The sequence below is a fragment of the Marmota flaviventris genome, chromosome 7 (assembly GCF_047511675.1).
Source record: "Marmota flaviventris isolate mMarFla1 chromosome 7, mMarFla1.hap1, whole genome shotgun sequence".
Classification (NCBI taxonomy): domain Eukaryota; kingdom Metazoa; phylum Chordata; class Mammalia; order Rodentia; family Sciuridae; genus Marmota; species Marmota flaviventris.
In genome coordinates this window covers 32,031,200-32,103,288 of record NC_092504.1, presented here as the reverse complement: position 1 = coordinate 32,103,288, position 72,089 = coordinate 32,031,200, and the positions used below count along the sequence as shown (strand labels likewise).

At 42.2% G+C, this 72,089-nt stretch overlaps 1 protein-coding gene and 2 long non-coding RNA genes across 3 annotated transcripts; 1 reads left to right on the top strand and 2 right to left on the bottom strand.

Moving 5' to 3' along the window:
- Window positions 1–754: 754 nt before the first annotated feature.
- On the bottom strand, window positions 755–13,277 carry LOC114092560 (uncharacterized). The gene is made up of 4 exons (XR_003582763.2): window positions 12,594–13,277; window positions 12,229–12,328; window positions 12,027–12,130; window positions 755–990 (listed from the first exon to the last, which is right to left on the bottom strand). It is a non-coding gene; the product is annotated as an uncharacterized lncRNA (long non-coding RNA).
- Window positions 13,278–30,967: 17,690 nt separating this feature from the next.
- On the bottom strand, window positions 30,968–65,738 carry Rhoh (ras homolog family member H). The gene is made up of 3 exons (XM_027938520.2): window positions 65,468–65,738; window positions 33,493–33,601; window positions 30,968–33,166 (listed from the first exon to the last, which is right to left on the bottom strand). The coding sequence occupies exon 3, from the start codon at window positions 32,949–32,951 to the stop codon at window positions 32,379–32,381; it is 573 nt and encodes a 190-aa protein (XP_027794321.1). The 5' UTR covers window positions 32,952–33,166; window positions 33,493–33,601; window positions 65,468–65,738; the 3' UTR covers window positions 30,968–32,378.
- A 3,763-nt stretch (window positions 65,739–69,501) lies between these two features.
- Window positions 69,502–71,610, top strand: LOC114100676 (uncharacterized). The gene is made up of 3 exons (XR_003584121.2): window positions 69,502–69,766; window positions 71,095–71,320; window positions 71,418–71,610. It is a non-coding gene; the product is annotated as an uncharacterized lncRNA (long non-coding RNA).
- The last annotated feature ends 479 nt before the right edge of the window (window positions 71,611–72,089 follow it).

Sequence of the window (72,089 nt, the reverse complement as noted above, 5' to 3'; positions counted from 1 at the left end):
TGTATTACCATAAAGCTCTAATAAAAAATTACAAAAAAAAAAAAAAAGAATACAGAGCTTAGAGTCTGCTTGTATGAGTTCCAACTTCAGGGAAGTAACTTGAACTGCAAGCCTCAGTTTTCTTACTTGTGAATTGGGTATACTAATATCTACCTCATAGTGTTGTCAGAGAGATGTCAAAGGAATAACCTACATAAACCACTGAGCATGGTACCTGAAATACCATGAGGGATCAATAAAGATTAGCTTTTATTTTATTTTATTTTGGGGAGGTTACTGGGGATTGAATTCAGGGGCACCTCGACCACTGAGCTACATCCCCAGCCCTATTTTGTATTTTATTTAGAGACAGGGTCTCACTGAGTTGTTTAGTGTCTTGCTTTTGCTGAGGCTAGCTTTGAACTCACAATCCTCCTGCCTCAGTCTCCTGGGCCACTGAGATGACAGGCATGTGCCACCGCGCCCAGCCAGCTTTTATTTTTAATATAACATCAGTTCATTTCATCACAATGTTAACATGAAACCCAGGCTGTTATTCAGCCTTAGAGAAAATCTCCAACTTTAAGACACTTTGGCAAAGTCATGCACTCAGCTGTTCCTCACTTCACCTGAGGAAGGTCGGAAGGCAGAGGGTTTCACTCCGGCAATGTGACGTGTGAAGGACAAGGTCAGAACTCTACTGCTCAGGTGAAAAAATAGAGGAGGTTGGGCCTGTCACAGCGCATTTGAGCAACTCTAACAAAACACCACGGACTGGAGGCCTATCAACAAAGGAAATTTATTTCCAACAGTTCTACACATGATGAGTCCAGGATCCGGGGTCTGGAAGAGTCTTTGTCTGGGAAGACCCCACTTTGTGGTTCCTAGACTGTGTCTTCTTGCTGTGTCCTCACATGGTGGGAGGGTCAGGGGTCTCTCTGGCACCTCCTTTATTAGGTACATTAATCTGGGCATGGCGGCACACATCTGTAATCACAGAGACCTGGGAGGCTGAGGCAGGAAGATTGTGAGTTGAGGCCAGCTTGGGCAACCTAGTGAGACCGTGTCTCAAAAGAAAATGAATAGGATAGGGGATATAGCTTAAAAAAAAAAAAAAGATATAAGGGCATTAATCCCACCATGAGGGTCTGCCCTTGTGACCTAATCCCTTCCCAAACACCCCACCCCCTAACATCATCACCTTATGACTAGGATGTCAGCGTGTGAATTTGGAAGGCAGGCAGAGATATAGACATTAGGCCTGGCTGTGCCCAGGATACCCGTTAGTGACAACTAGAAGCAAGACTGGGGCCCATTATTCCAGTTCAAGGCATTTTAGCAAAACCATGTTGACAACAAAATAAAAAAAAAATTTCACTCAAATTTCAATGTGTCTTTCTCTCTCAGTAAGTGACCCACGGTCCACTCAGAAACTCAGACCAGAAAGCCACCGATGTCCTCTGCTTCCTGTCTGCCCTTATCCTCTGTGTCTGATGAATGCTGAGGTTTGTCTAGTTCATCTCTAAAACCGCTCTCAAAACCATCCACGTCTCTACCGCCACCGTCTACTTCCCACCACCCACAGTAGCCTCTTAACTGCTGTCCAGTTTTGTCCTCTCATTTTGCTCTCCTCTCAGCAGCCAGAGTGTGAGTGTGAGTGTGTGTGTGTGTGTGTGTGTGTGTGTGGTGTGTATGTGTGTGGTCTTGCTTTTCAGTACTGGCGGTTGAACTCAGGGGTGCTCTACCACATCCCCAGCCCTTTTGATTTTTTTATTTCTAGACAGGGTCTCACTAAGTTGTTGAAGTTGGCCTTGAACTTGCAATCCTCCTGCCTCAGCCTCAGGTTTCTGGCACGCACCACAACTGGCAGTCAAAAAAAAAAAAAAATTTAAAGCCCAAGTATAGCTATTCCTGTACTTAATACTGTACCTTCCTGTCCCCACTTAGTACTGTACCTTCCTGTCCCCACTTAGTACTGTACCTTCCTGTCCCCACTTAGTACTGTACCTTCCTGTCCCCACTTAGTACTGTACCTTCCTGTCCCCACTTAGTACTGTACCTTCCACTGGCTTCCCTCTCCCAGGGTGACTCCAATCAGCTACATGGTCAGCTTCAGCTCCTAACCCTCTCTCTGGCTCCCTGAGCACTAATGACACATTTTTCAGCATCTCTTAGAAGAAGCTTCCTGCCCTTGGATGCTGTTTCTCCACCTAGGGCCATCCCTTCTTCTCTACCTCCCTTCATCTTGCCAATTTATTCATTTGAAAACACTTTTATCAAGCTCCTATCCTGCGCCAGGCACTGTTCTAGCCCACAGAGGTAGCTGATCTTTTCTGTGACCCATGTTGGCAATCTGGCAAAACCTCTAGGCCTTTGCTCAGGCTGAGGCTTTCTAAATGCATAAAATAAATACAGAGGGTTATAAATGAAACCAAATAGGTTGACATTGTTACCAAGATATTCTAAAATTATGCTATAGTAATATATAAGTTTCATTATAGTTGCATTAAATAACAAGATCTATCAGTGGGTCTAAATAATGTTGTCACTTCATGTTAAAGCAAAATCACATTTTAAGATACCTGTATAACTGCAGTGTGTAACAAAGTCTCAAGTGCGTTGTGTACTATTGTCGTTTATTTCCTACATTCCCAATGAAAGGAAATGCTAAATTTCAGTTAGAGGTAGAAACGATAAAGATGTGATTTTTTTTTTTCTATCCAGATTTTAGAACCCAAACTGTATCCGCAGACCAAGAAGCTCCTCAGGATTAGTTCTAGCTGGAGGGAAGGAGCAGGAAAGCAGATTTATATAGGAGCTGACCTCATGGGAAAGGCAGATAACAAAGATGATAATTTTGAATTGCAATGAGTTATTTAAAATCAATGATTTCAGGAAATAATGAGTCATTTAAAGAAAATAAAGTAGAATAAAATTTATAAATATATAAAGAAAAGTGAGAGGTTAACCAAAGCCATCGATTAGGGTAATTAGAAAAGGGTCCCCAGGAGGTGACCCCAGCTGAAAGCCAAAGGAAGAGAGGGGGCTGGTCTTATAAAGAGCCAGGGAAGGATGTCCCAGAGGGGACAGTAAGATGAGGGAACGTGAGCCAGACCCAGAGAGCGTGGGTCGCAGGGCGCAGTGCAGGCAGATGGAGTCGAGGAAGCTGGCACACGTCAGTCCTCACAGGTGGCGCAGGAAGCCCCTGGTCTCCTGCCTCAGTTTCCCTCTCTAGAAAGCTAGGATGGCGTTGACAGGAGCATCCGCGGTTATTCTGGGAGCACTTGAGACCTGGGAGAGCCACTCTCCCTGGGAGCCTTTCTCCAGTGTCCATCATCTCTGAAGCCTCACAGTTGCCCTAGGAGCTGCAAGCTCTCAGGTCCCCATATGACCAAGGGATTAAGCCATTTGCTCGAGGTCACATAAGACTAAGCCATCTGACTTGGGGCCCCTTCCATTCCCCGCCACCTTTTCTTCTGCCTTTTGCCAGTGGTTAAAGCATGAGCTATTTCAAGTCAAATTCACCCACCTCCCCAGCTGTCCCCAGGACAGTCATCTCTGCTTCTTCCCCCCCTGCAGAGTAGTCTCCCAGGAGGAGAAATTAAAATTCAAAAGCAGCAGCTAAAAGCCACATGGCCTGAAGGAAGCCACTTAGCCCTCACTGTGAAACCAGGAAAACCATGGCAACCCGCTCCCGGGGCTCTATTAAAGAATCCAATCCCAGAAATCAGCCTCCACCCAGCGGGGGAGGGGAGGTGTCTCTAAGTGGCGGGTTCCCCTCCTCCGGCACCCTGAGGTGCTAAAAGCAGCCGCATCCCCATGGGGGCTTCTGCCAGCGCCCTGGAGACTCAGATGCACACCCGGGTCCTGTCCTTTCCCAGGAGAAGTTGCTCTCCAGAGGTAGGTAGCAGCTAGGAATATTAAAGGATCAGCCTTTTGTGTATTCACCATCCTGAACCAGCCTCCACCCAGCCAGGCGGGGTGAGAGAAAGAGGGAGAATCGGGCAGAGAGCAAGGGCGGTAGTGACCTTTTGTATTTGCCCTGCTTTCTCTCCCACACCCCCTGTCCTCCTACAACTAGATTTCAGAGCCTTCCCCTGGAGATCTCGTCATCTCCTTCCAGTGGGTGCTGTGGCCTCCAGAATAATTTAGAAAACAGGCGTGTTCCCACTCCATCCAGGTGTATTGGGCACACCTGCCCCCACCTGCTATCAGCAAGACGGAAAAAGGCCCCAGCATGTCTGTGCCTGATAGTAAACGCCGTAGCTCAGCTCAGGGAGACCTCCCTGGGGCAGGGGGTTTCGAGGTCAGAGGCACCTAGTGCTTTCCAGGGGCTCCGCACAGCCCGTGTTAGATGGAAGCTGCATCATCTTCCCTACACAATTTTTGTTTTTCCAATATCACCTGCAAGACCAAGGACACCCCAGAAACAACAGAGGTGAACGAACTTCTCGGAATCTTCACTTGGCCCAGGCATGAGCTAAGTACATCACCTGCACTACCTCCTTCAAACCTTATAATTATAAGATTGGTGCTATTCATATTCCATCTAATCTTAAAAATCACGATTTTACAGGATCAGAAACATATTTAGAAAATTGCCTGAGATCACGGAACGTTTCAGACTCAGGTCATCTGACTCCAGGGTTTCTACTTGCCCGGATTTTATCCATGGTCAAAGAACGGGTCTAGATCCTTCTGGTGGCAATTCCACCAGTTGAGTTTGGATCCAGAATGGCTTTGTCAACACGAGGTGACGTGGGTAATGTTGTGTCATGGGGAGTCTTACCCAGATACTGTAAAACGGTCCCAGAAACCCTTGTGAATGGAAAATATTAACTGCCCGTGCTTTCTCCGGGCACCTCATGGAAACCAAGACTTGAGCTGACTCATTCACACTGCAGACACCTAATGGTGGCAGCAGTTTCCTTTTTTGATGTGGCTTCCCTTTAGAGCTTATCTTGTCAAACTGCTGGAGAGAAACAGAGTTCCTTCCATTTGGCTAAATTCCCACTCATCTTGGCTACAGTGACATGGAAGGGAGAGAGAGCACGGAGGACAGCAGAGCGGGCGAGGTGGCTCACCGAGGCCAGCAGGCAAGGCGGGCTTCACCAGCCCAAGCGACCTGTGGATCTGCCACCTGCGTCAGCAGAGGGGAAAGGCGTGAGGCCTTGGATGGCCCCCTTCCAGCTGTGCTCACGGCCCACCAGGCACAGGGTGCTCCCAGGAAAACATAAACCCTGGGGCCCTAGGGAAGAAGAGCCTCCTTAGAGGAGATGAGAGGGCCGTCCACTGAGTGTTCTTTCCCGGCCTCTCCTCTAAACCCAGGCCCTGGGCCTCCTCGCAGCGAGCACACAGTTCCTTCCCTCTCTTGGCATCACATTCCCTTGGGAGCTGGCAGCATCCTGAGCGCAGTGTGGCTCCTCCTGGCACCTCCTCCGGGCACCCCGTACTGTGCTCACCCCATCCCATGCACTCAGAACCCTTTTGGTGGGTGAGACCCAGAAGGCCTTTGAAATCAAACCCATTTTCTCCTGGGAAACACAAGCTCACAGCTTAAGAGAGTCAAGGCCACCTGGGGGCAGAAGGTGGAGTGGACCCCAAGGAGGCCATGTCTAGAGAGACTCGGAAGAGGCAAAGTAGATGTCGAAATGCAAAGGGTGGTTCTGTGACGTGACAGAAGGCACTACTCCACATCCTCAGTGCCAGATTTTATTTAAGAACATTTGTGTTTCATTTGATTGAGCAAATGATACATCCCCACTGGGCTACGCTGAAACTCGAGGTGAATTCTGGGAGACAGGCTCTGAAGGGTGAGCAACCAGATTCTTGTTGTGTCACAGATAAGAGAGAGAGAAAGAGAGAGAGAGAGTATGTGTGTGTAAACCCTACTCCTGGCACCACCGAAGCCCTGGTGCAATGTCCCAATAAGTCTTCTCAACAAATTAAGGCACAGAAGACAAAATCAGATTCCAAGATGTCACCTCTATTACTGATAAAGCCAGGTGAGGGCTAAATAAGGCTGTTCCCTGAACCCCAGAATCAGGTGGATTTCTAAAAGCTCAACAGGGGGTGGGCAAGAGGCCAATACCCAGATGCTCCCAGAAGGCTCCCAGCATCCAAGAGGGAGGAAGAACATGCTGGCTTTGGCCAGAGAATAAAGAGAAGAGCGGGGCTCAAATAAATAAATAAATAACATGGTTGCTCTCTACCTCCATCAGGTGGGTAAGTCACTCGACCTCCAGGCGTGGAATGAGGTAAGGCAGAGAGACTCCCAGAATGACATTAATCAAGCTCTCATCACAAGAAGGAAGTGTCAAGCATGGGAAGAAGTGTCCTCTGCCATACCATGTGTGACTCTGAATCCCATCATGCAAAGTGAAATATGCAAATCCAAAAAAAAACCAAAGGCTAAATGTTCTCTCTGATATGTGGGTGCTAATACACAATCAGGTGGGTGGAGAGAATAGAAGTCCATTGGATTAGACAGAGGGGAATGAAGGGAAGGGAGGGTGGGTGGAAATAGGAAAGACAGTAGAATGAATCGGCCATAACTTTGCCATATTCATATATGAGATTTATATATTGTGTCCCACTTACGACCGTGAACCCCTGAGGGAAGGGACTGCATTTCGCTGGTCTCATTTGCCAAAGTCTTGTACTCTGAAGACACAGAAATGTTTGCAGAAGGAATACAGACCTGCAGTCCAGACAGAAACAGGTGCAAATCTTCTCAATTACTGTGGAAACCTGAGCAAATTATTTACCTAGAGCTTGCAAACCCATGGCCCACAAACCACATCCAGCCCAGACATGATCTTTTTGATCCACATGGTACTGGCCCACAAGAGTCTTAAAAGTCTGTAACTTAACGGACAGCATTAAAGCTCAAGAGATTTTACATAAAAATTTAGGTTTCTCAATCAAGAACATGAACAAAGAGCCCACAGAATGGGAGAAAATCTTTGTCACCTGCATCTCAGATAGAGCATTAGTCTCCAGAATATATTTTTTAAAAACTCAAAAACCTTAACACCAAAAAATAAAATAAAATAACCCAATCAATAAATGGGCAAAGGAACTGAACAGATACTTCACAGAAGAAGAAATACAAATGGTCAATAGATATATGAAAAAATGTTCAACATCACTAGCAATTAGAGAAACAAATTAAAACTACACTGAGATTTCATCTCACTCCAGTCAGAATGGCAATTATCAAGAATACAAGTAACAATAAATGTTGGTGAGGAGGTGGGGGGAAAGGTACACTCATACAGTATTGGTGGGACTACAAATTGGTGCAACCACTCTGGAAAGCAGTATGGAGATTCTCCAGAAAACTTGGAATGGAACCACCATTTGACCCAGTTATCCCACTCTTTGGTATATACCCAAAGGACTTAAAATCAGCATACTATAATGACGCAGCCACATCAATGTTTATAGCAGCTTGATTCACAATAGCTACACTATAGAACCAATCTATGTGCCCTTCAACAAATGAATAGATAAAGAAAAATGCAGTACATATACACAGTGAAATATTACTCATCCATAAAGAAGAATGAAAGTATGGCATTTGCCAGTATATGGATGGAATTGGAGACTATCATGCAAAGTGAAATATGCAAATCCCCAAAAAAACCAAAGGCTAAATGTTCTCTCTGATATGTGGGTGCTAATACACAATCAGGTGGGTGGAGAGAATAGAAGTCCATTGGATTAGACAGAGGGGAATGAAGGGAAGGGAGGGTGGGTGGAAATAGGAAAGACAGTAGAATGAATCGGCCATAACTTTGCCATATTCATATATGAGTACATGACCAGAGTAAACTCCACATCATGTACAACCACAGGAACGGGAAGTTATACTGCATGTATATATAATATGTCAAAACACATTCAACTGTCATGTATAACTAACAAGAACAAGTACAAAATTTAAAAAAAAAAAAAAAAGATCTATGTTTCTGTTTTCTGAAAACTTGATGTGGTAGATTGAAGCAAGAGTGGCTTCAATTCCTCACCCCCTCCCTTTGCCCACACACTCTGCAATGACTCCACACTTCCTCCCACAAAGGGTCGGATACTGTGTCTCCACTCTGTCTAGACTGGCCTTATGACTTTCCTTGGCCAATAGAATGTGACAGAAAGGACGGTTTAACAATTCTGGGGTTGGACCTAAGACAGCTAATACACTTTCTCTCTCTTTCTTGGAAACCTGTGATGTAGCCATGTGAACAAGCTGAGGCTAACCTGCTGGACTTGAGAGATCATATCAAAGACAAGTAGTTTCAGCTAGCCCAGCCCAGGCCCAAGACATGCGAAACAACCCATCTAACTTCAGCAAAACCAACCTACAACTAACCTGATCACACATGCAGCCAAGACTGGAAGAACTATTCATAGGTTGTGAACAATAATAAATGCTTATTGTTTTCAACTACAGTTTCAGAGTCATTTGTTACACAGCAACAGCTAACTGATACACATGGCCATATTGGGCAACCCTTAGCTGGGGCTGGGCAGTCTCTTGAGCCAAGACATTCTTCCTAACAATGTCTATTGTTTCTCTGTCACAGCAACTGAATAACAGTTTCCATTAATTGTCATTCTTGGGTTTTGTTTTTCTCATCATTGGGTTAACAGTAACCTTAAATGGTTCTACGAGCCGTGACTATCAAGACTTACATGTCAAAAGAGATTGGGAGAGCTATGTGATCTAAGAAAAATGGGAAAGAGGAAGGGTTGGAAAAGTCTTCTAAAAGTAATCTCCTGTAACAACTTGAGCTCCATTTGCACTTCAGTTTAAGCATTTGTTTTAATCCCTGTTGGTCTTGTTTGTTTGGTTTTTTGTTGTTGTTGTTGTTTGTTTGTTTTTTAATCCTATAAAGTGGAGTTAAATTTGCGTGCCTCAGAGAATTCCTTAAGAATTAAAGCTGGGTACCACGGCATATACCTGTAATCCCTTGGGAGCCTGAGGCAGGATTGCAAATTCAAAGCCAGGCTCAGCAACTTAGCAAGGTACTTAACAACTCAGCGAGACCCTGTCTCTAAATAAAATACAGAAAGGGGCTGGAGATGTGGCTCAGTGGGTAAGCACTCCTGGGTTCAATCCCTGGTCCAAAAAAAATAAAAAAGAATTGGGTTAAGTTTAGCAGGACAGCATAGTGGTTTAGTGCATAAACTCTGACACAAGATTGCCTGGATTTAAATCCCAGATTTGTCACTTACTAATTAATTCTATATGTCATGCAAACCACAGCCCCTGCTAGATGTCCAGTATAGCCACTTTAGTCTTTTTTGGTCTTAAGATTTCTTCCTGATCCTTACATTGTTCCAGGCAGTTATTATCAAAGTTAAGTTTAAAGGAGATTATTATTTTACAAATGTTCTAAGAACTCATAGGAACAGAACAATCCTTTCTGGTCAAAGTACAAACACTCTCTAAAGGGACCTCTTTGAACTACAGGACAAAACCCAGAGCATATTTACAGCATTCATTCACCCCATGAAATATTTAACCACAAAATAAGTATCACATGGGAAAACATGGAAATTTGTTCAGAAAATAGTGCTAAGTAAAAAGAATATGTATACAAAATAGTACTTGAACATTAATTTGCAATGCTACCAAAATATGACCGCACATTAAAAATGATTGGAAGAGAATATGGCATAAATAGCTGCCATCTCAAGTTCATAAAATTTTAACAAGAATACCAAAATTTTAAAATTTGGAAAACACAGATCATATTATACTATCGTAAAAAGTATAAGCATTTGGGCTGGGGTGGTGGCTCGGTGGCAGAGCACTTGCCTCTCACATGTGAGGCACTGGGTTCCAATCTCAACACCACATAAAAATAAACAAAATAAAGATATATTTTTTAAAAAGTATAAGCATTTGCAGGAGATTTCTTAAAGTGTCTCACAATATATTATTTTATTGGCACTTATCAATACGTTTAATTTAGAGCATTCATTGGGAGGCACAAGAACAAGCAGTTAATGACACTCATTTTGCTCCCTTAAAGCCTGGAATTGGAATGCTCACACTCAGGGCTTTCGCTCACCACCATTCCTACACTGGTTCCTCCTTGTGGTTAAAAAAAAGAACAGAAAGAAAACTCCAACACCTCTAGCTCCAGATCACAGTGTCAGGGGAAATGAAAGAGGCCATCCTCCGCAATGGCGGCCGGTCCAGGTGCTCAGCCACCCAGGTGGGGTGCGGGACAGCGGGATCCCAACTGCCCCTGGCCTGAAACCCTGCAACAGGAATGTTTCAATCACTCTCAGCTTTCAACGTGTCCCCGAGGTTGTGTGTGGAAGGGACTGTCGTGCCCCCCGGCCCCTGCCCCCATGGTACCACTGAGCTGGCCTCCGGCTGCTCCATCATTCTTCCCTACGGAGAGCATGGTGGATTAACTGGGACCTGGGTATTTTCCTGGTTTATGTTAACAGCGAAGGGGCTATTGAACGAAGACGTCTTAATTGGCGAGCCAAGTGGGACTCGATTCTCCTCCTGTCAGTTCAATACAGACTCCTGTTTCCAGGTCTGTAAAATGGGTTGATTCTTTTTGCCCTTTCTCCTAGTTCATGGGGGTGGGGGGTGGGGGTCGGCATGATAGCAGCTAATGGGCCAGGCCCCATGCCAAGCTCTTAATATCCACCTACCTCACTTAGTTCCCACAGAAGCCCCAACCAAAGTATTTGCGTTGTCCCCATTGTGTGACTCCTGGTCCTTGGTCACCCGACTACCAAACAGATGCGAATCAATCGAAACTCAGGTCTTGCTGATAAGGCTAAAAGCTGGCTTTTGCCTTCACACCACATGCTCTTCATGTAGATTTATAAAACCTCTTAGGAACACGAGTTAAATATATAAAAAAAAAAATCTCAGAGACACACATTAGAAGAGTGATGAGCCGAAGGGACCATTGCGTCCTGGTATTTATTCTTTGTAAGCAATATTGGGTTCCAAAAGAATCCATTTCTGAAAAGCACCCTTCTCTACTTGCTGTACAGCATCTGAGAACATCAAGGAGATTTTAAAAATTGCTCTGAACCCCTGAACTTGCAGTCATGTGGTCCCAGCTCAGCACCGGAAGGGACCTTCACAGCCACAGTCACAGAGACCTTTGTTATTGAAACTGGTTCTGGGTAACGGCAAGGCCACACCGAGAGCCAGTCCCAGCCTGACGTTGCCAGGCCTCCTTTATTTCTCTGCCCCTTTCCTTCTCTCCCTCACTCTCCACCTGCACCAACCACATCCTTGGACATCAAGAGGCTCTCCCGCCTGCTGGGTGTCTCTCTCCCAGAGCTCCCCAGCCCTACAGGGGGAGGTCTGCAGGTGTGAGAGCCTCCCCCAGACCCAAGCTACTCTCACCCACCACACTCTAGTCTCATATGCCCCCTACCCAATCCATTTGAAGGCAACTGCAGCCAAGATGTTTGCAGAGCCAGTGGAGAACAACATCTCCAATCTGCACACAGATTCATGCAGTAGCAGAGAAATGAACCAGAACGAAGGCGAACACAGAAACACCACTAAGGAAGGCCTTGGCTTTAACATTGAAGTGAGACCCAAACCGAAAAGTCCCTGTGGAACACCCATCACCCAAGCTTCTGCCTTTCTCCTTCTGCTGGAACTGCTACTGAGGAGCTCACTATGACATTGAAGAATACAGTGGACACATCCGGGGTTTTTTCTACTTAAATCATCAGTAGCATTTGACAAAATTAAAGACAGCATCAGTCCCTAGATAATGAGGTCACCTAGTTATGGGGTTCATCCATGCCCCAGTGGAAAATGGATGGGGCAGTATTCTTTGCATTTGGTGAATATATACTTGTGCTTAAGTTAACTATATACAGTAGTCCCCCCTTATCTGCAAGAGATATATCCCAAGACCTCCAGTAAATACCTGAAACCACCGATAGTACTGAACTTGATACAGACATGCATTGCTTAATGACGGGATATGTTCCAAGAAACTCGTCTTTAGGAGGTTTCATCATTGTGTGGACAACATAGTACTCACCCAGGCTACACCCAGTTGTAGCCTGCCACATGCTGTCCATCCTTGACTGAAGATCATGGTGGGGCACATGACTGGACTGCCTTTTCTTATGCATACATTTGGCACTATAAGAGATTATCAACAATAATAAAATAGAATAACTATAACAATATGCTGTAGTAAAAATTATGTGAAAGTGTTTGCTCCCCCTCTCTCAAAATACCTTATTGCAATTCACCCTATTTGCAGCCCTCTGTTGACCTCAAGTCACTGAAACCACAGAAGTGAAACCACAGATGATGGGATCTATTGCACAGGTCCATCTATAAAAGAAGTTCATTCTCAATCAAGCTTTTTATTATTTTAATTAATTGTTATAGCAAATCCCTCCACAGATGAGTTAAGCCTAACAAGATGTAATATTGTCACCTACTAACCACACCTCTCCACTATGACTCAGAAACTGCATAATCTAGCGATTAATGTCACAGACTTACTGGAACCTTCTGAAACCTCACTACCTGACACGGAGGCTTATCGGCTTAAAGACTAAGAAAAATATATATATAAAAAAAGGAGGGTTCTCACGAGCAGTTGCAGAAAGGTGCTTCTCTAAGGAGTAAGGGAAACCACAGTTCCACCCATGCTCTTCTCACCAAGCCTGTGTCCACTTTGCTTCACTTGTAGAGCTGTGTCTCCAGAAGGGGTGACTTCTAGTTTATACAAAGGTGCCAAAAGGCTAACCAGCAACTCTGAAACCTTTTCTCAAGAGGTGATCCTGAAATAGAGCCCTCCGTCTTCTGTGGAATTTGACTGTAGGATCAGTTACCTTTAGAACCCAGCACCCGGCACAGAGCCGTACTCTATAAATACATGTTGAATTAATTAACAAATATAAAACAATCTGAGAATAAGATACAGGTGCCCAATGTTGTGGAATAGAGCAGTGTTTCTCAGTGTGTGGTCCAGGAGTCCCTGGGGCTCCCCAAGACTCTGAGGAAAACATGAGATCAAAAATCATATTCCTAATAATACAAAGATCTTTCCTGTCTATTTCACTTGTGTTCTTCACAAGTATACAGGGCTCAAAATTTGTTGAAATAGTTGAATATTCCACATTGCAACTAGCTTTAAAAAAAACCATTAATATCAGCTTTTGGAATATCAAAGAGAAATACCCACAGATATCTGAGAATTATACCTCTCTTTGTTCTAACCGGATGTATGTTTGAAGATGGATTTTCTTTATATATGGAATCTAAAACAACAAATTGCAAACGGTATCATATTAACTACTGAGGTAGATATGAAATCCAACCACCATCTATTAAGTTAGAAATTAAAGCTAGTGCAAAAATATAAAGCCCTTCTTACTTTTTTTTTCAGGAAAATAGTTGCTTGTATTCAAGAATGTGCTACTTATGTTAACATTTAATGGGTTTGTGATTGCTGTAAATGAAATAATAAATAGTTTATAATATATCCCGTGAAATTTTAATAAAATTCACAACTCACATCAACAAAAACTCTTTGCTTTGCAATGATTTTTAAGAGTATAAAATGGTCCTCAAAACAAAAAGTTTGAGAACAGCAGATACAAAACAAATTAGATTAAATTCAACTCACTGAGGACTTCATGAAAATAGATTCTGGACCCTGGCCCTCTAGAGCTGCAATAGAAGACTGAGAATTTGTATTTTATAATACAAATCCCCCCAGAATTCTGACTGTCATTGGTAGAAATAATAAATATGATAAAACTTTGGGAAATGCAGTATCAAAATGCACTGCCATTGTCAGAAAAGTCTTTGGTCATTAAACAAACATTTAGCAACACTGCAGTCATCCCTTGAAAGACCATTCCAGCCTCCAAGTATATCAGAATCTGCAGATGCTCAAATCTCTTATATAAAATGGCAAGGCATTTGCATATAACCTATGCACATCTCCCCGTATTCTTTAAATCAACTGAAGATAAGATTATTTATAATGCCCAATACAATGTAAATGCTATATACATAGTTGTTAAACTATTGTTTCAGGAATAATGACCAAAAAAAAAAAAAAAAAAAAAGAATCTATCCATGCTCAATATAGAAGCCATTCTTTCTGAGTATTTCTGAATATCCAGAATCCATGTACATATAATCCAGGAAATGTAGGGCTCTCTATGACGTGGTCCAGATGCTACTGGAAACATTGGGCAGACACCAAGAAACAAGATGCAGCTCCCGTCCTGAAATTCTCAAATCATTGGGAGAGATGGACAGGGCAGAGAAGAGGACACACAGTAATGGGCCTGGGGTACAGGAAAGAGTGCTGTTGGACACAGGGGCAGAGAAGCCCACACCGAAGAGCTGGCCTCCGACCACAGGGAGGCTTCGAAAAACAAAGGAGAAAAGGTGATGAGGACCCAGGTGCGATGGCCGGGATGCCTGTGTGATGGGCAGCACTTTGACTGGCCTGGCTGGCGGGAAGGCCCGCTGGAGAGCAGAGCAAGGTCGGGTCAGGCAGGCTGGAGAGGAGTCCCCTGGAGCTTGGGGGAGACAAGATGAAAAGTCCTGCTTAGGGTATAACTCTGGAGACTCACCAAAGGTAGCAGGCCCTCAGGCTGAAGGATGGGAAGCCTGCTCCTTGGTAATTAGAATAAAATGATTTTGGAAGCCAGGGGCCAGGCAGGACAATAGCAAAAATGCTCAGGCCCCCTGGTGTAAAATAAATTAGATAACCTGCTAAAAATCAGACAGTGGGATAAAATAAATTTAATCAACTCTCCCTGAACTTCCTATGCCCTTTTCTTAGGGGATTTCATGCATCCTTTTATAGGAGCAGCTCTTGAAATTCTGGGGTCATGGACGCTTTTGAGAATCTGATGAAAACTTTAGATATTCTCATCAAGGGATAGAAATGAATTAAAGCAAAAAATTGTGTGGCTAGGCAGGATTTTGTTCACTTTTGTATTGCCTTACCTTATATTCTCTCTCTCTCTCTCTTTTCTTGTCCTTCTTCTTTCTGAAAGAGGTGTCATCTAATAAAAGAAGGGGGGGCGATAAAAAGGTGATTTTAGCAGAATTAAGCACTGGTGTCCTGTAAGAGGCAGAACATTAGCTGCAGAAACTTTGGAGGTAGAAATTTCCCTCTGAATTCCAAGAAGCCTCTTTCCAGGAAACCAAAAGGAACCAATGCAGAGGAGGAAAGAGGGACCGAGTCCAAATTTGGTGGAAAATGAGGGGGAGAGATAAACCAGATTATGTAGATTTTGATGGATGACTCAATGGAGAAAATAAAGATCTATGCTCAATGAGTAGGAGTGATTGCCTAGCAGGAAGGCTTTCTGGAAATGGACTGTACCTTCATACCCATCAGGTAGCCATATCAAGGGCAGCTTTGACTTCACTTATCTCAGTTCTTCATGAGCCCTCATCTTCCACAGCACTTGGGCCAGTCTTCCCCCAAGCCAGGACTGCTGGTCACAGTTGTGTAGGCTGCTCACTGAACGAGGTTCTAGGTGGAAGACACAGTAGACACTGAAACAGCCTGTCCTGAGCTTGCCAAGCTCTGAGGGCTGACACACGGTGGAGTGCACACAGAACAAGTGCCATTTTCTAATTTTCACAAAGGTACTCTTCAGGCTATCAGCGCTCTACCACCTGCCGAATGCCCTGTTCTTTCTCCTCTCCTGCCTCCTCCTCTTCTCTTTACCACAGGGGCCATGGCAGAGAGTTGTGCTTGTGAGTGTCCACAGTTACCGTGTAGGCCGGACTCCCCTCCCCCTCCTGTCCTTTCATGGCTCTGCCCTCTGTCTCCCTCCTCCCTGTCCACAGCCTCTGACACAGTGACTGCACTTCCTCAGAGAAACTAGACTGAGGCTGAAGGAGAACAATTACTACAAATGTGTTTCTACCAATCGCAGAAAGAAGAAAACAGACCCAGAGAGAACACAGCCCAAACCTCAAGCTCAAAGGACAGCCCTTGAGGTACCTGAGGATCAACCAGTCAAAACCACAGGAGGGCTCTGCCCTCCCCACAGCTGGCACAGAGCAGGCTTGGCGGGCTTCCAGAGGGCACACCTGCTGCCGCCAGGTTCCCGCCAAGTCCTTCCTCCAGGAGGGGCCCCCAGCTCATTGTAGCTTCCTTCACCCTCAGCCTTTGGAGGAGCCAACTTTGAGAGTGTGGGAAACATAAGCATCACTCCCCCCAAGGCCAGCGAGGCTGACCTTCCTGCAGTAGATACCCTCCCCACAGGGAATGGGCTCCTGTCACCATGGCCCCTCTCTGCACCTCATGGTGGGTCTGCTCCTTCTACTCTGCTGCCTAAGAGGACAGGCTGAGGTGCAGAGCTCCATCTGGAACTCCAGGAAGGAGCAGCAAACCTCTACCTTAGTGCTCTTAGGGTCCCAGCTGAACCCTGGAGTTGGATTGACATAAGTCAGTATGGGGCACACTGCGTTGAACAAAGAGTACTAAGTTGTGAGGCAGCAACTAAATGACATGGGAAGGCCTAAAAGGTGACATAACAGGGACTTAGACGAGTTGCCTTTGCTCAAAGCCCTGACTCCTAGGCCTGCAGATGCCTGGCGGGTGACTGAAAGCAGGATAAAGCCTGGTATCTCTGCCTTCATTTTGAATTTGTCTTCAGGTCCTGTCAGCTGTGCACCTGGGCCATTTAGCCATTTAAGGAATGTTTATTGAAGAACCGTAAAAGGTTTATTAGCCCTAAATTTATCTAACCGTTAGGTAAATCATGAACACTGAGGAAAGATCTAGAGCATACTTTTTCAGACCCCTGGAGTGGTGTCCAGAAGTCTTCATTCATTGTCCTACACCTTCCAGAACCAGCAGGAGCAACTGAAACCGAGCTGTGAGATAAAACTGGATTTCCCACTTCTGCTGGTTGATGGGGTTTGGGCAGCTGCAGGCCTCACCAACTTCCTTCTGGGTTCTTGTCTCGCAAATGTGAAGAATAAAATTCGCGGACAATAACGAAAGGGAAGAGGAGTGAACAGAGTAAGATCTTTTGGAGAAGAGACAGAACTCCCACCACTTGGGAGGAGACTGATAGTGTTACAGGGCTGGGGACTTTCGGGAAATTGAGGCAGTGTGAAGAACCCCCCCAATTCTTGCAATCAAGTCAGAAAGATTTCACACGTGTCACTCAGAGCAACAGGCATGAGTTTACTGAAAAGGAAAAGGGGTCACTCTGCAGAGAGAGAACGGGTCCTCTCAGAGAAGAGAAGGACAGTGTGCTTCTCCTGCACTCCAGTTTTATTGGGGATCCCAGAGAAGTTTTCAGAGGGTCTCACCAAGGTCTACTTCTTGACTTTGATAGCAGGGTGACATCAGACTTTTAAGTGCCCCAAAATTCTAGGCCCATGCTGACCAGTTCTAATTGGATTCTTAACCTTACATTCTTACAGAGTTTATGGTTAGGAGGAATTATCCTTATCTCCCTGAGTCCCAGGAGCTGGTCTGTGAAAAGGATCACAAAAGTCCCCCCTCCAGGGTACCTTGGGTTCGTCTGATTAACATTATTTGAGGCCTGCATTTCTCCTGCTGATAACAGGTAGTTTGCTGAGGAATTTGGCATATCCTGTCCACTTAAGACAGGCAGGGCTGCAGGTAAATTGCTTCTTGAAAAAGAAATCATGTGAGGGTTAGCATAGTGGGCCTGTTATTTAAAATGATTCCCTTAACCTCCTGTTCTGTTCCGACCACTTGCATTTGTCTGTCCCCATCACAAGCATGTCGTGGGAACGGAATTGCCACCTTGCAGGATCACAGGTCTAATAGATAACATTCTGCATCTTGGGAAAGCCCCCTCAAGATAAGCTCAAGATAAGGACTTCTTAAGCCACCTCACAGAACCAGACCACAGTATGACCAAGACTGCTGACTTGGCAGCCATCTCCCCCCTGCCCTGCTTCTCCCTCTGTTTAAACCTAAAGCTTCTGTCAACAGTGCAAGCTAGGGGGATGCTGAACCTCACGCTGACTTCCCATATTGATTAAATTTTCCTTTCCTGCTTGGTCTTTGGGATGAGTGGTTGGACCTGGTTTGTTGGGTCCATGGGAGTCTGGTCTTGGGCTCTGGTAACAAGAGAATTACTTAAACAAGACTTAAATGGAATTCTCTGTTTCAACTTCTTGACCTTGAGAACAAGGATGTTGCGTCTATCGATTGGGAATTTTATTTCCAGCTTTTAAGAAATTGCACTCGGGTCAGGGTGATCATCTCATGTGTGCTGTTTTTAAAAGCCTTTAATTTGAACAATCAGTACGCTAGAGGGATGTATTTTGGTGGCATATCCTGAGTCTCTTCAGAGACCAGGGACCCAAGGTACAGAAATATGTGCCTGGCACAGCACCCAGTACTTACAGCCTTTAATTCTCAGAACCACTTCCTGAAGTATTGCTGTCTCCAGTTCATAGATGAGAAAACAAGCTCCAAAATATTATAAAGCTTGCTTGGGGTCCATGTTCCCACTCACTCCTCCACCAACCCATCAGAGTGAACCATTCTGGGTCATGTTCTATTGCAGCTGTCCTTCACAGAAAGGGCCTCTGGGAGTCCATTTCAAAGAGTCACACTCGACAGGGTATTTTATAAGAAAAGGAATGGGCAGATTTTTGTTGTTAGATTAGATACAGAAAAAAAAGAATGTCTGCTTAAAGGTCAAGCAGATGCGTTCTGACAGTCTGCTGGAGGAGGAGGAGGAGGAGGCTGGTTTCCCAGAACAAGTCTTGATCCCATTATTGCCTGTCAGAAAATGGCTCAGGCATTTTATCAGGAGCACTGATTTTCTTCCCAGAATGAGGTTGAAAAATTACATTATATACAAAAAAAAAAAAAAAAAAAAAGTCTGTCCCAAGACTAGGCCTAGGACAATTTTTCCTTTCAGTGCTATCATGGTGGACATCACCTGTGATTGATGAGTTACCTGGCTGTTGCAATTTAATTAGGTAATTAGGCCAATCACGGTGTCACAACAGTCACCGCAGGACAGAGAAAGTAGGGAATCCTCTATTGGTACTTACTGAATGTTGATTCAGTGAATCGAATGAACTTTCCTAAACAGAAAAGTGAGTGAATGAGATCACTGCTCAAAGTACAACCCACAGTCCAGGTGGGTTCTGCAAACTGGGACTGGGACCACAGAAGGTAAGCACAGAAACAGAGTACAATGCATTCAGAAAGTTTCGTAGCAATTAAACAATGTCTATGAAATCTATGACAATTTTTTTTAAGAGAGGAGAGAGAGAGAGAGAGAGAATTTTAATATTTATTTATTTTTTTTTAGTTCTCAGCGGACACAACATCTTTGTTTGTATGTGGTGCTGAGGATCTAACCCGGGCCACACACATGCCAGGGGAGTGCGCTACCACTTGAGCCACATCCCCAGCCCCTCTAATGACAATTAAAAAAAAAAAGTCACTTTTTTTTAAACTAAAGTTTTTTTCTTTTTTTGGTATTGTGGATCGAACGGAGGGGGCACTTTGCCACTGAATTACATCCCCAGTCATAAATAAACACACATATTACACACACACGTTATTTATGATATCTATATATAGATATATAGATATATAATTTTGAAACAGAATTTCACTAAATTGCCTAGCCTGGCCCTGAATTATTGGTCCTTCTACCTTCTGCTTAGCTGGGATTACCAGAGGGCACCACCAGACCAGGTCTTTGGTTTTTGTTTTGAGAGGGAGTCTCACTAAGCTGCCCAGACTGGCCTTGAACTTGCTTGAACTTGGCGATTCTTCTGCCTCAGCCCACCCCCAAGCCCTCCAGCAGCTGTGATTACAGGCCTGCCACAGAACCTGGCACAGAAATTTTGTATGTCCTTGTTTAGTCTGATTTCCTCCTCCACCCCGCCTCCCGTTTTCTTCTATTAATTCTTCGTTTTCTTATTCTCCTTTTCAGAATTCGTTGTGTTTTTCACGTATTGATCGCCATGGCTGGAGATCAAGAGGAAAAAGGTCCTTCGCTGTAGCCGATTAATCGGGCGATCACAAAGCCATTGGAAAGGCCAGACTTTGTCTCACCAGAAGAAGTTCCATTTCTAAGAAAACAGCCTCATAGAAAGCGCCCAGCATCGCTACACAACCCTCCGCGGTCCAGCCCAGGACAGCCCCCCTAAGAGGCCGGCCTGGGCGCAGGGCGGGCGGTCCGCGGTCCAGGGCTCCTGGGCTCGCTCACCTGGCCCCACCCCACCCGAGCTGCAGCAGCGGGGAGTATCAGAGAGACGTTGGCATCAAAGCAGAGCCTGATCGAGGCTCTGTGTTGTGGCAGGATGGGGTGTTCTTACCCCCGGCCCCCCTTTCCTTCCTCCCCAGGGCCCCCTCCCAGCCCTTCCTGGAAGGAAGTCTGGTGAACTGGAGCCGTTCTGAGCGGTGTCAGCAAGAGAGGGGGCAGTTTCCCCGCTGTTTTGCTGGAGGGCATGAGCCTCCTGCAGGGCGAAGGGAATCTGAGACCCCCTTCAGCGCCCCAGCCCGAGGGAGCGGAGCGAGGGAGCCGCCCACGAGGTGGAAGAGAAGGAGGAACCCAAGAGAGAGAAGAGAGCAAGGTCATCCAGCTCGTCGAGAACCTCAGTGACTTGGCCAGAAGCTCAAGCAACCTCTGGACTCCACATCTATCAAACCGAGATTTTTCTTCCTGGGACTGGATGTTCCCGGAAGGCTGTTCCAGTTTATGTAATGAACCAGGTGGTCAGGAGCCCAGGCTGGGGGCTAGATGGCCTGGATAGAGTCTTGATTCTGCCCCAGGCTAAGCTCCTGACCTTTTAAGTTTCCTCATCTGTAAAATGGGAAATGTAAAATCTTGATCTTGCCAAATTGCAGGAAGTACACACACACACACACATATATTTATGTATATATGTATATATACATATATATACATATATACATACATGTGTATACATATCATGATGATGAATATCTGTGGTTATTACTATGGCTCTAAACATGTATAGATATATGCCGCAGTCTGGCTGGGCACACAATCACGAGCCACCACACAGCTTGTAGATTCAAACAGCAACTCTTTATTCCCAAACTCACACCAGCCATCTACAATCACGTTCTGGGGAAATCCACGTTCTCTGCCCAAATCCACTCTCACTGGGCTTCTGTCTCCCAAAAAATACTGTCTGAATCCCGTGAGAACTCAAGGGGAACTCAGGCAGCAGGATACGCCCTATTCCCAGGAGGAATAATCTTAAACCTTAAACGCCCTAAACTGGAATGCCCTAAACCCGATTATCCTAAACCGGGAACACCCTAATCCGCCCTGGTCCTTGAGCAAGGTCATCTACATGCAGTGTCACTGCAACATGGGGTACACTGGCAAGGAAATTGTCATACCTACTTGGCTAATGGCTCCCAGCAGATATAGACATGTATATGCATTATATATACACATGTATAAGCACACATACACAGGGCACACTTTCCACGTCAAAGTTCAATAGAAGCCATAGATGCAATTAACAAACACGATACACACACTGCCATTACACAACAGTGTACATACTCCATTACATAACAAGGTAGGAGTATGTCCATTTATTAACACGCTGACATTGAAAGCTGTTCACAATGTAATAAGTGAAGAAAACAGATTGCAAGTCAAATTGCAGCACAAGATCCTATTTCTGTGAAAATACACACACGTGTGGATGAGAAAAGATCTGAAAGAGTGTAGAAAAAAAATGAGGTTAACAGTGGTATTTGAAGTGAGTTTTAGTATTGTCTTTTTTGAGTGTCATTGCCTTTTTCATTTTTGGAAAAATCAGCATGCAACTTGGATGGACAGATAGAGAAAACATCTGTATAAATAATCTTTGAGCCGGGTATGGTGGTGCACATCTGTAATCACAGCAACTACAGAGGCAGAGGAAGGAGGATGGCAGGTTCAAGGTCAGCCTGGGCTACTTAGACCCTGTCTCAAAAAAAAAAAAAAAAAAGGGCTGGAGATGTAGAGATGTTGGTGGTAAAGCGCCCCTGGTTTCAATTTTAAAAAGAAGAAGAATCATTGTCCATTATGTTCCTTTACATTTTTCTAACAAGAATAGGCTGCTTTGGGGCAAAGTGGTAGGGAGCATCCCCCAGGTTCCCTGGAACCCTTGAAGTCCCAGCCTGAGTTGCTGCAGGCTCACAGCTCTGTGTTGAGCTTGTTAATAACAGACAAGGCAGTGCTGCTGGCTAGCATGTCCTTGTCCTGCTTCTCTTCTCTTGCTGGCTCCATGTGCTGGTCTTTGCATCTGACATTTCCATCCTCTTGTTTTAATCACCTGCCAATGCCCTTAACATTTTAAGCAAAAGGTAGACCTTTAAACTTCCATTATTGAAAGCTGAATTAAAAAGTCTCAGAGTCCAAAGCTCCAGGGTAGAGACCAGAAGGACCCAGGCCTGCAGGGAAGGAAGGCAAGAGCACCTGGGATCCAGGCCTGGCCTCAAGCCCAGCTTTGCCTGCATCCAGCTGAGTGGCCTGGGGCAATTAGAGAGTCAGCTTCTTCATCTGTAAAGTGACCAGGTTTAGGCTAAATCCTCCCTGACATACCTTCCAACTTAAAAAATGTGAATCTAGTAAATAATAGATAAGCAAAAGGAAATGTTCTGGCTGTGTTGATTTAGATACTAAATTCTTGATGGAAATATCTACATTAACAGAAGGAGAGAAGAAAGTGAGTATGGTTTTGCCTGCAGTGTCCAGAGAACTGGGGTAAATGTGGCTGAGGGCCTGGGTTTATAGATACTTTTTTTCTTTCAGAGTTTTACATTTGTTGAACAGAGATATAATCCATATCTTTTTAACTCAATGAGTTCTATCTTAGTCCATTGGGACAACCATAACAAGGTATTTTAGACTGGGGGATTTAGAAGTAGTTGAACTTTATTTCTCACAGTTCTGGAGGCTGAGAAGTCCAAGATCAAGTCTCCAGCAGACTCAGTGTCTGATGAGGTCCTGGTCCTCATAGATGTGCTTTCCTGCTGCATCCTCACGTGGTAGGAAGGGCAAGGAGACTCCTTTACTGCCTTTCCATAAGGATGCTAATCCCATTCTCCTGAAAGTCACATCCTTTAGTACTGTCATGTTTAGGACCTAACATGATTTGGAGAAACACCTTCATTCAGATCATAGCAAGTGCTTAGCAGACAACCCCATAGTAATGGCTTCAATTTTTCTCTAAGTGTTCCCATGATTAAAAATAATAGTGACCTCCAGGGCTGGGAATAGGTCAGTAACTTTTGGTCAGTAACTGCATCTGACTGGCTGAGCCGTATTATATTCCTATTATGTGCTGATTTAGATACTAAATGTCCTAGACTGTATTTCTTCCTCCACAGTCATCCTGAGCCTCAAATGAAAGCATGGTGGAGTGGAGAAAGAGGAATTTGGAGTCAAGAGATCTAAGTACAAGTCTTGACTCTCCAAGCATCTGTTACATGCATGTAGACAAGTCCGTTTGCCTTCCTGCATCTCAGCTTCCTGGTCTGGAAATTAGCTTGGGCTAATTTTAATAATAATAAACCACAACATTGTGGTAACATCATGGGAGACAGCATACACAAAGTACCAAAGGACCTGTAGCATGGTGGCCAAATATTGGCAATCATTACAATAAAACAGGGAAAAGCACTTTGTAAATTCTTGAAGTGCCATATAATGTGTGGGGATGATGATCATGAAGGTTATTCATGTATGAAATATGGTTCAGTGTGTACAATGGGCACAGCATAGTTTCAGATGCTGGAGCCATTAAAGATGGATAAGAGGGGTGCCTGGCTGCATAAAGAAGTGATGGAAGGAGGTGAAAGGGGAAGGGAAATGTATTACAGGAGTGCACAGATATGGTGATTTATCTGGGGCTCTCTGGAAACTTTTTAGAAAGGTATCTCCTATCCAGATCCTCAGGAACTCTTCAATGCCCTGAGACAAGAGGATCACCATGCAACAGCTACCCTCGGGTCACTTCTGGTGACTCACTTGAATTACACCCTGTCAGTTGCAATCAGTGTGAAAGTTCTACAGTGTATTGGAGTGCCTTGTTATGTTCTTTTTAAGTATCACCGCCATGGGGGGGCAAGTGCATCTAGCTGTTTTGAGGGGTGCGCACTAAGACCCTGTGACCTTGCTACTTCCCAAGCCCAGGCTGCCACGTGCTTGCACAGCCTGCAGATTCTTGCATTTTCTCTGCAATGCCCATCAGACAAGCTCTTGACTCTGAGCCCTATCTAGACCCTATTCTAGTCATTTCCTTCCTTTTGTTCAGAATCTGCTGGAAACCGCTTGGCTGTGTGAGCCCTCAGCCTTTGTGAATCCTGTCAGTTTTCTCTTCTGGGATATTTGCTAATCCATCTGCTGAAGCAGCCCTCAGTCTGGGTAGGAGGTCAATAGACAGGATAGAATCCCCAGTGAAGGCTGCGCAATATCAAATACCAATCAGTGTGGAAACTGTCCCTTCCTGCCAAGAAGGAAGAATTGAAGCTTCTTTCTTTCTTTTTCTTTTCTTTTTTTTTTTTTTCTGAACCACTGAGCCACATCACCGCCCCCTTTTTATTTTTTATTTTGAGACTGGATCTCACTAAGTTGCTTAGGACCTCAAAAAGCTGCCGAGGCTGGTTTTGAACTTGCGATCCTCCTGCCTCCCTCCCAAGCAACTGGGATTGCCGATGTGCACCGTCACACCTGACACTTGCTTCTTTTTCACAGGGATTATGTTAAAACCAGGCCATGGATGGGCTGTGTGAACCTCAACCAGGCTGTTGCTCTGTTAGGCCTCCCTCTCCTACTCAATACCAAATATTTTCTCTTCTTCCTTATTTATTTTATTCCTATTACCCATCATTCATCCCCGTTGATCTTATTTGCTTGTTTTTATGGTTACTGGCTATACACTCAAGCCTAACTAGATCCTGAACCTCATGAGAGCAGGAATTTAGGCAATTAGCATAGTTTGAAGCAAAGAGGTTCCTGGTGCAGCAGGACACACAAGCACCAGGCTCTGTATACCCCAGTCATAAAGGTAAGCAGGGGTCATTCTCTCCAGTAATGACCTCTCTGCTTTTTCTAAATCAATCTCACAGAAAACCAAAGAGCTTGGAAACGCTGAACAAATAAAGAAGAGAATGGAGATCTGTTGCCACTTACAATAAGGAACTGAGCCTCTGTCAATCCCTCCTGTCACCCAAATTCACCTGACTGTGCTAAGAAGCAATACTGGAAATGATGATGTATAAGAAACATGGATTCAATAGCAATTTATGAAAAGTGGACAAGTGAAAATCCCTAGTCCCTTTCTACTTATGATTCTTAGAGAAAAGAGCATCAAAAAAAAAAAAAAAAAAAAAAAAGGACCATAGGAAGAGCAAAGTGGTCCAGATCTGCCACCAACCCTTGAGGCTTTGGACAAGTCAGTTAACAGTCTCAAGACCCCAAGTGTCATCATCCATGAAACTGCAGGATCCTCCTAGCTCTGAGGAGCTGAAGATAACAATTGAATATTTGGCACCATTTATTAAGCACTTACTGTGTACCAGACATAATACAGCATCTACCTAAACTAGCTCTTTAAAGCTCCCTACTCTGATAATATTCTCTCCATTTTACACCAGAGGAAAGTGTCTAGAGTTTAATTAGCTTACACAAGGTTGAAAGGTCAATCTCACCATCTTGGCTAAATTAGCAAGTATAATGAACACTAAATTAGTTAATAGTTTATATTATATATAATTTTTAACTAGTCAAGTTTAATTATACCAAAATCAGTAAAATTGGGACATTTCAAAAAGTAGTTGTAAAAGAATTCTCTCTCTCTCTCTCTCTCTCTCTCTCTCTCTCCTCCCCTACACACACACACACACACACACACATATATGTATCTGAGTCAGTGTGTGACAGAGTTGGGATTCAAATTCAGACCATTAGATGGTAGAACCTGAATTTTAAAAAATGTTTTAAGTTATGAACTTCATTATACACTTAAAAATATATAAAATATATAAGAATGCTTTTGAGTAGTAAATAATAACAGAAAAAGTTGATGAACACCAATTACTGACTTCTCAAACTCAAGAAGTAGAACATTACCAATAACTGTCACAAGATTGGTGACCGTGCCCATCACACTAACCCCACCCCAGAGAAGGTAACTACTCATTTGAATGCTGGACTTTTAATTGTTCCTGGACTTTTAAAACCTTTTTTAACCCTAAATATTATGTCTTTAAGATTTGTTCACATTTGAACGTCACATAAACGGAATAAGACTAATGTATTATTTTTGCCACTTGCTTTTTTGTCCACAATATTATCTGTACTCATTCACATTGATTATGTATAGGTATATTTTATTCATTTTCATTGTTACAAAGTTTGTGCAAAGACACCAAAATTCACTTAGCTATTCTGAATTAATTTTAGTTTATGGCATTACATCATTCCTAGTTTTTGCTATTATCTATAATGTTACAAAGAACATTCTCACCCATGTCTCCCAGGAAATCTATGTAAGGGTATCTCTAGAGCATGAAATTCTGGGTCAGAGGTATAGAATAGTAAGTACTACTAAGTAACACTTAAATGTTATACCAATTTAAGCTCCCACAAGTAGTTTATAAGAGTTCCTATTATGTCATATCCTTATTGATGCTTGGTATTGTCATACTTATTATTTCTTTTCCCAATATGGTCATTTGAAAATGATTAAACACATTGTGTGTGTGTGTGTTGTATTTGGGATTAAATCCAAGGGTGGGCTCTACCTCTGAGCTACATCATTAGCCCTTTTTATTTTTGAGACAGGGTCTCACTAAGTTATCCAAGCTAGGCTAGAACTTGCAATCCTCCTGCCTCAGCCTCCTGAGTCACTGGGATTATAGGGGTGCACCACCACATCCAGTTTAAACATATTTTATATTGTTCATTGGTCATGCATATTTTCTCTTCTTAGAAATATCTGTCTTAAAATTGGGCTTTTTTCTTGTTGATCTGTAGTCATTCTTTATATATTATGGATAACAACAGAGCTTCTTGAGTATAATTGTGTCATTAGAAGACCTGAAATTTTTGAACATTGCTATTCCGGAACATCTTTCACAATTATTATTATTAACAATACTTATAGAGTACCTATGTTTTAAGAAAAAGAATTTGAGACTGAAAGACATACAGCTCAGATTTTTTTAACTCTAAATACATCTATTCTTTTGCTTATTCAAAATAGACTTAATCAACCCCTTCCTCCTTTTTCTTCCAAGAAAATAGATGTAAAGAGTGATGATATTTCTTGGGTTTTGTGGCACAGGAAAGAGCAGTTACCCACACTGTTAACCCCAACACTTTCAATAGGGCTTAGTAATCCCTTAATGCCAAAGCATATAGAAGACTTTTAATATGTGTCGAGTGTATCACTCAGGAAGAAACCAAATTTGTTCTAGGTGGTTCAAATGAAGAGATCTGAATGAAAGCCCTACTTGTTGAGGTCTCCATTAAGGAGCTGTATCAGGGATGTTGCTGCATCAAAAACAAGCACCAGCTGGAGGTGTGGAATAGAAGCCGCCCAGCAGCAGCTGGAGTTGCAGAGAGACACATTGCCAAATCAGCACCAGGGCAGGAGAGGTGTAGGGAAAAACACTCCGCCATTCTTTGCTCCTATTTACCCACTTCTGGCCAGAGTGTCCCGTTAGCTATACCATGTGGATGCCAGGAAGAGATCCTGGGTCACTCAGTCCACAGGGTGAGCCTCTCAGGCACACAGGAGGGCAGCGAAGAGTGAACAAGGGAAATGGGGAGTGGAACAGCAAGCCAAAACCAGCCAAGACAACGGGATAGAACCACCTGAGACACTATTGTGAGAAGAATGACAAAAGGAAGGTCACACAGGAAGGCTGGCAAGCGCCATCCGTCACCCCGCCCTACAGTGTGCCCATCGTGCTAAATTAGCAAGTGTAATGAACACTAAATATAATTAATCATATAATTTTTAGCTGGCCGAGTTTAATTATACCAAAATTAGATAGCAAAACTGGGATCTTCAGTTTCTTACCAACAGAAAGAGAATCTCTACCTTGTCAGCCTGTTATGAACTCTGCATGAGGTGACTCTATAGAGCATCTAACACAGGGCTCAGAGCCAACAGGCATCAGAACATAATTTGTTGATATTTTTATTATCCTATGGGCCATCTCACTGTTAACAATGTTACAACAGAACTTGCTTCTGCTGGGTTTCCATCATGTGGCCCACAATTGGCCAGTTCTAGAAAGTTCCAACCTCATCTAGAATATTCAGCTTCTGTTTCAGCATAGGAATCTAACAAAGACATAACACTCCTGGCTGCATGATAGTTTACAGATATAAAGTACTTTCACAATTGTTATTATTAACAATACTTATAGAGTACTTATGTTTTAAGAAAAAGAATTTGAGACTGAAAGACATACAGCTCAGATTTTCTTTTTTTACTCTAAATACATCATAATTGTCTGGCTTTATATCTATCATTAAGTTCCATGTCAGGACATACTTTAGAGTCTATCAAAAAGTTAATGCTGACTTTAGGCTTAATCAAGTTCTCTTCATGAACTCATATCACAAGTCATTCCCATGGCTCATTTTATCTTTTATTGAAAAAAAAAATAACTGTTGAGATCTTGGCCAGTGATTGTTTCTTTGTTGTATCAGAAGAGATATAGTCTCAGGACAAATAAGTCTCAACCCCAAATACTGCCTTCTCGGTTCTGGGGACACTCATGAATCCCCTGTCCCTTCTGTCATATCGTTACCCTGCAGATGTGCCAAACTGGAATCCTTCCATTGTGTCTCATTCTAGATAAAAGGACCTTCCTGGGCATGAAATTCTTGAAAGGAAAGAACCACACCCTCTCTTCTCCTCTGTTGCTCCCTCAAAGAAATTAAATGAAACCTGAGGGGTGGGGAAGTGAGATAAGAAAAAGCAAATATTTCCCAAGCTTTTTAAAGCATTAAATTATGGTGTATTTATCTCTGCCAATTCACACACCATCAATGTATGAATTTACACTGAAAAGCCAATGGTTGGAATAGGGGCCCTTGCAAATGATGGCGCTCTGTGACTTAGATGGCTCTTATTCTCACTACCAGAAAAAAAAAATAAAAGGGGACCAGACTTGGAATATGTATTGAAAGATAATGCTTTAGAGCTAGGCCTGTAGCTTGTCTAGGATGCGTGGGGCCCTAGGTTCAATTGCCAGCACTGCAGAAGTTAAAAATAATGTTTTAAATGCAGGCCCCTTGACTGGTGGGGCTGGAGCCTCAAGCTATGTGAGATAGGATGTGGCAAAGTCATTCAGTCAGGCTGCTCTGGGAGGAAGTGGGGCACAGTGGTTTTGAGCAAAGCTTTGGAGTCCACACAGACCTGATCGAGACTCCTGGTACTGCCACTCACCTGCAGTGTGGCTTAGATTTGTTTCATTAATATGCTGAGCCTCTGTTTCCTTGTATAAGAGGAGATTCATTATAATATGAGCCATCTACACTCATGTGGTGTGATCATGATATTCAAATGTTAAACACAGCACCCAGCACATCCAAAGCAATCCAGAAACTTGAACTATTAGGATGCTCCCGGTTTTCTCATCACTCAGTCTAATTCCATGACACAAGATTCTACTGCCCCCATTTAACCAGTTATAAAGTAAGATATAATGGCATTGCTATGGATAGTATATTTATGTTCCCCCCAAATCCATGTGTGGAAGCCCAATCCCCAATGTGATAGCATTAGGAGATGGATCCTTAGTGCTCTTATAAGAAGAGACAGGAGAGATGATCTCTCTCCTCTCCTTGTGGGAACACAGCAAGAAGATCACCATCTGCAAACCAGGAATATGGGCCTCACCAGAACCCAGCCATACTGGCACCTGATCTTGGACTCCCCACCTCCAAACTATAAGACAAAAACTTCTGTAGTTTAAGTCACACCACATGTGGTATTTCATGAGAGCAGCCCTGACTGAATGAGACAAGGATGAGTTTCTTGACCACTCAAATCAATTATTTAATGTAAACAAGAGCATATTCAATTTTCTGATTTGGAATAGTAAAGAATAGACATAACAATAGTCTACAGAAAGGTACCACAAGTATTGAAGTGCAAGAAACATATGCCTTCATGCAGGCCAGCAAAAATAAATATATGCTCATGTAGAACATACATTAACCTGGATTCCACCCAAATGAACTGTTTTCACCTCTCACCCCTTTGAGCTGGTGAGAGTCTGCTTCCTTCTCATAACTACTTTATAGTACAAAAGCCCAAATTCTGTGTTTCTCCAGTTCAATTCAACACAACTGTATTTAGCTCCTGTTCCTTCCCTGTGCTAGGCCTTGGGGACACAGAGATGATAGGAGGTGGCACTGCCTTCAAGAACATGTAACCCAGCAGGGACGACAGACACTGCCTGGCTCAACTTCTATCAGGTTCCCACTGAGGAGGGTTCAAGCCTAGAGTCTTCTCCAAGCAGTAGGCGCAGGCCTGGTCTGTGTGTCCTAGCCTAGATAACAGCAAAGCCATTTGTGCCCTCCCTAGCCTGCCTTTCCTCCTCTGCTGGAGGAACCACACAAAGGTGATACAGAGGCAAGGACTAGAGGGATGAGACATGGGTTGAAGGCAGATCCTTAATCCCAAAGAATCGAGGCAACCCTCCCACCAGAGACTAAGACGCAGGTCCCAGGCCTTTTACTGCATGTGGGTGAGAGGAGAGAGAGAGGAGGAGAAAGCAGTGTGGGGTGAGAACAGATTTGATTTTCAACTCTGATTATAGCTATACAGAATTGGCCAAATAAGGCAACTGAATGCTATGCCAGCGTGACTATAATAATAGTCACTCACCCAGCTGCTGCCTTACCTGTTATGTGTAATAGCCTGTGGCACCATAATAATGAGCACATAAATAAGTACTACCCTAAATGTGGTTCAGGTGACTCTCAGTTTTATTTGATTGAGGCAGAAAACGACATATCTAGGTAGAGTAAATTATATATCTTCACAATTTATTCAAGTTACATAGAATTCTATTAAAAGTTTTAACAGATAAACAACATCATGATTTTAAGCTATTAGATAGAATAGGGGTTTAGGGGTGTGTGTGTGTGTTCATCCCTATTTATTTAGTATTATCCCCAGTAACTCTTAACAAAGAGTAATTACCTGAGCAATTTCTTCACAGCTGTGCTTGGGATTTATTGGTTTTGATTTTTCATTCAAGAATTTATGTTCATGAAATAGTAAAAGCTATGAATTCTACCTTTTCTCCTTGCACACACCTATACAGGCACTTTCTCAATTATTCAGAATTAGATCCTAAAATTCATAAAGCATGTTGTCATGCCAGGCAGTTTAGAGTTGGAAAACAAGTTTGTCAAATGAACCACCAAGCAGAACTTCATGCCTGCCTACTTTCACAAGACCTTCAGCCACTCAGAGCCACCATGTCAGAAGTGACAGGCAAAGAGCAGAGGTCCCTGAAGTGAGCATGAGCTCTCACTCCTGTTCCACGTCCTGCTGCCATTGTCTGAAGCAGTGTGATTCCCTGCCGGAAGCATTTCCCTTCCAAGGGACCTGGGGAACGGACGACTGAGGAAAACTTAGTGCACAACTGGGATTCTTTGGGTGGAAGGTAAGATGGCATATAAGAAATGCTTTTTTACAATTACAATGAAATACGGTGGTAACTGTGGAAAATCATTAGGCAAGTAGGGAAATATGTTTATGGAACCGTATTCTATATACAATTCTAAATAACAGGTAAGTGGGAAATGGATTGCAAGAATCAGTTAATGGTCATTTTAAAATTCGATTACCTAGGAAAATCCAGCAGGCAAGTGGTTTTGACAGAACTACTGATTCAGGTTATAGTGTTAAAAATAACACTATAAACATATGGCGAAGCCCCATGAGGTTATTTCATTCATACAGCAGTTTGTAAGTAAGTAGGAAAAGACTTCCCAAGTGTGAAAACTAATTATATACAAGAGCTGCATGGTTTGTTATTATTTAAATAAAGTGTGTCTTTAATTATGGAATGCTTGGAAAACTCACTTCATTGTCCAAAATTATGAAGGACATTTTAGTTTTTTTAATTGAAGATGAACTATCCATTACAGCTTCCCAAGGGGTTTGTTTCTCTGATCATATTGTGTGAGGTGTTCTTTGTAGTTAGTGAAAACATCCACTGGCCCAGTCTCAACAGCTGTATCCAACAGGAAGGGCTGCTGGGGGGTGCCTGGAATCAGCACCGACCTTCCCATCTTGCCTGCTTCCCCCCTTCCCATCGTTCTTTGGCATGTGTTCCTGAATGTTGGGTGAAGTGTCCTGGGGATTAGAAGATCTTGCACTCGATGGAGAAGAGCCTCCTTCTGTTTCGTCGCCTGGCCTGGTTGACGGCAGTCCGGACAGCACACTCAAACACCTGCTGCACTCCCCGGTTGCTGAGGGCTGAGCATTCCAGGTAGCCCTTGGCTCGCACATCCTGGGCCAGTTTCTTCCCTTCTATGGCATTGATGCAGGAGGCCCTGTGGGGCCCCACTTCCCGCTGGTCGGTCTGGGTGGCTACCACCAGCACTGGGGTACAGGGCAGGTTGCTCCTGATTTCACCAATCCACTTGTTCTTCAAGTTCAGGAACGAGTTATGGTTGGCCACGGAATAGCACATCAGCACCACGTCGGCCTGCTGGTAGGATAGGGGGCGGATGCTTCTGAAGGCATCGTTGCCAGCAGTGTCCCAGAGGCCCAGGCTGATCTGGATGCCATCCATGAAGACGTCCACACCCGTGTTCTCGTACACCGTGGGCTTATAGGCCTCGGGGAAGGTCTCGGAGGTGAAACGCACCAACAGGGAGGTTTTCCCCACAGCGCTGTCACCCACCAACACGCACTTGATGGAACTGAGCATCTTCCCAGACTGGAGTCCCGTGCCCAAACCCTGAATCCCCAGGAAAGTAGCCCTCAGTGGGCTACCGCAGCGAATGCCATTCAGCAAGGGGACCAAAGACCAGGTGGGCTTGTGTTCTCAGGGTGTCTGGCAGCAATCTGCAGATGTTATTTCTCCCCGTCCATCCACGAGAGAGGCACCATCTACGTGGAAAACTTCCCAAGCCTAGTCTCCAACTAGAACAGAAAGAGAAGGAGGGAAATTGAGTCTTTTTTGTGTGTTATGATGACCGGGAGCTTTCTGAATGGCAAGCTGATGGAATGCGGGGGGGGGGGTGGGGGAGGCTCATCTCAGGGCAACTTCCCAACCCCACCGTCCAACCCCACCATCCAACCCCACTTCCCCCTCAGCTAAGTCAGATAAGACCTGTTCTCCCTCTACACTGGCACCCACAAGGCCTCCTGATCAAGAAGCAGAAGCTGATTGTATCTTTAACATCAGCCTAGTGATGGAAGCCCAAGCAACTGCTCTGAGCACCACATGTAAAAGCCTCAATAGCAACCTGGTGTGTGAATGCCGCGCTCCCAAGCTGGTGGCTGCTCCGCGCAGTGACCAAGGCAAGCACGCTCTCCCTGGCTTCGGTTTCTGGTGGATTCCAGACCCTTTGGGAACTGCAAGAAAGAGAACTGTGATGAGCAATGGACGCTAAGTGCATTTGCTTCATTGGTTAATCATCCAGTCCTTGGCTAGGTGGGAGTTCAAGTTGAGACAAGAAAAAATAAATCACTAGAAGCCGGGGGTGGTGGCGTACACCTGTAATCCCAGCAGTTCCGGAGGCTGAGGCAGGAGTATTGCAAGTTCAAAGCCAGCCTCAGCAATTTAGTGAGTCCCTAAGCAACTTAGCAAGACCCTGTCCCCCCACCTCCACCCCCCAAAAAGGGTGGGGGGTGAGGATGTGGTTCAGTAGTTAAGTGCCCTGAGTTCAATCCCCAGTATCCCCCCCCCCAAAAAAAATCACTAGAAATCTAACAATTTGCTGTAGTTTTCCCCTTGAGACTTTCCCCAAAACTGGCTGCAGATGGAATAAAATGTCACTGGAGTTTTCTGCACCAGAAATCAGGCTCCATTATCTCCACAAGGACTTGGCTTTTTTAGCATGTTGCCTGAACTCTGAGCCTCAGTTTACACGTCTGTAAGAATGTGATAAATTTAGGAACCATTTTTCAGAGATGTTGTGAGAATTAAATTAGTTCTTTCTTCAACATTCTCATGTTTTCAGATTTCTACAGACTTTTCCCCACACGTACACTCCAATCTTTTTGGACGGCCATTAGGAATTCTATGACGTCCCTGGTTAAACAAAATTACTTTATTTAGTGCCTGTCAAACAGGGCTGCAAAAGTGAAGGACACAATCTGAATTTCATGAAAGGACCAAATAAACTCTCATTTGCTTGCAGGTGAGAGAGCTCCTAGCAATGAGCTCAGTCTTGGAGACAGTGTCCCATCTGCCAGGCACATTATCACAAGGCCAGACCAGCATTTCAGACACAGGAAAGGTCTCACAGATCAAAATTCAGAGATAAGGTTGTTGTTGCAGTCTGGCCTTACAACCCTCCCCATCAGTCATCTTCACAGCAAGACAATATTCAAAAATCACTCCTTGAAACCCTGAAGTTCCCTTCCAAAATACTTTTATCCTTGTCAATTCAGTTTCTATCTATTTAATTATACATAATAGAATTTGCAAATGAGTTAGTCAATACATAATACACGTGATTTTCCTGAATTCATGTTTTTTTAAACTATTCATTTGAAATGTCAACTCTTGAATGGCCACAGCATAGGAGCTGGGATACCACATGTTCAGCTGGGCCCTTTCTGAAGACGTTCATGGGTGGCTTTTATGCACAGTGGTCCTGAATACCCATTTGCCACCAGACTTTTGAGGTATGGGTTCCAAGGTCTCAGACGTTAGCTCCTTAGACCTCAGAACAACTTAAATATACACATGTGACTTAGTCCAGAGCCAAACGTCTTAAGACATCTTTAGGGGCTGCGGATGTGGCTCAGTGGTACAGTGCTTGCCTAGCATGTGTGAGGCCCTGGGTTCTGTGACCAGCACTGAAAGTGGGGAGGGGGGACGCATTTTAAATTTTCCTTTGACCCCAATGCAGCAGACTGGAATTTTTTTTTTAAACGTGCATGTGTCAAACTTCTGGTTATTTAAATAAAATCTTCTTAATAGATTAATTAAGCTAAAGCCAGATTTCCTGAGTGACTACCTGTGAAAGGATGTTAAGGAGGCATAATATTAATTATAGGAGCTTAAAAGTCAGGTAGCCTTGGAATTGAACCTGAGCTGCCACGTGTGTGGCAACCTCAGAAGAGTTTCCTAGCCTCGGTATCCTCTTCTGTAAAAGCAGTGCAGAAATATCCACATCACAGGGTTGTCGAAAGTATTCAGCATGCCTAAAGGTATAATAAAATCTTAGTGCAGCATATCATGCAAACACCTGTGTGTACATAGTAAACACACAGCAAACGCTAAGTGTCATTATTAGTAACATTGTTAAATAATGATTACTAAATGTAAACAATTACTAATTAAAATGTGAAACTTGAAGCAGCACTAGAAATGCTTCTCCAGCAAAGGGTGCTCGGTGTACCTTCTTCCCAGACCTGGCTACAAAAGAGAGAGAAGTTTCTTCTTATAGCATACAAATAAAATACTATGGGAACCAAGAGATTCCTGTCTGAGCTTTGCCACCCAGAGACTCCAAAGCACCAAACGGGAAAAAGGGCTCTGTTCAGTCAAAGGGCCTTCACTCATTAGCCTAGTGACACCGAGTGGCACACCGAGTCAGTTTTGAAGGCCTCAGTTTCCCACACTGTTAAGTCCTTTAGATGACATTAGCTTTCTTGGAGGTTCTATTAAGACTGAAGCCACAGAAGCCTGCCACGGTGACCATGAGAACTTAAGCCACTGCATTATTGGTTGCAGTAAGATGAATGCTAAACCTTGATGACCAGCACAGCCTTCAGCAGATGGCCAAACACGGAGCTGGGGGTCAGGGAGGACATTGCAGCTCACACTCAACACCCTACAGAGGCTTGGAATCTGCTCTTCAGAGCGTTATGAGTACCCTCAGGTGAGCCACTGCAGACCACACCATCAGTGTGAGGTCAAGGGGCTGGATCGAAGTGAACTCTCTCCTCAAGGGAGCAATTGTGCCTTCAGTAAGTGGTTTCTGGTGGTGTCTCACAAGGAGTCGCCTGGCAGAGCCCAGCCGTACCTCTCTCCACATGGCACTTATTGGGTGTGGATAGCATTAGAGTAGTACACAGAGTGGCCCTTTAGGCTGTTCGTCTCGGGGCTCCAGTCAGACTGGAATTAACGAACCTTGGACCCAAGCACCTCTGAGCCCTAAGGACTGGATTCTTGTTGCCCTTTCTCCTTTTTCCACCATTTTCACAGAAAGGACACCTTCATCAGGCTAGATGGTTCAGACAGACACGGAAGGGGGGCTTTCCATTGCCAAACCAAGGCACGGGGCCCTCTGTCCACTCTGGCAAAGGGACAAAGACAGGCCAGAGGAAGGGCTTAGGGAATGAGGGGTCCCAGTCCACTTCCTCTGAGAACTATCCAGGAGGAAACTCTGACCTCACGTTAGCCTCAGTTCTCATCCCGTGCTGACAGACTCCACCCTTCCCCACAGCCACTCTGTGCTATTCACCAGAAAACCCCTGCACCCCATTCACCCCCAACTTCCACCCCTTCTCCAAAGTCTTCCTCTACCATCGTACTCCACTACGCCAGATGCCCCCACTGTGTCCCCATAATTCCCTGTGTGCCTTGGCATCAAAATCATCGCACTTGGGCTGGGGGTGTAGTTCAGGGACAGATCACTTGCCGAGTATGTGTGAAGTCCTAGGTTCAACCCCAGTACCTCATTTTATAAAAAAGCATCAAAAACATCACACTCTGCTGAAATGGTTGGTCTTCTCCTGTTTAATTCTCACTTAGAGATCTGCCTACTCTTCACAGGGAGTTTGTTTTAGGAGAATTATAGAGCAAAATATATCATAGTTCAAAGTGAAAGTATGATTATTGCTACCATTATTGCAGGTTTTAGGGTAACTGGTCGTCCATGGTGGTGGGGTTATTTTTGTTTTTGGGTTTTTTGTTTGTTTGTTTTTGTTTGCTTGTTTCAGCACTAAGGACTGAACTCAGGGCCTAATGCATGCCAGATAAGAGCTCCACCACCGAGCCACATCTCCAGGCCCCTCGGGTATCCTTTTCAAAAAACATGAACCCACAGCAGCCATTAACCAAGGATGGCCTGTCAATTACAGAGAATACATCTAAATGGCACCTTCTTCAAAGAGCTTTGAACAAAGGACCCACGCTAACTGACAGTAGCCAATTCATTCATTAAGGAAATTGATTCTGCAAGGAATCTAATCATCTTAGGTGACCAGGTAGTCAGCATGCTGTTCAGCAACTCATCTCCACCCTGTGCCCTTCATCGGTGGCCCACCACAGCCGAGCAGGGCCACTAAAGCTGCATCAGGCCTTGCCTAGAATGGGTGAACCCACAGGGAGCCCTCGGACCAGCAAAGGGTCTGGGTGCTTGGTTTTCATTTCTTTTCTTGAGAGAAAGGGAAGCGATTCAAAATGCCTTAAGCAGCTTAACAGAAAAAATAGTTTACTGTCTCTTAGATCAATGCCTGCTGGTGAGCCAGAGAGACTTCCGGTGTGCCAAGGGGCTACTGCCTGATGGCAAGGTTATCCCTAATTCAACAAGTGGGAAGGCAAGACAAGTGGCAGAAAGGAGTCTCGCCCGTGTACAATGTTGACATGAAACGCTGAGCTAGCAAAGTGTTCTTTTCTATGTTCTTTATAACAATAAAACTTTATCTAAGAAATCCCAGCCGCTTGGGAGGTCTGAGGCAGAAAGATCACAAGTTCCAGGCCAGCCTCAGCAACTTAGTGAAACCTACACAACTTTGTGAGACCCTGTCTCAAAACAAAAAATAAAAAAAGACTGGGGATGTGGCTCGGTGGTGAAGTGTGCCTGGGTTCAACCCACAAGACTTTTCTTTAATCTTAATCTGACAGTAATGTTGATGTATTTATAAGTGAAATGAATATGATGGTGGGATGTGTTTGATATTATTAGAGAAAACAACAGCAGTAAGGGCAAAAGATGAATAAGATTGGGAAAGTGTGGAGCCCTGTTGAATTTGAGTGATGGGCACCCAGGAGCATGTTAGTCTGGTCTCTATTTTTGTGTATATTCAACACTTCTCATGTGAAGGGGGGGGGTCTTTTATTTTCTATAACATTTTGTCCATGTTGGAGTTTTATTCTCACTCTCGAGTTGCAGAGAAAATGCAGACAAGTATTAGCAAAGGGAAAAGTAGATTTTATGCCATAGTGATTTCTTCAAGTATTTGAAGGAATGTCCTTAAGATTGAATGACAAGTGACAAAAGAATTGCCAGTGCACGTCTGAGAGCCTGCCTCCTGGGGGAAGGCTATGGAGGACAAGACACAGCCACGGTTAAGAATCATAAAGGAAAACCTGGTGCTTCAAGTATACCCTACTTGCATTTCAATAAGAATTCACATTTATTCTCAGGGAGGAAGGACTAACCCCAAAATGTATTCTAGCCAAAGACGCTCTGAAAGTTACTTTGCAATTACCCAAACTCCTAACTTCCTAACTGTTCACTAACTCCCTTTGGCTTTTCTGCCCTAATTCTGCAGAATTGGCTGTTTGCAAAAGAGCAAAAAGTCATAGTGAAAATAACTTTAAAAGAGAAGAAAATCAAGAGTGAAAATGTATTAATCACTCAAAACCAGATGACAAATTAAAGTAACCCAGAGAGTAAAGGAGACCGTCTGCCCTAGGGGTCTTATTTGTCTGAAAATGTGAGGGGGCCATGAGGCTTTCTACTTTAGGATTTAATGTTTTCCTCTTGAACTTAAGGTAGCTTAAGATTAGTCCTTGTCTAATCTTTACTTATTGTAGAAATAAGAAATCTGGATAGATCTCTACCAAGTCCCAGCTCTAAAGAACCTTCTATGACTAAGAAAACCATCATAATGCAGGGGCTCCACATACCTCATCCCCAGTGGGGGTGAATATTTACAATTGATGTACATTAAAATTCCATCTGCTTTTATTGTTATTGTTGTTTGTGGTACTGGGAATTGAACCCAGGGGTGCTTTACCACTGAACCACACCCCCAGCCCATTTTATTTTATTTTTTTAAATTTTGAGACAGGTTCTCAAAGTTGCTTAGGGCCTCACTAAATTGCTCGAACTTGCCACCCTCCTGCATCAGCCTCCCGAGTCACTGGGATTACAGGCATGCGCGTCAGGCTCAATCTGTTTTTTGACAACCCGTATTTGTTTTTCTTTTTGTAAATCATATTTTTTATCTACTTTAATAACAAGGTAGTCATCATTTCTTAATGACTCTAACATCTTTTAGAGGTTAAAGATATGAATGAATCCCTTTTGGGGTTAAATGTGCTATAATTTCTTTTTTAACATGTACACTGTGCCCATGTGTTATGGGAATTCCCCTAATTCCGGGCACTCCCCCGTCACTGAGCAAGCCCTCAGTCGTCTTTACAGTAGCATGTCCGCAGCTGTGGAAAGAAACGGCAAGGTGAGATGCCCCAAAGGTCATCTCATTCAACCCACTCAACTCCTCCAGGAGGGAACCAAAGACTAGAGGTTTAGCAGCTGGGGGCCAACTGGGGGCCCAGAAATGCAACCAGCTGAGTCAGCAGTCCTCTTATTCTCTACACAGTAAATTTTTTTTAAGTTATAGATGGACAAAATACCTTTTTTAAACTTATTTTTATTTTATGTGATGCTAAGGATCAAACCCAGAGCCTCACACGTGCTAGGCAGGGGCTCTACCACTGAGCCCCAGCACCAGCCCAACAGTACTTTTTCAAATACGTCTTAAGTCTACATTTTCTATCATATACTTTATTGCTTTACTATTTGAAGTACAGGGCCCTTATAGCTAGCTACCTAGCTATTCCAAATGATTCACATCGTAGCAACTGGTTTTTGCCTTTTTCCCAGAGAAAGAGGCTATTGTATGAGCTGGTGGCTTTTTATTCAAAAGTAGTTCCCAGTTTTAATATAAAAATGCTCTTCAAACAGCTGTTCCCTTTCTCATTGACTTCTTCCAGATATGTCATCTCTCTTTAGGGTCAATCATGAAGCTGTCCAACATTCTCTTAGAATTAAGATAAGCCCTTAGTTTACATATTGTGTAAATGCTTAAAAAAAAAAATCAAGCTGATTTCATTCTGGATATTTAGCTTGATGGATTGACAGGAGTGAGTGATTTAGTTTCAATATGTAAGAGTGTCAATTTGCAAAGAGTCCAGGTGTGGAGTTGGAATTCTCAGTTTGAGTCTCATCTCCCTCACTGATTAACAATATCATCTTGAGCAAGTGGTATAACTGGAAACGCAAAATGTGCATAATGTGCATAGTCCGTAAGCAATTTGGAAAGACTTGTCTCCTACACCTCGAGGAGTGCCTAACCCATGGTAAATAAGGAAAATAATAAACACGTGTGCCAGACCTTGTTTTAAGTGCTTTACGAAAATTGTCTTATTTATTATGACCACAACACTATATAGTCAGTACCATTTTTGTCTTATTCTACAACTGGGGAAAATTAGGTATAGAGAGACAAAGTAACTTAGCCAAGATGACCAGCTAGTGAGGAGGGTGTGGTTGAAACTCTGGAGGACACCTGGGAGCCCACTGCCCATCTCTACTACCCAACTCCCTGCTCCCGTCCTCCCTGGGGGAAATGGGACTACCCTTGTAACCCAGATGAAACCAAGTGACCCTAAAATTCAGGCAGCAGTGAGAAGGCAGATCTGAAAAGACATTTCCCATCTGTTGGGCAATTTCTTTCAAGGCCTGATTAGAACAAGGCCTGATTTCTAAGAGTGTGGAAGATTTCTTCCTTCAATACTTCACACACTGTCAGTCAATGCACAAAAGACCGCCATCTTTGTAAAGGGCAACTGGACAGAATCCAATGACATATGTTTGACACCTGGAGTTGATCATTTTTAAACCTCCCTTCTTGTATGAACAAATTATTTTCAATCATTATTTCTTTGACTCAATCTTTAGCTTTTAAAACAGACAAGTTACAATCCCCTAGAAAAATACATTTCGATTTTAAAAGTGTTATTTGTATTCAACAAAATATTTTATAGATGAACTAAAGTTTGCTTCTATGAATCAAAAACAAAAACACCTTGGACTTTTTACTCTGCTTCACTGTTTTAAATTTAAATACAAAGCCAGGTATGGTGGGACACATATACAATCCCAGTGACTTTAGAAGCTGAGGTAGGAGGATCACAAGTTCAAAGTCAGCCTCAGCAACTTAGCAAGATCCTGATTCAAAAAAAAAAAAAAAAAAAACATAAAAAGGACTGAAGATGTAGCTCAGTAGAGTGAGTGTCCTTGGGTTCAATCCCCAGTACTATAAAAAATCATTCATTCATTCATTCAAACTCCAAAAGGTCACACAGAATAATAGGATTAAAGTAATTGGAGTTCTGTTTCATGGTCTCTATGGTCATTGAGCTATCATTATTATCTTTCTAACCTACTATGCAAACTCAGGAATGTGTAAGGTTGGAGGTGTAATTTGCTCCCAAAGCTCTAGAAGAATCTGCACACACAATTAAGAACTTACTCCAATTTTATCACTGCCAGTGCATGGTAATAATAAAAGGTAGGCCTATATTGATTGTATTATTGTATTTAAATTCTCTACAAATGATAAATCCCCTTATTGCTTTGCATCACCCCATCCTTTATATCCTTGCCCATATCTACTGAAATTCTAATTACATACACTTTTTTTTTTTTTTTCAGTGCTGGGAATTAAACCCAAGGCCTTGCACTTCCTAGATAAGCGCTCAACCACTGAGCCACATGCCCAGCCCTATTTTGTATTTTATTTAGAGACAGGGTCTCACTGAGTTGCTTAGTGCCTTGACATTGCTGATGCTGGTTTTGAACTCATGATACTCCTGTTTTGCCCTCCACCCCAGCCGCTGGGATTACAAGCATGTGCCACGGTGCCCAACCTAGCGTATACTACTTAATCCACCAATTCCAATTCATTGAACACACTGTCCTGAGGTACCCATGCACGTAGTCAAGATGCCCAAGAATTTTCATTGTTGCAATATTCCTTACAGAAAAAAAGAAGAAGAAGAACTAGAAATAACTAAACGATCCATTAAGAGGCAGTGGTCAAATTAATTATGCCATATCCATACATGGAACCTGATACAGCACTAAAAATAATTAGGTCAGCCTATATGTATTGCCCAGGAAGGGTATGATATATTAGTAATTGAAAAAAGCGAGCAATTGAATGGTTTAGAAAAGGACCCCATTTATATAAAAACATAAATATACAAAGCTAATCTGGTGCCCTTGGTGAGTGCGATCTCCCCTTGCCCAGAAGGGCATTAGTCCAGGCAAAGAAAAAGTGTCAGTCCGCACAGTGATGGACAACCCCAGGCTCCTCAGGGATTCTCAGCTCCCCTTACCCAAGCCCCTCCACAGAGCAAAGTGCCCGAGGGAGGAACACAGTGGCTACTCCCTGAGTCATCTAAGGGAAAAAAGGAACAAAGAGGAATAAACTAAGAACACAAAGTTTGCACAAATTTTCAAAGACTTTTTAAATACACGTCTGGAATACAGACATATGTACTTTCTATAGAGATTATATGACAGAATATAAAATGCAGCTCTGAGATGAAATATTTCCCTAGATGCTCAGTTTCTGATTAAGTTCTTGATCAGAAAGATCAAGAAACTAGTAGAAACAAATCCATAATGTTCCTGAAACTCCAGAGTAACATTCTTTTTTAATGGTTTAATTCATTGCTTATGCATATATAATGTTCCATTAACATTAAATTACCAATTCATAGAAGTTTAGAGGAAAAAAAAAAGAATAACTGCCTTTAATTGGCTTTAAACTAGGTCTACTTTTAAAGAGCCTGATGGGGACAGAAGATAATAAAGAAAATGTTAATAGAGTTTAGACTGGGCCTAGAGGTTTGAAAAAAAATTTTTTTTTTAATTTGGTTAATAATGTCTCTGACCCTCACTTTCTTTTCCCCTCCTCTCTCTCTACAGAAGTGATTTCTTCTGATTACTTGTGGGGAGAAGGAACACAATGGCCACACAAAGGCTGTACTTCATCATAATAGGGTCCCATATAGTCAGAACCTTAGAGGAAAAAAAATCTTAAACAAGAGGAGAAGCAGCTTCTGCATATAAATGAGCTCCTTTTCAGCTTCATCCCACACAAAATTAAAATGTGAGTGGACAGTGCTCCAACAGAGGTGAATGCAAAATGCCAAGAGGACACTGAGGACCCAGGGCTGAACACGCTGAGCTGGTGGGGGTGGGGGGACAGAGAGCAGTGACCTTTGAACTAGGCCTTGGAGGAGAGAATAAGTTGGAGGGTGGGCCACATCCAGGCAGTGGAAGTGGCTGTGGCCAGATGTGGCGCAGGAAACCTCAGTGTATTGGGGTAGAGAGTTGGCTCTTGCAACTGAAGCACAGGTGGGGGTGATATCAGAAAGGGACACTGGGGCCAATTTGTAAAGGGCCCTTTGTGCTACATTAAGTATGAACTAACTTCCATCTAGCCTGTCCTTGCTCCTCTGCCCTGTCCCTGCTACACCAAAAATGCGACCCCCCCACCCCGCCTCGATGACCTTAATCTGCTGCTCTCATCTCCTGACGGGTGACCTTCCCTGCTCTTGCCACCTGACCAAGAGCCCATCCCAAGTACCACCTCTCGCATGAGGCCTTCCAGAAACTGCCAGTTAACATTGCTTTTTCTACATTGTTGAAAAGTATTTAATGATGTAGAGAAAAGTATACAAAAACTCTGTTACAACAAAAAGCAAATTTAAAACAGCATGTGCCGCATGATCCTGGTTGTTGTTGGGTTTTTGTTTTCTGCTTTTTTTTTTTTTTTTTTGGTGTGTGTGTGTGTGTGTGTGTGTGTGTGTGGTACTAGACATACGATCCTGATTTTCTTTATTTTAATAAAAAATAAGTAGAGAGAGGAAAAAAGTAAGGATTTGTATACCAAGATGTTGACAACTCTCATCCTGGTATGATTACCATTTTTTATGCTTATCAGAATTTTCTTCATAAATGTATACTACTTCTACTAAAATAAATAAATAAAGAGTGGTTAAAAACAAACAAAAAAAATTGTATTCCTTTGTAAAAGAAAATGTAAATACATCCTGTAGTTCCCTCCTGAGAAGAAGTAACATTTGCTAGTATCACTGGATGGTCACTTTCAAGACAGTGTGGTAAAGGAGATAAACAAGTGCTCTCCAGGTCCCCACCCACTCCCCAACTCCCCCACTATAATTATCCCTTTTGTCATAGCAGGTTGGTCTCACTAGGTTTGTAAATTTTCCCTCTTATTCAGTCTGGAACTCCTCCCAGCAGGGTTCTTTCAGACTCCACTTAAATTAACAAAACAAAAAAAAAAACTCAGCAATTCAGGAGGCTGAAGCATGAGGATCTCAAGTTTGAGGCCAGCCTCCACAACTTAGTAAGGCCCTAAGCAGCTTAATGAGACCCTGTCTCAAAATAAAAAATAAAGGGCTGGGGTTGTAGCTCAGTGGTAGAGTGCTCACCTCAGCACCATTTAAAAATAAAATAAAGGTATTATGTCCAACTACAACTAAATATATATATATATATATATATATATATATATATATATATATATATATATATATTTAAAATAAACAAAAATAAAATTAAACTTAAAAGGGCTGGGGATGTGGTTCAGTGGTAAAGCACCCTATTTTAATCTCCATTCCAATAATAAATTAAAAACAGAATAAATAAATAAATAAAAATGACCTTGGAATATTCCAGTGATTTGGATTGTGCTCAGATCATCCTGCTCATAATGCCCCCCCCCCAAAAAAAATAATTCTTGTTGGTACTAAGATCCTAGGAAAAAAGTTTCTTATGTGATGGGGATGGATCCCACGGTCAGCATCTGGTCACTGAGTACCAGGTAGCATGTTGGTTACAATCTTAAGGATCATCTATTTCTGTCTCCAAAGCTCCATCATTTAGCTACCATACTGGTCATTTTCGTCCTGCCTCTGTACTGCCTGAACTATTATATACTTAAAAAATCAACTCTCAGTGAACTCACGCGGCCTGTCCTAAGCAATCAAATGTATGAAATCCTGTATTTGATTATCAGTTATATTTTTCCTAAAAAAAATTAAAAGAAATACATAAATATTTAAAATTTTCTTAAATGTTTGCCCTAAAATGTTCCTGCTTTCCACCATGGTGTATGCATGTGCTGGGGAGGGAGAGAGGGGATGCAGTTGAGAAAGCCACAACCCAGAAAAGTGAACCTCTTCCCCAAGCCCTCGGCTTTGTGTGGGAAGATCTTGTATTTCTAGTCTTTGTTTGGTTGGTTGGTTCATTTTCTCTTTTGTATTTTGCACATTGGCCTCTCCAAAATAATAATTTAGCTAGGCAAGCAGACAAATAATTCCTGGAGTAGGCTAATCTGGTTCTCATTTGTTTTGTTTTGTTGCTTTTTTTCCCTATATTTTTCACTGGTGCATTATAGTGGTACATTCAGGTTCTCATTTGTTGATGGAGGAAAAACACAAGGAGGTGATTGTCATCTTCTGAGCTCTCCTGATGAGAGGAAGCAATGGGAGCAATGAGTCATGGTTTCATAAGGCAGCGTTCTGCTGAGTTGTGGCCCTTGGTGTAGTCATCATTTAGTCAAGTAAGGCACTTTCATGCCTTATTTCCACTGCATGTTTAATATTTACCTATATTTGGAATAAATAAAAACTTTACTGAAGAAACTTGAAACGATCCATCTCATTAATCTTTAAAAATCCCACCAACATGGCTCATGGACATTTTCTTTCTTATTTAGTAAGAAATAACAGAACTATTTGATTCCAGGGCCATTTTGGTAGCAATAAACTAGCCTATCATCTAGCTAAGAAAAGATGACTCTAACTAAATTTATACAAAATCAGGTTTAAAGAACTTCTTAAAGTTTTTATTAGGTAAGACTCAAAGTGACCAGCTCAGACTAGCAAGAGAGATATACACACACATTTTCCCCCACTCTTCTTTCTGAAGAAAATGAAAACCTAAAAATGCTGTTGGAAACATAAGAGCCATCTTCTCAAGAGTGTCAGAAAAACTGAAAACATAGCAAGGAGCTGTCACACTAAGAGGAGCATTCAGGCAAGTGACATTTGTAAGATGGAAGAAACAGATGAAAAGTGACCACCGTGCTGATGCCCTCTTGGGGCAGGGGTGATGAAGTCAAGAGGCAGAGCCTCCTGAGGTGGAGAAACAAATGCCCCCCACCCGAACTTGAACTTTTCTTTTCAGCTGGAACCTCCAAGGGCACAAACCTGGGAAAATGAACCAGAGTAAACCTGCCCCTCCTCCACCCTGAGGAACCCCAGCAGAGAGGAAGGAAGGTGTACTTGAAAGAGGTGCTCCATGCCATTCGTTCGTTACCCCACAGAGTTTCCTAATCCTCTCTGAGGAAAAATACTTCCATCCTAGGCCTTGGGAAATCCACGCAAATAACTTTTCAAGGGCAGCGTGGAATGCACAGAACCACCATTTTAATCATCTTAAGGCAACTGTAGGTCACCAGCTAAAGTAGGAGCGACCAAAGTAGAAGGGGATTTTTGGGGACCAGTGGTGCACTCCTGTAATCCCAGCCACTGGGGAGACTGAAGCAAGAGGATCACAGCAAGTTGGAGGCCAGCCTCAGCAATTTTGTAAGACCCTGTCTCAAAATCTAACAAAACTGGGGACAGAGCTGATTGGTAGAGTGCCCCTAGGGTTTCCATTTTTATAAAATATATAGCCTCAGGTATTTTGTTATAGCACCAGAAAACAGACTATTAAGTGCCACATATACCACAGCCCACTGTCCAAACATCCAATGAAATTAAAGAACTTGCATCATACCAACCAACCTTCCACATTATCCCACATTGTACATTTGACTTTTAAAACAAAGGAACTAGAGGAAGGGACATTACAACAGAGAGGTGTAGGGGCAGTTGTAGAGGGCAGTTGTTCCAACCTTACATAGCTGAAAGCAATTGTTCTTCCCAGGTATCATCTGAATTCTTGCCACCTCTCTGATCAGTGTGATTCTTTGGAACTATGCCTTGACATGTTATTGTTCCTTCAATCAGATCCCAACAAGGGTTTATTTACTTTAGAGAATTTTTGTTATGTTTTGTATTAATAAATCTTACCCAGTAATATTTTTTAAAGAGAGAGAGAATTTTTTAATATTTATTTTTTAGTTTTTGGTAGACACAACATCTTCATCTTATTTGTATGTGGTGCTGAGGATCAAACCCAGCGCCTCGAGCATGCCAGGCGAGCGCGCTACTGCTTGAGCCACATCCCCAGCCCCTTACCCAGTAATATTATCTTTGAAAATCTCACAGATTTTCTGCTGTGGTCCATTTTCCAAGGAGCTTTACTAACCTGGTCCATGGTGTGTGTGTGTGTCTCTGTGTGTGTGTGTGTGTGTGTGTGTGTGTAAGAGACAGAAAGAGAGTGAGAAGGAGTGAAATCAGAAATTAAAAGAGTGAGACACACATTTGGCATTTTTCTAAAACAAGAAAACAAGGTGCAATGAAACTTCATGGGGTCAAATATGTAGGTAAACTGCACCCCATCCTCTTTATACATTGTGCACATGATTTCTCCCCACAGACTCTCCCCCCACCTTGGCTACTAAGGATTGAACTCAGTAGTTTCATCACTGAGCAATATCCCTAGTTCATTTTAATAGATTATTTTGAGATGGGGTCTTGATTAGTTGCTAAGGCTGACCTCAAGCCCCTGATCCTCCTGTCTGAGCATCCCAAGTCTCTGGGATTAAAGGTGTGCACCACCAGGCTGTGCATGGTTTCCTGAGGGCTTCTGTTCTGCATCACATGAAAAGTCTGTTATCTCTTCTCCTTTTCATGAGCTGCTCCTGGCTGAATTCCAGTGTCTTTTCATCTGAGTCATCACTGCTGTTTGAGCAGTGTTCCTGACCGCTTGTTTTGAAGATAGTCAGAAACCCTTGATAAGATCCCCACAGCAGGCTTCTTGGTCTGGGATTGTTAAGAGGCCCAGTATGGGGGATGCTACCAAGGACAGAGGGCAGAGGAAGGAGCCCCCATTCTAGCAGCAGTAGCTGCCACCCCATGGCTAAAGCTCAAGAAAGTCTCGTTCTCAGGGTTTGGAGCCAGTGTGGCAGGGGCAGCCTTACCAGAAGGTACATGCCTCCCTGGAGCAACATCGAAGGCAATAAGAAGGCCCCTCCCTACCAAATATGCTTTCTATTACTGTACAGCGCTTCTCTCTCTCTCTCTCTCTCTCTCTCTCTCTCTCTCTCTCTCTCTCTCTCTCTCTCTCTCTTTCTCTATTTGTTGAGATGCAAATATCTTTACAAGGTCACAGGGTTTTTGTTTGTGTTTGTGTTTTACCATTTCGACATTTACATGAATGTGCTTCCAGTCCCCTTCTTTCCTCAAAGCTACTTTTGATTGAAGAATAAATTAGTTTCAAAATCAATCAAACAAAAACACAACAACAAAAAAAACCAAAAAACCACCTGTATACAAAAGTGAGGCATCAGATGACATATTTTATTGGGTATTGATCCCATTCTCTGGGCTATCCAGTTAAGTCTGGGGTCCTCCTGAATAAGAATAGTCACATGTGGATTGATCCTCTGAAATGCCACTAATCTGAACTCTCAATAGAATCAACCATGTGCTTCATTCTTCAGAGGTGTTCTGCACTCTGATGATGTGCTGGGCAAAACCCTAGGCATCACACAGAGGGCAAGAATTGAAGAATTCTAATCCGCTCTGGAGTCCAGGGCCCAATCCATGGATGAGGGAGAGTTTTCATGATACTGACCATAAGTAAGGTGTGCAGGAAGCATTTGGCAGTTTATTCACTGCATGCTTTCCCAATCCACAGCCCTGGAAGTGTGATTACTCACACTTAGAGGGGTGAGGTCAGGGTCCCCACATTTGATCATCAAAGTTCTGTTGGCTCAGAAGGGAGAGTCAGGTGGGAGAGACGATGCTGATACTCAGCCAAGGTATTTCTCCTGGGACCACCATAATCTCAGAAGTAAGGATCATTGCATCATTGTCCTCGTTTTACCAATGAAACAGCATAAGCACAGAAAAAGGAATCTGGCCAAAAATCAAATAAAAACCTTTTCTCTCTATTTTCTTTCCTTTTCAATGGGACTATCAGAACCGTTGATTTCATGAACAAGCATTTATGACTCCGCCATTTGCAAAATGTCTTTGCAAAACTTCTTTGGTCTTTGTACCATCTATATAGACTTTTGGGCAGCAGGGATGTTGGATAAACTGAATAGACTGTAAAAAGGCATTTTTGAGACAATCGGGGAAATATGACTCTGGAGTGGATATTAGAAGATTCCAGAGAAGTACTGCTAGTTTTGTTAGGTAGGCTAGCGGCATTGGGGTAGTGTAAGAAAAATATGCGTGTCTTTAGAGATGCAGAGTGAAGGACACAGAGGTGGGTGACATGATGCCTGGGTTTCAAACTGCTTGAGCAAGGGGGCAAAAGAAAGGTGAAACAAACGTGCGATATCTTGACAATTGCCGATGGGCACATAGGGAAAGACCCACTTTACTACTTGCTTTTCTTTTGGATGTGTTCAAATTTTTTTTCACTTCCCCCAAGTGGCAGTTTTTCCATTTAAAGGTGAGTTCTCGATGTCTGTTGAAACAGTTTGCCAATAGCATCATTGCACATTCAGTAGCCCCTATACATTTATTCATTTTTCTAATTTATTCTCCAAACAAGTATTATTTTTCATTAACTAATGGCCATGGAACGTACTTGTTCTAAAAACTTACTTGTTGTTTATCTGAAATTCAAAATTTAACTGGCGCCTGGTGTTTTCGTGAGATCCAACAGCCCTTGCCTCTACTCAGGATATTTATTAAAGCTTTTTAAATTAAATATATTATTATTATTATTATTATTATTACTACTACTATTTGGATTTTTCATCTCTGTCACTGGCTTTGTAACCAGGAGCAAGTTACTCACTTCCTCTGGGCCTTAACTTTATTGCCCATAAAACAATTACAGCTAACAATGCTATGAAATGTGAATATCACTCTTATTGCAAATCCTTCTATAGAAATACATTTGTGCGCTATATCGTGATATTTCAGTCAATGACAGGTCACACATACAACAGTGGTTCCATAATACTGTATCTCCTGGTGATGGCACAGGTGTTCCCACTGTGAAAGGGTAGCTAATGATGTTTGCACAGCAATGAAATCACCTAAGTGATGCACTTCTTAGAACTTATCCCTGCCATTAAGTGATGCACAACTGTGCCTTTCAAACAAGAACACTTAGGAGACCTCCTTTCTCCAAGGGACTGTTTTAAGGCACACTCCGTGAAACAAAAGGACTTTGCCCCCAAAACATCAGGCAGATAAGCCAAGGCACTGCGACACGACTTACCGAGGTGTTGGGTATATTGAGTGAAAACATAGAAACCATGGGCTTTAGAACTGCAAAGAAAAGAGAATTTCCAACAACTTGTTGGCTCTCATTTCTCTATTGCTATTTCTCCATTTTGTCTATTATTTAACCAGCTTTTATTAATTACTTCCTATACACACTGGGCATTGTGGGAGAGTCCAACTCTCCTAGGATTTACTCTGGAGACAAGATGCAAATGCTAAAACCAGGGAAGTGACAAGTGACAACATTGGGTACACTAATTACTTTATCAGGTGCACCCAAAAAACAAAATAGACTGGAAACAGAATAGGATTTAAAGAGGAAAGGGATGCGCCCAGGCTGGGGCCCCTGTAAAGAGTCCGTTGAGGAAGGAGGACTTCAGCCAGGCTGTGAAGGGAAGGACTCGAAAAGGTTGGGGAGGAGGCAAGGAGTATTCCAGGTGGTTGAACCACTTAAGAAAACCCCACAGAGGAAGTGACACCAAACAGAATCTGGAGGGAAAAAGGAGTTTGACAGCAAGAAGAGGGGACCCCCCCCCCAGTGCACAGCACAGAGGACTAGAGCAGAGACGTGTTTCCCTCCATGTGCCCACACCCGACACCGCCTGAGGAAATGGTAGGAAAGGAGACGGGGATGTTGGGCCTTGGACCTGGTGTCTGCAGGTACTGGAAGCTGCCGAAGGCTTTCGGGTAGGGGAATATGTATAGATTGAGATTAGGAGATGGTTCGTCAAGCTGTAAAATGTATGTTCGATAAAATGTTGTTTGTTCTATTCAACCTACAAAACACACTTATTGAGGGCCCGGGACACTAATACACAATCATAATAAGTCCAGAGAAGACATAGTTCCTCTTCTTAAGAAGTTTGCAGTCCCGTGAGGTGGCCAACAATGAGAAGGTAGTATCACCTGTCCATTAATTAATAAGGTGATCCACGGCAAGAATTGTTAGTTTTCTGTTCAAAATCTGAGTCTCCCCCACCCCCTCTCTCTCTAAATAAAATACAATTTTGTTTGTAAGAAAACATGCAAAGCTGAGGGAGGTGGTATAGCCTATGATCCCAGCTAAGTGGGAGGCTGAAGAAAGAGGATCGCAAGTTCAAGGCAAACCTTGGCAACTTAGAGAGACCCTGTCTCAAAATAAAAAAAGGACTGGTAATCCCCTGGGTTCAGTCCTCAGTACTGAGAGAGAGAGGGGGACAGAGAGAGAGAGAGAATGCAAAGCCTTGAACAGTGGGTTATATTTGATCTAAGTTAGTTCTTACTATTTTTTTTCGTTATCTCTCCCTAAATTAATGGAAATTTAACACCAAAGATATACTATACATCTTTTGTGTATTTCTATGCTTTATATGTATAAAGGATAAGATATTTTTTTTCTGTCTTTCTCATCCCACAAAAAACAATGATGAGAGCCAGGCGTGGTGGTGCAGGCCTATAATCCAGGATTCCAAGATCAAGGACAACTTCAGCAACTTAGCAAGACCCTGTCTCAAAATCTAAAAATAAAAATAAAAAGGGTTGGGGATGTGGTTCAGTGGTTAAGCACCCCTGGGTTCAATCTCTGGTACAAAAAAAAAAAAAAAAAAGATGATGATGATGATAGGGATTATGTCAACAACACTGCCCATTTCACCCCTCCACTTCCCCCACCCTCATTGTGTCCTTCACCTACCTCCCCGTGAAGAACACATGGTCTAAGGGAATTATAACAAACCCATTCCCTGGTTCTCCTCTTCCTGGAATTTGGGAGAGGCTCTGTCACCATTCTGGCCAGTGACACAGCAGCTGAGATATTTGGAGAACATTCTTTGAACTCTGGGGAAATTCTTTCCCTGGCAAAAGAGACAGCCACTGCCAACTCACCCTCCTTTCCATCCCCATGCAGTCTTAAACCTCTAGAATGGAGGCAAATGCTCAAGAGACAGAGCTCATCTTGCAGCCGTGAGGAAAGATGAGGGAATGGCAGAAACGGTCTCAAGGAGTCCAGAAACCAAGGCCAAAAATGCAGCCTCTGGACCTCTTGTCCCGTGGAGGAATGAATCCTGGTTGTTTTAAGCTACTGGTATTGAGTCAGGTATTATAAAACTTGTAGTCAAAAAGCATTGCTAACTGATACATGGTGTGTCTCTCAAATAATAGCTGTTCCAAGGTGACATGAATTACTATTAAACCAAAGCATCAATTGATAATACTGCACAAGTGAAACCCGAGATTTATGTTTAAATGGAAACTCCTTCCTTTGCTAAACGAATCAACTTTTCAAAGAATTTTATAATATTCTAATTAATATTTAGCATTTGACATGAGCAAACTTTTAGATATTTGATATCACTGTGTAGAAAAATGGCCATGAAAAGATACAAGGTAATTTTCCTACTTCATACCGAAATGGATATTTTTTATGATTCATCTAGTAGGTCTTTGAAAGAGTATTTGAAAGACAATTATTCCCAAACTGAATATTTAAGATGCATAAAGAAAATGTGCTTCTTAGAGGATCCCTTTGAGAATCTCTTTATATATTAAAAATTTAGAAATATCTATACTCATCAATGTTTTATGTTTTGCCTATATTCTACAACCAGCTATAAAGCTAATTCTCTCATATTTTAAAAGCATAAACCACACACAAACTTATTTAATAACTCCAACAGCTCTCATTAAAAGTGGTTTCTGGGGTGGGGATGTAGCTCAGTAGTAAAGCACTTGCCTAGCATGTGTGGGGCCAAGTACCAAAAAATTAAAATTTCTGTGCTTATCAAGGTTTGAGAACTAAGAAATCTGAAACCCCCTAAATCTAAAGATCCTCTCAATTTTAAAGGATAAAATATAGTTATATTCTGGGTCTTCAAAATATTAGGTTTCCTTCAACATATCAAAACAATTCTCATGTCAGAATCATTTTATTGGTTTCATTCTTAATCTCACACCAAATACTGACTTTCTTTTAATAATGGTCATTAAATTTTCTGGGTTTGTTTTATTTGTGATATGGGGATCAAGCGCACAGCCTTGGCATGCTGGGTAAATACTCTGCCACCGAGATACATGCCCAGCCTTTTTAAATTTTTCTTTACTTTTAATTTTTATTTTTTTATTTTGAGACAGATTCTTACTAGTTGCCCAGTCTAGTCTCAAAGCTGTGACCCTCCTGCAGCAGCTTCCTGAGTCTCTGGGATTAAAGGCTTGTGCCAACGTGTCTTGAGAATCATTGGTCTCTTTGTATAAAAATAATACATGCTAAACTCAGAAAAGACAGGAAAAAATGAAGAATATTTTAAAGTCATGTGTATCCATATCACGCACTAGACAATAACTTTTAATATATTGGTTTATTTATCTCCATATTCTGAATTCATGAGTAAAAATATGCATATAGGTCTTTTTAGAAATACAAAATGTATAATTTCATATTCTAAAATTTTTCACTTGTTAAATATTTTTCAAAAAATATCATAATGAATGTTTAATAGAATAAAAGATTATTTAGCCATATCTTTCTACTGAATATTTTTGGTTCTTTTTAGTTTTCTCTATTATTTTAAAAAATTATATTGAGAAGTTTTGATTTTTTTAATAAATTTCTGATTATTTTCTTAGGAATAATTCTTAGAAGTGGTCAAAGGCTATCAATATTTAAAGATGAATCATTTATAATGCCCAACTTATAATTTTTCTGAGAAGAGGCTTTCTCCTTTTTTTTTTTTGTTTTTTGTTTTTTGTTTTTTTCCTGTGTATGTATAGTGCTCAGGTTGAACCCAGGGCTTGTGCATGTGAGGCAAGCACTCTACCAACTGAGCCATAGCCCCAACCCTGAGAAGAGGCTTTCTAAAGCCACCTAAAATAATTCCAAATCATAATTCAGGACAGGGCACATGGAGTGGAGAGAAGAAGGGATCATTTGACTCTCTTCCTCAACTGACTGATAATATTATTTATATATTGTACTTGTGCCAATATTTTATACGAAAAGGAAAAATTCCGTAATAATCTAAAGGTTTTAAAACCTTAAAGTCTTAAAGGAGACTAAACTTATTTATTCTGCATTTTGCCCTGGTCATTTGCTGTGTTAATGATACAGTATATAAAAGTCCTTAAGCACTCTCACAATTGGCAAAAAAGACAAAAAATAATTACAAATGGTGAGAAAAATGATAAAATGAACTAAATACCCGTTGAGAAATAAAACCAACCATTATCAATTTATAAAAGAAGGAGCACGAACATGTAAACTCCAAATAGCATGAATGAATGTAGAAAAATTGTGAAAGTATGATCATTTCAGTCCACCAAAGAAAGGAACAGTAAACCAGATGGAGCTTTAAGATACTATAACTTCTATAAGATTAACTGGCACAGGTTAAAAAAAAAAAAAACAACAATAATAAAAAAAAAAAACATGAACTTCAGCTGAAAACTCTTTTCCTGCCTCCTGAGTACAGTTGCACAATCTAGCTTTAAAACTGAAACCACAGGCATCTAACCCCTGTTGGAAGAGAAACTAATTTTTCCTGCCCTATATGTGCGATGGTTCTTTCCTGTATGACATGTCAAATGGGTGGTCCTTGGGGAAATCCAAAACTACTAGTTTGGTTTTTGAGTTTTTGAGACAAGGTTTACATAGGTTTACCCCGCTGCTGCCATGTGAAAATTATCCATGTATTTTCATGCATCTAAAATTTAATAGAAATATTACCACAATCTACATTTTAATTGCTTTCCCTGAGATGTAGAGGATGAAAAGAAAGGTTAGAGACTCAGCAAGATTACCTTCATTGCCCTTTGTTAATTCAAATGATCCTTTTAAGCATTAGTTGTATTTCTATTACATTAAGATACAACGTTCAAGCTTTTTTGTTATAGATTTCATACATCTTAAAGGAAAAACACCGGGATTATGGCACTTTGAATAAATGAAAACTTAAAGACTTACAAATAAAACAACAACAAAAAAAGTGTACTTAAGATAAAAGATAGGGGGCTGGGGCTGTAGCTCAGTGGTAGAGCGCTTGCCTAGCATGCGTGAGGCACTGGGTTTGATCTCCCATACCACATTAAAAAAAAAATAAAATAAAATAAAATGAAGGTATTTTGTCCATCTACAATTTTTAAAAATTAAAAAAAAAAAGACAGGTTAGGGTTGTGGCTCAGTGGTAGAGCACTTGCCTAGCATGTATGAGGCACTGGGTTCAATCCTCACCACCACATAAAAATAAATAAATTAAATAAAGGTATAAAAAAAGACACATTTGCTACAATAAACATGCATTATACACATATAATATATTTTTTAATTAAATAAGTGAGATTCAAATTACTAAAAAATTAAATGAGATTCATACCATTAAACTAATATACATTTTGCATATATAATTTATTATGTATACCCACACTATTGTTTTGTTTTGTATTTTTATTATTTTATTTTTGCAGTGCTGAGGATTTAACAGGGTCTTGTTAAGTTGCCAAGACTGGCCTCAAACTTGCCATCCTCCTTCCTCAGCCTCCCATGTAGCTGGGATTATAGGTGTGCATCACTAAAACCAACTACTATTATATTTTTAAAGTTAACATTATTTCAGAAACTTCTTTGACACTTCCAGATAGTGTGTGTACTGGAATATAGTGACAAATATTGTTTTAGCAGATGTAGGAAATTGTACTGCCAATATGTAAGGTTTTTCTGGCCTTTCCCCTCCTATTTCCTGTATATACCTCCAACACCCTCTTCTACTCCTTCATCACAACCAGAGGAAGAGGAAGAGAAAGAGAAAAGCCATCAATATAAGTCTGAACAAGTTACTACCTGAAGATATTGGAGCTTAAGGAAAATCAGGTTTTATCAAGAGAAAGTGTGCCAAAGGAGAGTTGTAGACCTCTTCCAGGTTTTTGCAGCTGATAACAGTAGCTTCACATCACTTAAATTTGAATCTAAATATATGGCTTTCTTTTTTCTTACTAGAAGGAATAATCACAAGCATCCTTATACTTGGTTGGGATCATTTTCAGCTCAACTAGAACAAACATCAGTAGAAATTTTTGTGGCAACTGAGAAAAAAGTATAAGAAAGGAAAGAAAAGGTTCATGGTGAGGGATGTGTATTTGGAATTTCTGCAAAAGGTGGGAGCTGGACCAGGAATTGGGGGAGACAGAGGAAAAGTAGGAATCCCACCTGAAAGAAGTAAAAGCATCAAGGTGAGAATGTTCCAGTCAGTTGCTTGCATCAGCAACTAGGATGCTGGGCATCATGACAAAGCAGGGGAAGCCACCTCTAGGAGGTAACAGGGGTACAAGTTTGCAGCTGACCTTTAATGGACACAGAAAACAGATGCTCCTTGACTTAGAAAAGATTATATCCCATAAACCTATTCCAAATTGAAAATTCATTTAAAACACTTAACCTACTGAACATCACAGCTTAGCCTAGCCTACCTCAAAAGGTGCTCAGAACACTTGCATTAACATAGAGTTGGAGGAAATTATCTAATACAAAGCCTATTTTTAACAAAGTATTGAATACCTCATGTAATTTATTGAATACTGCACTGAAAGAAACAAAGGTCTGTATAGACACTATCATGAAGTCAAAAAACGATAAGTCAAACCATCATAAATTAAGGAACATTCGTATGTGTTTGCTGTTGTTATTGTTTTGTTTCATTTTTGCTTTGCGTTTTGGATTTTTTGTTTTTTTATTAGCCATGCTGGGGATCAAACCCAGGATTTGTACACACTAGGCAAATTACACCCCCCACTCCTTTATTTGTCTTTTGAGGTCTGTAACTAGGGGTTATATGATGCCATATGATTTGAATATTAAAGTTGGCAAGAAACCTAACAATGGTTGTGCAATAATTTAAGTGGTTATAAAAAATGAAGTATATTTACTAAATGAGTATATGTTATAAATTTTCATTTTCTACCCCAAAGACAGATGTACGATTATCATTTATCCCTCATAGATAATCCAGACTTGTATTTCATAAATGGTTGGCCAATTTCATAGACTTTATCTTGGAGGACTAGAGATGGGTGCGTTGCCCTCCCCACCCTGGGTCAACCCCCTCTGTAACCATGACGTAATAACATAGTCTTCATCTCATCACCTTCAGCAGAATTGGCTTACTGAAACAAAGGGTTTGGAGTAAGTCTCCATACCCTGCCTGATATCACAGGCCAAGTGGATGTGAGATTAACAAAGGCATGAGCTTTCACCCCAAACATACAATTCCCCAAATGGCAAGTCAGTTCCCCACTAACAGAAGATGGCCAACTGGGTTTCAGTGGTCAGGGAGAGAGAAGGGAAAATGCATGGAAATGGAAGGAGACCCTCAGAGTTATACAAAAGTACATACAAGAGGAAGTGAGGGGAAGGGGAAAAATAATACAAGGGGGACAAACGAATGTCAGTAGAGGGGGCAGAGAGAGAAGAGGGGAGGGGAGGGGAGGGGAGGGGGGATAGTAGAGGATAGGAAAGGCAGCAGAATACAACAGACACTAGTATGGCAATATGTAAATCAATGGATGTGTAACTGATGTGATTCTGCAATCTGTATATGGGGTAAAAATGGGAACTCATAACCCACTTGAATCAAATTGTGAAATATGATATATCAAGAACTATGTAATGTTTTGAACAGCCAACAATAAAAAATTAAAAAAAAAAAAAAAAGTCCACACTGCAAAAAGAGTATCTCCAAAGTTATCAGGGCCCCACCAGATGTTCAGCTTCAGACAGGAAAAGCTACAACTTAGAAGTAAGCACATTATATACCAGTTAGTGGCTTCACTCGGAAAGCAGCCTGGCTAGGTGTCCAGGAAGCTATCAGTTGGTCCCTCACCACTCACTGCACTCTGGGGTTGGCCAGCCTGGTATTTACAGCCTGCCTGCATCTCTTGCGCCGTCCAAGATCACATATGACAGTAAGTAGGATCCTAACGCTAGACTTGAGAAACTGCTTCCCAAATGAGAGCTGATCTTGGCTTCCCATAAAAGAATTCAGGGCTTAGAATGGAGGGCTTAGAACACTAATCCTATATTCTCTGAAAGGAACCAACTTGAGCCCCCTGTACTACTTGATTTAAGAATCCAATGCTTGAAAACTATACGCATATCGGCCATCTTGTCCTCCTTTCAGCCATTAACTGAAGAGGCAGCATTTATGCCTTAATCTGACATTGCGTACCCAGAGGTTTGATTTTCTCAGCTTCTGTAAGGCTCCCTCCCCTGCACTAATAACTTCTGAGGCAGCAATTATTAATGTGAAGGCTCTGGATCACTGGGAGTCCAGAGATGGGCTTTAGCAGGTTCCTAAATCCCCTGAAACCCTATGGCAAATGTGTATACCTACCTGAATTTTTGCTTTTTCTCAAAGGTCTTTGGTTCTCATCAAAGCTCAAAGGAATTTGTGACCAAACGAGTGATTAAGAAACAACTCTCTACAATGAAAAACCCAGTTACATAGGGACCAAGGTGGCTGTCAGGTGCTTGTGAAGGAGGGCTCCAGAGGTCAGACCCTCACACATCCAATAGGCCCTGAAATGGGCCTCCAACTTTGTGAAGATGGGCTCTTGATTTACCACAGAGATTAGAAGCTTGATAATGTGGAGCACAAATAAAGTAAAAGAATAATTTTCAGTGTAAGAAGAACAGAAAACATTAAAGGCTATTTGTGAGTTATGACAATCACTAAAGTTCCCAAGTAGGTGATCTTAGTATCACGACCTCTGCTACGGCCACTTGGATATTCTGAGCCTCCACAGAACAGCCTCACCTGCAAAACCCACAAACACACAGAGTCACGCACACGTGTGCACACAGATACATTCCCTGGACCAAACCAGACTATTTCCTTCAGTCTGTTAGTGTTTTCTCAAAGCCTGACCTGCAGACCATTCACATCCAAAGACTTGCTAAAAATGCACATTCCTGCCAGCTCCCACACCAACTGTATCAGAATGCTTACAGGTGGCCCCTCAGATACTGCATTCTTTAACACCTTCCTCACCCATCCAAGTGATTCTTTTTTTTTCTTTTTAATATTTTTTTAGTTATTGTTGGACCCTTATTTTATGATTTATATGTGGTGCTGAGAATCAAACCTAATGCCCTTACATGCCACGCAAGCATTCTACCATTGAGCCAACCCCAACTCCAGGTGATTCTTGAGCCTATTAAAATTTGAGAACCCATGATTTAGAAGAATTGTATGCTTTCTGGTCTGAGTCCTCTTTTTATTTTTATTTTTTCCCCTGATTAATAGGGAGCTATTCACATACATCTTGTTTACTTCTGAGATCAGCATCTCTTTGTCCCTTACTGAGAAATGTTCTCTTCTTGCTCCCTCTGGCCTTTGAGGGTAGCTTTTCTCTGGGCTATTTCTCGGAGAGCTGTGTCCAGAAAACCCCTGGCCCTAGCGTATGTGTGAGGACACTGCTCTCTATTCCTGCAGTCTACTTTTGCAAGTCCTCAAGGCCCAGGCACTTCCTTTCCTTTCTCAGCTGCTCTATGGAACCCCCTTAGCATCTTCCACTCTGGGCTGCTTGGACTGAAACTCCCTTTAAAATACCCTGCCCAGCCGTGCCCTGTGGTGCACACCTGTAATCCCAGTGTCTCAGGAGGCTGAGGCAGGGGGATCTCAAGTTCAAAGCCAGCCTCAGCAACTTAGCAAGATCCTGAGCAACTCAGCGAGACCCCATCTCTCAATAAAATATAAAAGGGGCTGGGGATGTGGCTCAGTGGTTAAGCACCCCTGGGTTCAATCCCTGGTACAAAAAAAAAATCCTGCCTAGGGATTAACAGTAAACATCTTCATCTTGTCCACAAAACCCTCTTAAATATTAAAACTGCTCAAGGCCACTTCTTTACAGATCTTCTCCAAAATTTTTAAATGCACATACACCACTACTACAATAAATGAAGTAAAAAGCAAATTCAGCAATTTCACCATTCTAACACAGAATGTTTTCATTTTTTTAAATTAAATGGCTTACATTTAATTTTCATCATCATAAAATTAGATGTAAGTAAAAATATTAATCCTGCTTTTCTAACTTAACATTTCATCAAACATATTTTTATAACTAATTTTAACTAGGACTTTTAATGACTACAAAATATTCCATGGAGCTAAAGCTGCCAAAACCCCTGTTGCTTAGTGTTTAGCAGATTTCACTGTTATAAATGATAATACAGTGCATGTGTTCCTGCATGGTGTTTCTTCCTTCTTTGAATTGTTTGTTTGGAATAAATTTCCAGGGATGGAAAGAATGGATAAAGCATATGAACATCTTGACATGTACTGTCAAATTGCCATATTTGCATTTTCCACAGTTCCTTGGTGGTATGCTGCAAAATATTTTAAAGCAGGGTCTTGGGTGGCGGGGGAAGGTGGAGAGCCTGATTTATTGTGTTTTCTGATTTCTGTGGCATAAATACTTCTATTTCAGCCAATTTGTAGTTTACAACATGATCTCACTGAATGAAGAAGGAAGAGAGATGATCAAGCACACCATCATAAAGTATTTTGACTACACGGAGAAATAGAAGTAAACACTGGCTTGCAAAATGTACAAAAATATTACAATCATTTCTTCCAAGCAAGTGCAGGCTGGGTTCTGGAACACCACTGTCTTCTGTCACTTGATATTTTGCAATAGCATTTTTTTTTCCACTGAAACTACTGAAAATTCATCTTATTCCCAAATGATGACCATGCTTTTAGGGATATTATACAAATAATGAATAATAATGATGCAGGAAAAAAAAAAGGTGGGAAGTCTATCTCATATCTTGGTCAATTACGTGTCTACCCATCCCCCATGCATTTATTTTACAGTGCTTTATCCCCATGAGGTCATGCATACAACTACTCAGTCATTTATTTATTTTAACAGTAAGCCAAATAGGTTATGTGGCCAATATGATGAGAATCATCCTGCATATTACTTCACCGCCTTGGTTCCTTGGCTTTCTTTTCTATGAAATGGGGAAGAGGTCACTGCTGACATCCGTTTTACGAGAAACTAAGTGCACAGATAAGACTGTTCCAATTTAAGCTCCAAGAAGTCATTGAACATTCAGCAATTCTCTGGAAATTTCTTCCAAAAGCAATTCATTTGTATTCTATTTTGTCGGAGAAGTGATTTGGCACTTTCTCCCTTGAAAGCCAACTTCTTTCTCTGAGATCAGAATAACAACATATAGCCTGTGCATGTTTTTTAAAGAAGTGGCGCTCTATGTTTGCATATTAAAATGTAAATATGATTAAGCTAAGTATGTTCACACTCTTGACCAAGTCATCCCACTCCCACGAACTCATTCCAAGGAATAAATTCAAATAAAAGAAAATGCTTTCTGTGTGAAGATATCCATCACACGAGAGAGAAGATAGTTTGGCTCATTTGAGCACTTACTCAATGTACCATCTCAGTGTGTATGGCCCTGGTGGGAAGGTTCTGGATTAATGACTCCCAAACCCCCATCCATAAAATCACTGCTTCCAAGTCAAATTAGAGCTTGGTTTATGGGGTTTTGGGGTTTTGTTTTGTTTTTTGGTATTGGAGATTGAACCCAGGGGTGCTTTACTACTGAACTATATCCTTAGTCCTATTTTTTTTTTTTTTTTTTTTTTTTGAGGCAGGGCCTCACTAAATTGCTGAGGGTCTCACTAAGTTGCTGAGACTGGCCTCAAATTTGCAATCCTGCCTCAAGCCTCCCAAATTGCTGGGATTACAGGTGTGCACCACTGCTCCTGAGAATTTCTAATTCTTAAAAGCTTTTCCTGTGGTTTTGATGTCCAGTCGGCCTTAGGAACAACTATTCCAGCCTAGAATCAGACAAATCTCTGGGAATAGCTGGACAATATTTTATGCAAGTCATTAAGAAGTTGCTCAGGGCATTCACACAGCTGCTGGAATCAAATGACTGAACCATGAAAGGGCTGTGTGCTTCTGAACCCCGCCTTTCCCTCTGTTCGCCCCTTCCTTCTCTGACACCCTGCTTCTCTCATTGCCCACCCCTCCCCCCCTACTGTCATACTGTCTTCCAGCCTCCACGGGGCACCCCATCCTGACTCCTGCCCATCCCTTTCCACACATGAAGGCCCAGATTTCCTCCCTATGTTCTCACTAGAACGAAAACAATATTACTCTTTGACTAAAGTAATCTACACACATATTTGAGAATCTCTTGCATAATTAACATACCAGCTGTACTTGCATTTTTAGGGGCTTTCTAATCCAAGAGAATCTCTAATCTAGGGAGTAGAAAGGGAAACAGGATCTTTTTCATCCTGTCTGGCCTTCACCCAGACCCAAGCATCTAGAGCCCAAATAAGTACTTTCAACACTTGCTCTCAAAATGGTCCCAAGTCCTGAAATTGAAATATTGTAAAAATTAAAAATTAATCTAATCTGGCCAAGGAAGAAATGTCTCTCACTCTGCCTCTGACTCCGAGCACCTCGATAATTCCACCCAAAGCATTCAGAGAGCAACATCAACCACAGATGCCCACAAATGAGGCAGTGCATAGTCAGAGGAGCCTGAGAAAGTGATAGAGAAAGACTTGAAAAATCAGTCTCTAATCTGATTTTCTTTTTTTCATGTATCTTTATAAAACACCCAACTCCTGTGTCTAGTTTGTACTTGGTGCCTAAAAAAAATGTCAATTCTCAGTCTCTGCCACCAATTTCCTTTGAAAGGAATATTGGTATTTAAAAAGCTAGTCGGCAGGTAACTTTCTCCCAAGATGGGTCATATTGTTGTCATTTGTCCATATCCAAGTTTTTATAAGAATCATAACAGCTACATCTTTGAGTGTGTATTTAATGTTGGGTACTAGATTCAGTGATACACACATATATACATATACACGTTATATTATATATAACACCATTTTATTATATATATGATATATGTATATAATAATCATTTTATGACCACAACAACCCTCTGAGGTAGGTATCTTCAGTTATTATTACCATTAGAGCCATTTTACAGATTTTTTAAAAATAGGAACATCAAAGAATTTAAGTAATTTGTCTGAGGTTCCTATAGACCAAAAATGATAGAACCAAGATTTAGCACAAGCCAATATGGCTCCAGTGTCAGGGTTCTTATTCACCATACTATAAGTTTTTTATTATATGGATTCAGATATTTCATGGTCCAAGAATCATGATATACTTACTCCCTAAAGGAACAGCAGAGTATCCATAACATCTCATTCCAATATGCAAGGGAACACATAGTTCACGGAACTTTTGGACTGGTGTTTTATTATTTTTATTATTTTAATTTTTAGTTGTAGATGGATACAATACCTTTGTTTATTTATTTATTTTTATGTGGCACTAAGGATCGAACCGAGTGCCTCACACGTGCTAGGCAAGTGCTCTACCACTGAGCCCAGCCCCAACCCAGGACTGGTCTTTGAGAGCCAGAGACAAGCCTATCCATCCACCAGTCGCTCTCCCATGAAGAAGGCCACTTCAATTACCAGAGCCCTGAAGGACCTCCTGAGAATGTTGAAACGGGAGATGGAGGTCACCCCAATCCACACAATCCCTTCTCTGCATAAATGACGTTCTAAGGGGAAGACAGTAGGGGACAAATGGAGGACCACAGACAGATGCAGGGACAAGAAAGCAAACCTAAGGATGGCGAAGATCACCGAATTCCACTCAAGTGGAATTCCGTTAGAGCAGAGAGAACTGATAGGCGGAACCTAGCGCCATAAGAAGACTCCTTCCAATGGAGTCTGTGCTCCTTAGTTTCCCCTTAAGGTCCCTCCGGAGCTTTCTAATCCTATTTTCTGTAATGTGCAAAACAAACTTTCTTGTCTTCTTGGGCCGTCTCTTCAACTGGGGTCATCTCCAAGTCAGTCTCACACTTGTGCAAAGACCCATGCCGTCCTCCCTGTCTAAAATAACCTTCCCCTTCTCCATCTGCTCCAACTTCACATCCTTCCCAAGCCCTTACCTTCCCAACTCCTCCAGCTTACTCCCAGAGCCCCTCCTTGGAACTCCTGTAACTGTGACAGCCCATGCCACCCCCTTTGTCACTTAAGCCCCACCTTGCACTGCTTCCTGGGTTTTATGTCTCATTGCAACTACTAGACTATGGGGTCCTTCAAAGGAAATATTTCTTTATATTTCTCTCATCTCCTCCGAAGCACCAGCATAGAACCCATAAGTGAACGTTGGTTACTGGTTGCTTGTTTGAATCCTTCACTGGCAGCTGTGACTTAATAACGCACCTAAAACTGGTGATTTCCCAGACTTTCTTATTTACAACCCAGGCAACTAATTGGTACTTCACAACTTGTCTCCAAATGAAACCATCTCAAAAGCCAATTTTAACTTCAAAACATAGACATTATATACCACTTTTAGAAAGTCAATAGTAGCGTTGTCAATAGGGGAAACAAACAAGCTAAAAACACTGGATCCAAATCTACATCATTTTGATTTTGGTTCTGTTTCCAAACTAGAAAAATTTTAAATTGATATTATACTCATTAGAGGATCTTTAGATTTACTTCATCACACACGGGGTGATATTCAAACCACCTAGCTCGTTGAGCTCAGTCCTAGTCAATTACAAACAGTGCATTTTCTAGGAGAACATCTGGAAAACCAAAAAGCGGCGTATTATCATGTTTAATGTTTTCAAAAAATGAGATGCATTTTGTTAGGACTTTGGAGGGGAGGGGAGAGCAGAACCACTCTCCCTCCTTCTATAAAGTGGAACAAGGGAACCACGATGCTCAGCCTAAACTAAAGCTAAATAGAATGAGAAAGATTCCCGTAGACGCTGAAGAAATATTTTTAAAGAAACAAACTCTTACCTGTCGAAGAAGACGCCAAGATGACTGACTCCGGAAATCAAATTTACTGGGCACAGGTCTGTCAAAACAAAAGCAAGCGAAGCCTCATCAGCCTGGTGATTTACTTCGAGGATTGGTGTTTCTCTCCTCCCCAAGATTACGACTGCTTCATGTTGGAAGAACTTAAAACATGAAGTTGGGCTGATAGAGAATCCAACCCGAGCTGGTCGGGCTCAGCGCGCAGAGGTGACTGAGGGAGCAGGGACAATCTGAATGTGACAAAAGCGATTAGCAAGTTCCTGTGCTCAAGTCAATTTCCTGTGGCCCGCTTCTCCGCAGAGGGGGTTTCGTTTGTGTGGGTTTGGGGGTGTACACGTGCACTTTTCTCCATGAGACGGTGAAACCTCCCAGCCAAGAGGCAGAGGGAGGCCCCTACTGCACAGCTGGGTCTGTGTTTCATTGATCCCTCCCTGGACCACTTCTCCCCCCATGCCTCTATTTTCCTTCAAAGAATCAATCACCACATGCAACTGGAGAAAGGAGGCGTGAGAAACCAAGATGATTCCTTAAGGAAGTGAAATAAAGTGCACACACACACACACACACACACACACACACAAATCCCTCACATGGACTGGTCTTGGTTAATTTAAACTTAGGGAAAAACACCTTAGAGCTTACACACAGTCAGCTTGATAGTATGAAGACAGGAGGTGAGCTATCTGCTTTGCTTTAGTAACTACCAAATAATAATTTGGAAAGAACAGACACAGCCATAGCAAAAGCTCCTGTGGCCCCATGCAGTGGCCCTGCTTGGGTGGCCCTGCACCTGTGAAGGGAGGTACTGGACTCTGAGTTGTTTTCAGAATCCTCCGAGTTTCGTTATTTGCCTAAAAACATATGTTTGCTTTTCTTGTCTCTCTCTGCAATCCAGGTGTGGAGGCCATCTGTAATTATTCCAATTATGGCTGAATTACCTAAACCAACTTTTTAACTTGCATGATGTGGTCACAACCCAAAACATACCCCAAATCCCCAAATAACTGTCAATCTTATTGCTGAGGGTGATACCTTGGTTGAAAACTACCTGCCATAAGAATAAAGTCCATTCAAGTATGCAAGGATTTATGCAGTCCCTGTGTCTGTCACGAGACAGTATATAGTGACAGGAAGGGCCTAGGGACACAGGCAGATTCAGAACCCTGTAACGGGCCTGATAACATGTACAGAAAAAAGACCAGGACAGATAAACTTCCGGCCTCCCAGCACCTAAATCCTGGGGAAGAATGGGGGACACAAACAAATAGTCAAACACAGGTAACAAAAACAAATTATGGTGACCATTACAAAGGAATCAGAAAACGTGCTGCACAGATGGCAAGAACATAATAACTATATTCTAGAGGTGGTCAAAGATGGCGTCTTTGAGCAGCTGACATTTAAGCTGAGACTCAAAATTGTGTTTCTCACCCTGGCTGAAAATTAGAATCGTCTGAGAAGATTTTCAGAAAATATCAATGCCTGGGCCCCACCCACAAAGACTGTAATTGAATTGAGCTGCCAAAGGACATGGACAGCAATTTTGTTTTAAACTCCCCAGTTATTCTGGTTAGAGCACAGGCCACTGTGCTCTAATGAATGAGAAGCAGATAGCTTGGGAGAGGAGAAGAACAATTTAAGCAGAGATAAATGGTACGTGCAGAGGCCCTGAAGTAGGAAAGAGCTTGGCATGTTCGAGGACGTGAAAGAAGAATAATGTGCCTGGGGTAGAGATGAAGGAAATAATTGGTTCAAAGATGAACTTTCTTGTAGATGGACACACAGTTATCAAACTCACAAGAGCCTCTTACAGGAACTCAAGTATCAGCTTATTAAAATGCAGCAGGAATTCAAACTGCCATCTAAGACCTGGGAGCCTTCTGATGGGCACATTATCTCCTTCCAGAACACTCTCAGTGGACTGTCAGATTACCATTGTGATGTTAGTACAGGAGCAGAGCATACGACTTGTTGGACATTTTCTTTGCCTCTGGCTTTATCAGAGGATTTAGGGCAGATGATAAAGATACAGCACCTTAGTCAGTACAGCAAGTTAAAAACAAAAAAGAATCTAAAAACAAAGCCAGAGAAATGAAGACAAAAATCAAGCTAAAACGAGAGGTGAGGCTAATACAGAAAATGTCTGCTATGTAGTTCTAAGCTTTTCGGAAACCAAGCAGGAAACAAACCGCATAGAAAATTCAGTGCTCACTGGACAGAAACAAACTTGTCACCAGGGTACTAGAGTCTTCCTAGCTCTCCAGTGCTGACACGAAAGAGAAGCATTGCCACTGCGGTCCCATGGAGAGGACACCATGGCCCGAGCCTTGGACTAACCATGGTCAGCAACAAGATTTGTGAAGTGGTTCCTTATATTTTTTTTTCCTCAATGTTAAACTGATTTCCTCTCACCAAAAAGCTTACTGAAAGCAAATCTAGAAAGGGCCTAGGGCAAAGTGTGGCGGGGTGTTAATATAGTGTGTGCCGCACCACAATGGGGCTCCTTCATTCCAGTTCAACCCAGAGATGACGGTTGACTTCAGATGTGTGTCAGAAAATTCAGCATAAAATGTTTCTCACTCAAGCTTCTAAAAGACCCCAAAGTAGGTCATAGCAGAGCAAAGTGGCCCACGCGAATAATCCCAGCAATTTGGGGGTCTGAGGCAGGAGGATCATAAGTTTGAGGCCAGCCTGAGCAATTTAGCAAGACCCTGTCTCAAAATTTTACAAAATTTAAAAATTTAAAAAAAAAAAAAAAGAATTTTAAAAGGCTGAGGATGTAGCTCAGTGGTGGAGCACTCCTGGGTCCAATCGCCAACAAGGGGGTGGGGGGATGTCATACTTCTAGCAAGAGATCCAGTGTTTTGTTTTGTTTTTTTCTTTTCAGGGTCCCAGGTGGATACTGCCTTCCTTTGGAAAAGCAGAGGAATTGAACCAGGGCAGCTGCCTACATGGACTCCGCCCCTGCACATTTTCTGCACAAAAAGGTGGACATACTCTGGGGTCAGGATGGATTGGTGTGTCCACAGGCCCGGGTACTCCCACCCCATCCTGGAAGGACATTGCCACCTTCACTGCAAGACTCCTCTCCCTGCCCCGCTCCCTGGCTGACCACCCTCCTCGGCTGAAGGACCCGCTCTTGCTCTGGGTGTGGAAGTGTGGGTTTCCGACGGTCTCAGACGGCCAGGCTTCGTGCTTCCTCCTGCTCCTGGCTGTGAGAAAGTTTTCCCAGGCGTCTCTCACGTTCTTCTAATCTTCACGTATAGTTGAATCTCAGAGGGGGCTTCTTAGGAGGAGGGGAAGAAACAACTACGCCTCTTCCTTTCCTGAAAATGCCTTTTTTTTTTCTAGTGTGCTTGTGTGCTCTCACTCTTTCTCCTTTTTTCCCCTCCTTTCCTCTCTCACATTTTTTTTTCTTTATAAATTGAACTCAAGGCCTTGCACAGCTAGGCAAGTGCTCTGTCACTGGGAGCCCCCTCTCAGTCTCTTAACAGGGTTTAAAAGGGGTAGCGACAGAGGAAAGAAGCAAAGGACTTAAAATACATTCACGCACTAACACAACTTCTCAGTGTGTCCCTTCTGATACTCTGTAGTCCAGCCTTGGGACAGAGATGGGGGGGAATCTCAGGACTTCAGAGTGGCAGAGAGGAAGGAATTTATGGGTATAACATATGTAGTGGGAATCAGACCCTCCTTAAGAACCATAATCCACCCATCAATCAGCCCTGCAAAGTGCCCTCAGAGGCCCTGGAGGCTGGAGGCCCAGCTTTTCCCACTCAGGTAGCCCAGGCATGAATATTCCCTGAAAAACCACTTACTGATGAACAGACTGATTCTCCCATCTGATCCTCCCAACTGTCCTATGTGGTAAACATTTTAAAACCTATTTTAACCGCTGAGGAAAGAGAGAACTCAGCTGGGTAAATGATTTGCATGAAATTGTAAGACCTGTGAAAAACAGAAGCAAGGTTCCCCACTCCATCTGTCCTGACTTTTCACCCCACTGCCTCCAGGGGAAGGGAACAGGGCCACTGTGGGGAAGCACAGGCGGTCAGAGGCCCCAGGCCAATGGTGTGTCTTTTCTGAAGAGCCCTTCTCTGAGATTCCCACAAACGCAATCAACAGGACAAGGTTAAAAGGCAAAGGCTTTCTCAAAACACATTCTTTTGAAATGCTAAATGATATGGCCAAAGAAGAGCTCAATTTTCCTCTCAGGACCTCTATTATGGAAGATTTTTAAACAATCTGCTGACTTATGAACCCTGAACTCATGCAGAAGTGGTGAGTTGGAAAGGTTCTCTGCCACTTAGGCCAGAGAGAACTCTTAATGACAATTGTAAATTTGTAATGAAGGATTAATCTTTGTAATCCCGAGACAAGACTTGTTCACTACATTGTTTCTACCCTGGGTTTGTACAATACTTTTCCTCTTCTTCTCACTTTTATCATATTAACCAAAATGATCTAGATTTAGGGTAGCTTTGAATGTTTACAGAGGCCTTCATTTGTAATATGCCACCTAATAAAACATTTTCAGTGGTTTCAGAAGATGGGAAATATGTACTAAAATCTGGTCTGAATGCTTTGAGTTTCATACTCAGATCATTAAAACATATTGCAATTATTCTTACCCAGCTCCCCTCTAAATGATAAAAGACTATTAAAACACCATTGCCTTCTGATTGAGAGATTTCATGATGGGGATTATAAAATGTTAACTCTTCTTAAGAGAAATATCTTAATTCTGATGTGTCACTTTCAGTGTAAAGTGACATTCATACAAAGTTCACTTTAAAATTCTAAATATTGAAATATCTTAGAAAGGCCACAGACTAAACATATCATGACTGACTTCCTCCTTGTGCCTCTAATTCATTATAAACAACAGGCTCCCTAACCAGATAACAATATTATTTCAAACATCTCCTAGTTTCCCTCTTAGAGCCAGAACCATAAAAACATCATTCACCCCACCCCACCCCACCCCACCCACCTGCCGCTTTTCTCATTGTCTATTTAGTTTTTAGTGTAGCTCGGCATATTACTTTTTGTTCCTATGAATATTAGGTTCTCAGGATGCTGAGGTGCCATTGGCATCCTGGTTTCTTTGCCTTGTAGAACCATGTTTACTGAGCAAACCTTCACATCCTGGTTCTTTTTATTGCAGAACTACAATTCATAACAATGCAGACAGAGTCTTATTGCAGAAGGTGATAGCACCCGAAGTCATAATTCAAGACTGGACTCTATAGTTAGGGTTCAACATCTTCTTAAAGACCTCAGACAGAGCTGATGTAGTCAAGTGACCGTTACCCTTCAAAGCAGACCCTTGGCGGCTGATGTGCTTTTCCAACATTGCAGACATTCGTTAAAGCACTTTTAGAAGCTCTTGACAAAGTCCTTCAGAGACCGTTTAATAAACTACAAGACAAAATCAGTATCACTGCACCCTATTCCCGGCTTACTTATGACTCAAAATATTATCCAGCTTGTTCACCCACCTTATTCACGGGATGTAGCTCCAAAGGACTGTCTCCTAAATCAAATGCACTCTACAAAGACATAGATTGGCCAGCATTGATTTTTTTTTTTTTCTTTTTTCTTTTAAGAAGGTGAGGCAGCCTCTGAGAACAAAAGCAGAAGAGTTTGAATTGGGTCAAGTGCACTAGCTCCTGGGTCACTACTGTGAAGCACTCAACTTTCACACCGATGCTGACAGTCTGGTTTGTTTAAAAAAGAAGAGAATGAGGAAAGCCATCGCAGCTTCTTCTCAAACAGTTACGGTTTGCTCGTTGTCTTGATATGGATCTTCAGTCTAGGTACAGACATCACAGGGTAACTGCAACCCAGCACATCTGCTCAGAGCAGGCGTTGCAAACATTTCAGTTTTAAGGCCCATGGGCGCTAACTTGACATCTTTTCAAATTAACAGGTCTCTTGCACAGTTCTGGAGGGAGCAGGTTGAAGCTTACATACAAACGCAAGCTGAACCCTTGGAGAAAGTAGAAGTCTGGATTCAGACAAAGCAAGATTCAAATCCCTGCTCTACTTATTCCTAAGAGTGAGGCCCTGCTCAAGCGGTAGCGCGCTCGCCTGGCATGCGTGCGGCCCGGGTTCCATCCTCAGCACCACATACAAACAAAGATGCTGTGTCCGCCGGAAAAAAAAAAAAAAAAAAAAAACTAAAAATAAATATTAAAACACACTCTCTCTTAAAAAAAAAAAAAAAAAAAAGTATGAGGCCCTGATCTTCCTATCTGCAAAATAGGTATAATAATATCTATCTTGGAAGAGTTTTATGAGGAAAAAAAGAAAAGAACAAAAGGCTCTATAGTTATCTCAGATGTAGTAGACATTTCATGTATTATTGTCACTGATGTTTTAGCTTTTGACTTCTGGAATTTTTCTCCTCTATCTCTTTCCCTTCTTTAAATAACAACAGTTGAACTGGAAGATTTGAGAAGCTTTTTCCAGTTTCTAAATTCTGGGGAAACAAAGTTTAAACACCATGCACTGGATTCTAATGTTATATGCTGTTTCAATGGGTTAAAAGGATCCAGAATTTTTTAAGTCAAATTGTTTTGTTTTTTTTTTAAACATTTCT

Excerpts from the sequence above, each read along its gene's own strand:
- Rhoh (XM_027938520.2), bottom strand. The coding sequence starts at position 32,951 with ATGCTCAGTTCCATCAAGTGCGTGTTGGTGGGTGACAGCGCTGTGGGG.